This window comes from Pecten maximus, chromosome 7 (assembly GCF_902652985.1).
Source record: "Pecten maximus chromosome 7, xPecMax1.1, whole genome shotgun sequence".
Classification (NCBI taxonomy): Eukaryota; Metazoa; Mollusca; class Bivalvia; order Pectinida; family Pectinidae; genus Pecten; species Pecten maximus.
Window position 1 is genome coordinate 31,767,489 of NC_047021.1, and position 61,093 is coordinate 31,828,581.

Consider the following 61,093-nt stretch of genomic DNA (forward strand, 5'->3'; position numbering starts at 1 on the left):
GATGATCCTCCGGAAAGTTACTGTGTTGGAGTATTTTGTACAGATTGATTTTGCGTAATTTTTCTTGAGTTTACAAAATACCTGACAGTCACTTTATATGTCGCAACAGACTAACAGGTCAACATTATCATTAGAATCCCATTCTGATATGAGTTTAAATATCTTGTGTACTCAATTGACACCAAAGTGTGTCGCAAGAAGGCAATTTAAACTCGCAATACACATCTTATTGAAGGTGCCTCATTTAATAGTACGGTACAGGAATGTAAAGGAAGATAAGGTATTAATAGTTTTCTCTAAATAAAAATACAATAGTATATATCTTTTATTTTTAAGCAGATACTAGACAATACATGTCAATTAAATTAAATTTAATTCAACTTTATTATTTTACATAAAACAATACACGGATAAACATATTTACAATATAATAGTTTATCGTGATTAAAGTGTTCGTAATGGGTAGTACAGAGACAAATATTGTTATTAAATATACTGATAAAAGTATCAAGTTTCTTCCGTGTTTTCATATTAGTTGTATTAATCAACCCATAGAACTTAATAACATCACAATAAAATGTTGGATTTAAGAGTACGTAATGTGGGATATGGTGTTGTTATGTATAAAATGTGAAATATTTTTAACTTTTAAGTATGTATTTCTCGCAAAGCGAGCGAGATCCTTTTAAGGGGTATCCAGTACTTATTGAAACATGATAAATTATGACGATGGAATATATATCGCAATAAATCCTTCATTTGGAGACAATTTATTAACATTCAATAAACATAAAATATAGCAGCCCGTTCGATTTCGAAGCCTAATTTTAATGATTTGTTAAAATATATTACTCAGTTCATAGGTCTCGTAGTCATAAATAAAATCAATACCTTCTAAATATATAATGCATCATCTCATAAATACATTAATGCGTTATTTCAATGAATATATAAATACTGGCATGGAATCCATATACTAGTACATACCAGAGACATGCATAGACGTCTTGGCATATCTAACCTTAATTAAGCGAGTAACATACAAGCTCATTTTATAATTAGTATACTTGTCTTTAAATAAAAAGACTTTTAAGCCATGACCCATGGCACGTGTTTAATCAACCATGAGCTGTACATACGTATATATGTGTCTTACCTTTAACACGTACACACACGTAGATTATAACGGTGTAGGTATTCCGTGTGTATATACCCGGTAATATCTATTTATAGGTTACCGTATATTGATTAACTCAAAGCACCAAGCCTTGACGCGCATGTCGAGTATTACAAGCAGAAAGCTCTTCAAGTTCCAGCGTGCTTCTTGATTTTATTTATTTATCACCTGAACGAGCTCATGTATAGCCAGTCTCGTGTTGTATGTGAACGGATGAAGTCAGCTATATACAGTAATTCATTATCATGGACATTTTAGAGGAATATATTGTTGCTAACGACTTTGGTATGGCGTACGTCGCAACGGAAAATGGCGACATTCAGGTGGATACTAAGGTAAACAACGTCGCAGACAAACGAAGGAAGCTCGTTATACATTTTGACATTCGCAATACTGTGTTGGTTTCGGACTCTGTCACAAATGTAACGATGGAGCAGGCCCTGAACAGTTTTCTGACAGGCGTTGTGTGGGGACAAGAACCTTCAAAGGGTACATGGGTTTGGGAATCCTACGAAACCTCTCTCACACCGCCTTCTCCTGGTGCTATTACCTACTACAAACACATGGAGAGAATCCTAGTTAAAACACCTACGGACAGAAGGAATCTTAGATTGGTAACAGGAGATTTTACTCAAACGATCGGGCAGGCATTCCGGCCTTATTTCTGCTCAACATTGGACGCTTTGAGGTGGAAACACCCTCCGAGTCCTGAACATGAAGGAATGACAATGGCCGGGAAAGATGGTAAGCCCTACCACTACCTCCTCAAATCTGTTTACAGGCTTATATACCATCTTGTAGAGAACAATCGTGATTTTGCTATTGTATTCCGTACATACGGCCTAGACGCCCCTAACGTCATTACAAGTCTCGCTAAAGGTCTTCAAGGAGATCACCCGGACTTTCCAATCCAAGATCTCGGATTAAAAGTAACTTTCCCACCTGGATCTGTTTTCCGTAAAAGCGACGATTCATGTGTGTTCCAAACCGTGGAAATTGAGAATGGTCGTGAAACTCCTGAAAGGTCAGAGGTCACAGGGGAACGTGCAATTTACAATATGCTCAGTAGCAAGGAGGGTATTTCAGGGTATAAAGACGATTTCATTTACTGGCAAAGCAACGACTACAGCCACGAGGCGGCCAAACCACTATATGTGGATCCATACGATGAGAATGTCCATCATATTTTCTTTGACGACAACATTCGAACATTAGAAGATGATAGCATTGTCAATGTCCGGCTGTTTGAAACCAAAGGATGTGAAAAGGCTAAAAGTTTGTCAAAGACGGATGCTGCGAAATTCGAGAACGTTTGTTTGGTACAGGCCGATCTGTTAATGGCTATTCAGGACGATGACTATTACGTCAAGTCGGTCGAGCAGTGCGAGAAAAACTACTCTAATTTCGTTAATAGGTACAAATCGGACGGATGACCTTTGTTTACCTAACAGAGGAATGGACGATTTGGTCAATGTAGCTACAAAACGCAGAAAGAGACGATTTGGGCCCAACGCCTCCAAATCAGGTGACTTCTAGTTTATACCGGAGAGAATAAAAGGTGCGATTTGGAACATTCATGGAGAGCAGACTCTAAAGTATGTGATAATACAATCCATCTTTTTTGGAATGTTGAACAGTGATAACTAACACAGAGATATAGGAACAGAGATGTAGGAAATGTGTACTAATGCTTGTAACACGGATATTACGTGTCGTGTAACACGGATACTATGTGTCGTGTAACACGGATACTACGTGTCGTGTAACACGGATACTACCTGTCGTGTAACACGGATACTACGTGTCGTGTAATACGGATACTATGTGCCGTGTAACACGGATACTGTATGTCGTGTAACACGGATACTTTGTGTCGTGTAACACGGATACTACCTGTTGTGTAACACGGATACTGCCTGTCGTGTAACACGGATACTTTATGTCGTGTAACACGGATACTACGTGCCGGGTAACACGGATACTATGTGCCATGTAACACAGATACTATGTGCCGTGTAACACGGATACTACGTGTCGTGTAACACGGATACTACGTGCCGGGTAACACGGATACTACGTGTCGTGTAACACGGATACTACGTGCCGGGTAACACGGATACTACGTGTCGTGTAACACGGATACTACGTGCCGGGTTACTCGGATACTACGTGCCGTGTAACACGGATACTACGTGCCGTGTAACACGGATACTACGTGCCGGGTAACACGGATACTATGTGCCGTGTAACTCGGATACTACGTGCCGTGTAACACGGAGACTACGTGTCGTGTAACACGGATACTACGTGCCGTGTAACTCGGATACCACGTGCGATGACGTAGGGAGAAGAAAGGAATTTTGTGACTTTCGTTGTATTTCTTTTGTTCTTGTAGTTGCTTTCAAATGTTTTAATTCACACTTAATACTAGTACCTTTTCTATGGCAATTAAAAGGAGGAATAAGTTTTGTGATGTAACGACGTGGAACAATGAAGCATTTTTTTTTTTTACATTTTAACTTTTTATAGACCACCGTGGAATTTATTAGATCAAAATCATTATTGTTCATTCGAAAACCGGACTGTCTTTGGCATTAATTCACTTACTTACTTTCCGATGGGATATATAACGATGATTTCTAATGGAAACGACCCGTGTGTTTATTGGAAACAGGTGTTGTGACAACCCTTGCAATGTTTTGCTTTAATATTAGAAATGTGGATTATTAAAGACCACCGATCGACGCGATTGTTATGAACCATCGCCTTCAGGCTAGATCACAGACTATCAACATTAATATAACAGAACTGGCAGGTCGTGTTAATACACCGGCAGATACTATTGAACAAGGGTCATTTAATTGACGGCCTCACGTGCATCCAAGGCCCTGCTCACACGATGAATTACTGTAATTTGAGTAATTTGTAACTGAAGGGTAAATTATATCATAACCAGTGTAGCTGTATAGTGTTGTAGAGACATCTATTATCACCCTTGCGGTCAATCAAAGTATGCCAGCGTCGTTCGCTGTCTACGTAAATCAGCTGTGTTCAGGGATCGTGTTTCGTGCTATTCTGGTGCAATGCGCATTTGTTTTTGCTATTTTGTGGAATATAGATACATATTTTTCTTTATTTTCACGTGAAAATGAATTTTTGGTTGTAAGTGAAATGTAAGTATGTGATAGAGATTATTTCATGGAAAGCAATATATTATGTGATCAGTTTGAATGTTTGTAATTATAACTGGGCTAATATCCCCTTCTGATCAGGGTTTAAATCCTTCGGCCCTGACCTTAGGATTTCGATACAATTACTGACCTCATAGTTCGCAAGGTTAATAGGTACACTGTATGTATATCTTCTATGACCTTTTATGATACTCATTATATAATCTTTTATATATTGATAAGTTAACATCCAGCGATAATAAAACATCCTGTCATGATAATTTAGTTAGTTCTTCGGAGGTCATTAAAAGGGACGTAAAGATCATATTAATTCTCTATTAAAGGAAAATGGACGTGCACCGCTGGCGATCGAATCTGCATCTAGTCAGATCGCTGACGCATCACGAGACTGGCCTCGCTACTTTTCGATTTTTGTTTAACAAAAATATTAGATTAGTTATTAAGTCTTTCTCTCATGTATTTTCTCTGTTTTAATTTTAGAAATCAAACCTTAATTGTGGTATTTTAATTATTTTGAACTTTTATAATGCGAGGTTTTATCTGGTAGATGTTTTACTATGGTATTCTTATCATGGCATGGATGACTGTTTGCTACTCAGGATCCTCAACATATTTTGAACCATTAAACACCTCCAAGTGATTTTTTTCAGAAACAATGACTTTATTTAGTTTGTTTTTTGTTGACTTTAGAATGTAAACCATAATTCTGGTGTCAGTCAAATTGGACAAAGTCCCATTTTGATACCTAATTGAACTTTTATGAAGAATAGAGAAAAGGGGGTATATTTTAAAAGGAACTTGGCAAAAAACACAATCCACGGTCAAAAGTATTCAAATTCCCTCGATACCCCAGGGGTAACAATAAGTTAACTCTTTGGACTTTTGTTTTGCAGCCCATGGAGTATCGAGTACTGTAAACTTCTAGATCTCTTTTACCTTATAAATGATATAAGACACTGATGAACATGTCTTAAAACATTATATATATAAGAGTATAATATATAGGATATCTTATGAAATTGTCACACAACACGCAATAGGCCGAGATACACGAAGGCTACACCACTTTGGCCGTTAATGGACCAGTGAGTGAGTGTGTTGTTTAGGGGGTGAGGTGGTGTACCATTATACTATAATATTAAATAGAGTTATCGAAAACATCACAGAGTGCATGCAGAAATATATCGGTAGTAGTAATACTAACCATAATGTCGCGTGCGCATGTGTTGTCTCACAACAAAACATTTTACTGACCTGTAACTGAAAAACGACTGATTTAAAGCATTATGCACAAAAATAATTCCAGCATTGCAAATATTATATAATACATGCCGCCATATAGCCGGTTTACGCGAAACATTACGGTGACTGCCCTTCCGACGTTGACCGGTGTTTAGTATTTACTAGTCCGAACGGGTTATTTACTAAAACGTTTCCCGAATGACTTGTTTACGAGAAATAACTGCGTCACTAAATAGACCACAGGCGCAGTCTTAGCCCGAGTTTCCTCTGACCCTAACACCATGTCAGGTGAAGAGCCCCTATACTAAACATTGTGTCATGTCAAGCATGTAACACAACTGGCCGAATTTACATTTTTGACCCCATACCAAACTTTATTACATTGTAAAATCTTTTATGACAACTATAACTTCAACATTCATTGAAGGAGCAAAGTCTATCCCTACATTTCATAAAATAAACCAGATTTATCCTATATTTGTATGGACGTCGAGTCTTTTAGAGGTATTTTGCTTGTGACTTGTGACGTCAACAAATGAATGACGCCATCCACTTGTAAACTAACGTACCTCGCAATGGACACAATACACGAAGAGCAAGGTCGCTATAAGAATGGCATGAAGAACGCATGTGATAAAAAGCAAATTAAGCTAGAACGAAAAAAAAAAAATCAATAATTTCATATATCTCATTTGAAATCGAAACTCGTGTAAGATCTTATACATAACACGTAAGGTGACTCGTACATCAATGTTATATAAATGAGTAAATGTAAATATATTCTACATGACATCTAGATTATGTCATTTCAACTGCCATTCTAGGTCTAAAATGATATATTGATTAATTTGTTTATTCTTATACGTATCTTATCATATATCTCTTTACATTTATATGTCTTAACAAGTTCGATATCTTATGAAATACATTCGATATCTTACATGATATTATGAAATACATGTACATGATCCATATTACTCACTGAGTAAATAGTGGTTTGCTTGTCATGTCCATGTAGTACGTACATTGACCGGAATAACGGATTCAAGATAAGTTAAGATTGTAAAATTAATTTCCTTTAAAATTAATATTTGAAAATGATGTCGGTTCTTTCAATTAAATAAACGAACTCATGTCCAGGGAGTGTCGACGAAAAATATGATATGTATTCCATAACATATTCGGGATGCATACTGCACCATCGATTTATTTCTATTTTTTAAATAACTGGAGTGCTGTGCTTTGTTTGATCATTCTGTATTTATACAGCACGTTGTATGATCACAGGTATTCAAGTATTAATCGATCTCTGAAGTATGGGTTCCTATAATGACCCCGGGGACCCGATCAATTATTTACGTAGTATTTAAGAGAGACGAGTATGTGAGAAGGGGGTAGGGAATGACACAGCAGTATTTCACTGGTATATGCTGATACGAGGACAAAAATTGAACAATTATTTTCCCACACTAAATCTTAAAAAATTCTGCTGCACATCTGCTGAAAACTACTGGAAAACGAATTTTAGAAACATGCAAAAGTCAACATTTTACATGATTCTATCAAACTGTTTCAGTTGTTAGGAAAGTGCATTGTTTGTAATATAAATTCTTAAAATTGCTAGTGGTACGATACAGCAGTATTTTTACCGGTATAATTAGTCCGAGTTTCCTCTAACCCTGACACCATTGCCTGTACACCAGACATGGTGTCAGGGTCAGAGGAAACTCGGGCTTCGGTAGGATGAAACTGAAACATAAAAGAAATATCATTTTCCCCACACTTCACCTTAAGATTTCTGCTGTACAACGTCCGATCAACACATAAGTTTATTTTAATGCCTCCCGTGTATTTTGGGAGGCTGCAGGTTTGTAGTTGTCTCCTTGTGATAGTACGAAACTAATGCTGACTTTATAGTGTTACCTCACCGAAGTTACCGAAGACACCCCGTCACATTATACTGACAACGGGCGAACCTGTCGTCCTACTCCTTAAAAGCTTAACGTCACCTAGTAAATACTACCATTTTTTTTTAGATTCTGGTATATCTTGACCAGGGGACAGAACCAAGATCTTTCCCGAGCGGCGATCGCTCAACTAGAGGTCAAATTGGAGGTAGTGTCAAGGGAGACATCAGGAAGAAGAAAGGTGATCCTTAATTTAGACGCCTCTACGGTCATGCAATGGGGGAAGCAGTACGTATCCATTGCCTAATATCGATATAGCATAAACAAGGGGAGATAATTAATATTAGAATCGACTTTCTGCATTTATTTAAAATCATTTAGGTCGGTGCGGTATCATGTATGATAATATGTTGTTACCTTGTGCATTTTTTTTTACATTATTTACAGCGAAGTGTCTACTTTACCACCAATCTTGTGTTGTTTCCATTGTAAATTGTATTTGGTTGATGATTTTCAGATATTTCACCAATTTAAAATGAGATATTTTCGTGAAAAAAAAATGAAGATTCATCTGTTATCAGCTGAAATCTTTTGAAAAACGCACTTGAGAAATATGCAAACGTCAACATTTTACATGAATAAATCAATTGCTTCAGTTATTAAGAAAGTGCAGTGTAATCGAAATTCTTAAAAGTGAAAGTGGGCTGACGGTTGATGTATGGTATCTGACTATCTACATCGCTTTGATATAAAAAGCAATGACATACAATTATGTGATAATTATGAATGTCAAACAGGCTCGAAAAATGTTGATAGGTATCAGAGGTTCCGGAAATGGTAGTCCGACTTTTTCTGACGTTTATCGACGCTAGACCGATATATTAAAACGTCCGGATAATTCGGACTACCATCTCCGGAACCACTGTCCATTATCAGCGACTCCAAATACTCATAGAATGAAACAAATTCCCAAGTCCCAGTGTTGCAAAAGGATGACGCGTTTTGAGCATTTTAAAATTTATCATATATGAACAAGTTCAAAATCACATGTATACATTATATGCAAGGTTAAGGTATTACGCTGATATACATTTACACACAGAAAACTATACATTGTACGTACATATTTCTACAATGACTTTAAGATATCAAAATATATGGCTGGAAAATTTACACAAAACTAAAGGTCTACGGCCAGCTAGAGGTTTCCAAACAAAATGTTTCCAAATTGAATTCAACATTTGAAAATAAATATTTTTTTTATTTCATATTAAAGCTAGAGATAAATTTGTATCGATTTTTCGATTAGAATAATCTTCCCTAACGCTTTATCTAATCTCCTCAATAAGAAACATGCTGTATCTATATATACATACGGTTCCTTCCCTATTATGTATCTTTATCTTGATAGATAACTATCCTTATGATATTTAATTCAGATGTAAAAACGTAACATTCTACTGTTAATATTGAGTTATATTATAAGTTGATTTATTTATTTCACATTTTCATTTATTGTAAACATAATATATTGTTTGGAAACACATGTGTCAGACATACTTTAATTTCGTTTTCAATCAAATGTTATTCTCTAATTGAAATAAATAAACACATAAATAAATAAACACATAAATAAACAAACACATAAATAAATAAACACATAAATAAATAATCAAATAAATAAATGAATAAATAAATGAATACATAAATAAATAATCAAATAAATAAATGAATACATAAATAAATAATATGACAAGATGTTGAACTTCTGTGGACTGAAGTATTCCGTCTGTAATTATCCCTGTTTTCAATGGATTATCTCCCCTTTTCTACCCCTCCTGAGAAGATAGATTCATTTTAATGGCGTGTGTAGGAATACTGGGATGGTACTGTTCTTTATTGACAACACGCACGCATCAGGTGAAGAATAAACGGTATAAAAACAGTCTGTTGGCATCATTCCAGACCTCACAATTCCTGACCTCGGTCAGGTAGATTTCATTTCATTGGGACACAAAAGTTACTAAGTCTTTACACACACGTACGTTTAAATATGTCGTGGCAAGTTAAGTCGCTCGTCCGTATTTTCGAAACTATTGACATTGCCATCACAAAGAAAAGAACGCCACTGTCGTTGTATAATAAACGGGATCAATGACTCCATATTATAATGTGTCTGTATCGTTACAGTCTGATAAAAGTACCTTCCTTATGTATGTTTACAGTAGCATATTGCTTTTAGCTTCTTTATATCTTGTCAAATTACGGCTGAATGAATAAGGGATACTTAATACCATTTGATATACATGTATTTCATTTTGAGGCTGTTTATAGGCCGTTTTATACCCGTAACCCCCCTTTTTGGAAGGGCAAGGGAGGTTGGTTGGTTGGTTGGTTGGTTGGTTGGGTAGATGGGCTTTGGTGATTAAACAAAGAAAATATTGTTTTTATTCCAGATCAGACATACCGTGTTGGTTATTAGATTTGTCGGATCAGCAATAATCCATGTGTTACTATGTTAAGATAATGCGTGCCGTCAGTTGAAACATGTTTGGTCATTTTTGGATTCGTCAGTGACGCTAGGGACCGCTTCGTCCTTCTAGGGCAAGTCAGTGACGCTAGGGACAACATACAGCTGTTTTGTCCTTCTAGGACGAGTCAGCAAGGATTGTACAACATACAACTGTTTTGTCATTATTGGATTCGTCAGCGACGCTAGGGACATCATTCAGCTGTTTTGTCCTTCTAGGACTCGCGAGTGATTCAAGGGACAACATACAGCTATTTTGTCCGTCTAGGACTCGTCAGCGAAGCTAGGGACACCAAACAGCTGTTTGGTCCTTCTTGGACTCGTCAGTGACGCTAGGGACATCGAACAGCTGTTTTGTTCTTCTTGGACTCGTCAGCGAAGCTAGGAACATCAAACAGCTGTTTGGTCCTTCTTGGACTCGTCAGTGACGCTAGGGACAACATTCAGCTGTTTCGTCCTTCTAGGACTCGCGAGTGATGGTAGGGGTTACACAGATGTTTCGTCCTTCTAGGACTCGTCAGTGACTCAAGGGACAACATACAGCTATCTTGTCCGTCTAGGACTCGTCAGCGAGGCTAGGGACATCAAACAGCTGTTTGGTCCTTCTTGGACTCGTCAGTGACGCTAGGGACATCGAACAGCTGTTTGGTCCTTCTTGGACTCGTCAGTGACGCTAGGGACTTGAACAGCTGTTTGGTCATTCTTGGACTCGTCAGTGACGCTAGGGACATCAAACAGCTGTTTGGTCCTTCTTAGACTCGTCAGTGACGCCATGGACATCATACAAATGTTTCGTCTTTCTCCAGCAGAGACGATCAGAAATCTAGAATCGGCCTAATGTGTATACTGACCAGGTACTAACAATTTAGATATTACATGCAAGGTAACGGCAAACATCATACACTGTAATAGGCTAATAGCTATACGGACATTAGAAATCTGCCCCTGGGGTATATAAGCCGGAGTGTAGATTACTAGTTTATGTTCCTAATTGACAAAAGATAATATTTACTTTTCTGTCACCTTGACACTTCTAAATACTAGTAGTTATAAACTTTGGTAGATGGGGTAATTAGGAAAACACACATTCCAATCTAATTGATAAAAAAGGAAAATTTTTATACGGATAACCGTATGTCCCAGAAAGGTAAGCGTCGTCTGCTTCAATGACGTTATCAAGTAGATGGGAAATGACGAGAATTTAATGTGAGAGCCGTGATTTGGATTATTTTAGGTCATGGCTCAGTGATGACGAATGTTGCAAAGAAGATATATTTGACACGGTAATTTGAACAACATATTTCGGGTTTTGGAGTCCAGACTTTATATTGTTAGATTTCTTATTCAGATATTTGCAATGTGGGAATCAATGAAAAACATGATGTACACACATGACCAGTTTTTGATAGTTTGTTGCCGTTGTGTAAATTTCTTTTCCGTTCGATTTGTCATGTGATCAGGTTTGCGATTTCACTGTTGTTGGAACCAAGGGTAATGGGCCTTTCTTCTAGGAGAATTTAAGGTGATGAAAGGTCAGGTGGTATAGTAAGCTAACAGTGGGGCCTGATTGTCACATACTCTGGTCATATACCACTCAAATTGTTTACGGGCCGTAAAACAATGCAATGCAACGCAACGCGACGCAGCGCAGCGCAACGCAACACAACGCAACTCTACACAGCACAACACAACACAACACAATATAATACAATACAATGCAGCACAACACAACACAACACAATATAATACAACACAACACGAAATAAACACGGACCCAAGGCAGCACCTCATGGTACGCCTGACGGAAAGGGCAATACTAATTAAGGAACGTATCAAAGATACGCCTTTCAATATTTCTGAATACATGTAGATTTGAGTGTATACCAGTTGACGAATATAAAACTTTACCATACAGCTGTTAAGTCTATGGCCGCCTCTGAGAAGTTTGAACTTTTGATCATTTCATCACTCTTAGGGGAAATCGTATGAAGAGGACAGCGAAGGAATAAGTGTGTTTCATCAAAAATAAAAAAAACCAAACAAAAACCAAACAAAAACAACAAAAAGCTAATAAAAATACAGGTAAGACTATCGATGAATAAGTGAGTACAAACCAATGGGAAAACCCCGTGGATAGGTAGGACTATTGTTGGAATAAGTAAGTACAATCATCAGAGGAAAAATCACGTGAACAGGTAGGACTATTGTTGGAATAAGTGAGTACAATACCATGGGAAAACCCCGTGGATAGGTAGGACTATTGTTGGAATAAGTGAGTACAATACCATGGGAAAACCCCGTGGATAGGTAGTACTATCGATTGAATAAATGAGTACAATCCTCAGAGGAAAAATCACGTGGACTGGTAGGACTATTGTTGGAATAAGTGAGTACAATACCATGGGAAAACCAAGTTGATAGGTCGGACTATTGATTAAATAAATGAGTATTATCCTCAGAGGAAAAACCCCCTAGTTAGGACTATCGATAAGGTGACATCGATCAGGCAAGTTAACTAAAGTGTATTTTGACCTCACGGTGTCTAAAAATGTGTAATAACACAAGTTTGTTGAGCATCCGCCTCAGAATGATAAGAAACCTTCTAGAGCTTCAATTACATTATAATTCCACCAGTGGGATAGACCTATCTTGATTGGTAGGTTATGTCATAGTGAATGTCTGATTGTAGGGTAAGGTTCTAAGCTTGTTTGTTCAATATGGTTTAATACTGATTGAAATATTGTTTAATGAATTTCTCTGTGGTTGATGAACCTATCACCGCTTCTTCGATTAAGCAATAGCGACACGGAGCTTTGAAATCTACTGTTGAATGCTTCGTCAGATGGATTCCAATCGTCATCGGCCATTTTGACCCTATTTCCACGACGTCATCACTTCTCGCTCTTGTCTGGTCCACAATCAGGCTCATCTTGTCTACACAATAACCAAATCCATGCCCTCTCTGTCGTTTCTGCTATGGTTTTGATATCTGTCTTTCTTTATTCGCCCATCAGTCTTACTTTCAGTAGCAGTTTCCAAGCCGACTATACAGGTAACCCTCTCGAACCGCCTCTACCGTGAACAGTCGAGTGCTCCATCCCTTCTGTCTGCATTGCTCTACAAGCTCTTGGTATTTGGCAGCATTCCTTTCATGTGCCTCCTCGCATCCTACTCCCCGTGACACACTCAGTTCAACCAAGATAACATTTCCGCGCTACTGCGACCATATTACGATGTCTGATCTCAGGTCGGTATGCACTACATCAGGAAAGACAAGACGTTTGTTGAGGTCTGCTCTCATCTCCCATGATAGTGATTGGCTGAGAAAATTAAATGTTTGTGGGTTTCTGTTGCTCTGTCACTGGCCTCTTCTGCAATCGCTCTTTCTCCAATGATGCTTGCTAAGACAGCCAGAACCTGGCTGTGACGCCATCTGTATCTCCCCTGCAGGAGAGCCACTCTACAGTCGGATAGGTTACTAAAGGACAGGGTACTAACTGGATCTTCCAAGAGGCCCCGTCTACAGTGACAGGTTGATTGGTGATGGCGAAGTGCCATACACAGACCGGAACAAGAAGAATGTCCTAACTGGGTCCATCTTTCATAGGTCAGTCCATGTGATCTTGCACTCTGCAGGATTTCATCGAGTCCACAATCCCTGCTGTCCTAACGCAATTCCCGACTTTTACTGTTAAAATTCTGTCCCTTCAGTGCTTTTTGCTTTGCTCCACTGCTTAAAAATGGTTGGCTCCAAGTCCTCGTCTATCTACACAAATGTTACCCATGATGTCCTGCTGTTCCAGTGCGCTGGTACCTTGGCTGGCCGTGTCAACAGCCGGCTATTTCCGACCTGTCCTTATGACCACCTCAGCTCCCCGTACCTTGCTGTCTCTGGAATCCTTCAAGGTCATATCAATCTTCATTTTATTTGGACACCTTGAATTCTTCTACTTTTACCTAATAGTCTATCGAGACAACGCAGAAATGAAAATTATTAATGTCATAATTAACATATACACGTAGTTGAAAAGGGGCATGGCTTTTTAAAATCGTTAGAATGAAGTCTAAATATCTGAACAATATTATAAAATGTAGCATAAGAATTTTGTATTATGGAATGGGTGGCCTGGTAACGAAACCAATCATTCACCTAGACGGCTTGTGTTCGATACTCTGATATAACGTTGCAATGTATGCTACCTACAGGACCACGTGGGTTTTCCCCGGGTACTCCGGCTTCCTCCCACAGTAAGATCCCTTTGGCACTTCCATCCAGGCCAACAAGTGTGTCACTATATAAGTTGACATAACTTGTTTCACAATCATTGTTAATATACAAATAAAGTTTACTATTGTTATAACGGCTCCGTCTAATACCCGTCCTATGGCGTGTTGTTCCGTGTTGGTATAAGTTGCTGTGGTCGTTTTGTCCTTAAAATGTCTACTAGATCACTACAATTCGAAAGAATAGCGCTGGCACCCAACGAAACCTCAAAAATATACCATAAGGTTTTCAAACAAAGTAGGTCAAGGGGCTGTTTATGGATTACGCATTATTTCCCTTAGTTATTTTGATTGTTTGTGACTTTCAGGTAGTAAATAAATTGGTTAATACAGGTTAATTTAATCTGGGTTTACCACACAATGTTATACTTCCTTCACGGACTCTCCCTTTATGGAATCAATTACATAGTTCAACAACTGTAATAGACACATGTGTTCGTTTGTTTTTATTATGTAAGATAAAAAATAAACCGAGTGGGATCCTTTGTTGAAAACAAGAATAAATTAATCTCGGGTTATTCATTCTGCGTTATATAACAAATTGGTGCGTTTACATTTTTGCCATAACAAACAATGTATTGTAAATGCAAGTCGGTGCAAACATTATTTAACACAGTGTTTTCAGCGCGAAAATAAGATAAACAGATGAGATTAACAAATCGAATAAATCACCATAGTTTTTATTTAGATACAGAATAATAACAAAACAATGCTAACATCGACACGTATATTGATTCTATATCACATACATCACGTTACAGGGTCACTACAATATTCCACCATTAAATCAACGATTCCAGGCCAGTGGGTCTTGTATCTAGTAAAATAATACGATATTCAGGGTACTCTTTACTGATATCGATTTATTGGCGAACACAGAAGTCATAACGTGCGGTTAGATATAGTATAGATTATAGATGTATATATTGACATAGTGGTATGATTTCGTTACAGTGTAAAGGATTCCATCGCTTGGCCGGTCAGAATCTATTTTCCGCTGGCTTGGAAGTTTATACATGTATATAACAACAAGGCCTATGTAAATATATGAAACTAATTTGTGACTGGTATATATTGTTTTACTGATTTTTTAACCAAACCAAACAACCGTGACAGACAATTCTGAAAAAAAAAAGTGTTTGTGTCTTGAACGTCGATATTCATGGAAGACGGAGTCAGAATGGCAATCTATAAGATTTGTTAGGAATGTAACATTACTATGAAATGAAATAGATTTACATAGCCGGTGTCCCTAAGGAAGAGTATAACCCGAATCGTGGAACCTCCCGGGTCTATTTGTCGTTTATGACAAGACCCGAGTGATTTCCGAGTTTGTGTTCGTGCAGAAGACAGTGTTTTCCGAGTTTGTGTTCGTGTAACCAGTGATTTCCGATTTTGGGGGTGTGACAAAGAAATCTCAACTCTCGATTACTTTTCTCTCACCAATTAAAATAATCGCATATCCCACCAGCGATCAAAGTCTGTTTGTAAACAAATGCACATGGTCAGCACACGAATATCCTCATTTGAAGAAGTACCGATCACAACCCCCCAAAAAGCAAACCAATATCATTCCACAAGAAAACATAGGTCTAAAACTATTTCACAATATTTATTCAAACAGACACTAAAATAATGTTTCATTGTAGACAGCACAAGGACTTGAGAATTTGGTACAGTCTATATACATGTATAGCACATTTTGAGACGTTTTGGAGGGCTAGATTGAAATAAGGTCAAGTCCCTGCGGTAGACGGTGCCGTGCACACCTCTTATATTATTACATGTAGACTGAGTATCGTTGGACAATTGTGTATGCAATTTGTTATATTTACTTAGAACACTTAAATCAATTCTTAAACGCTCGCTATTGTTTATTTTTTTAAATTCTTTGTGTTCCTCAGAATCAAAAAATAACTTAGTGTTGTAAGTGATTTAATTTTTGTGATCTTCCTTATATTTGTGAAGAATGGCAAAATATCTTAATACCTCACAATTACAGGTAGGGTGATGTTTGTGTGTTTAGAACATAAACATTACCTATTGTGATATAAACGGTGCCCTTTGATTCCTTATGGTAACTCTTTCAACAGTTGTCTTTGATTACCAGACTTTGGAACTACGTAGAACCTGACATAAGACAGAGTATGTCAGTCTCAGTATTTAAAGACAGTCTTCGTAAGCTTATGACTTAAATAGTCCTACTTATTATTTGATTGGTGACAGGAAAACTAATATTTTGCATGCCAGATTAAGACGTAGATCGGGCACCCTAAATGACGACTTATTTCATGCTAATATGATTTATTTCCATCTTTGTCAATGTGGACACTACCGGTATATAGAAAATGCTTACCATGTCTTCTTTAATTGTAACAAGAATGTAGATCAGAGAGTAAACTGGTATCGCGAGTTAAATGAGTTCATCATCCCATCTCTACTCTTAAACTCCCATTTTCAAAAAATAAAATCATTTTATCTAAATTATAATGCCATCTTGTGTAAATATTTGTGTTGTATACTGTTTTCGAAAACTTGCGCCCTGTCCCGTTGTATAAATAAAAAAAAACAGACCCCCCACCTCTCCTTTTGAATTTTTTTCAATTAATGTTACATGAGTCTTCTACAATAAATATAATACTAAGTAATCTGAAGGGTTTTGGCAATCAATATAGACATTGATTTGATATTTTATACTTTATTTTCCGTCAATTATTGTTTCTGATAAAAAAAAACTTACCAAGAAAATACCACTTAGTTTTAATAATGCTTCCAGTGATACAAGGGACATAACTCCCGTATTTATTTTCAACTGTCTCGGGTCATACAACTAATTATTTCCCCTCAATCGCTCCTTTGAAGTTCAAATGTTGTGAAATTTATATCAAGTTACAGTTTGGAGATTTCCTTACCCGAAAAATGATGTTATTGGATAGGTTTAAGAGCATATAAGAGCACATCAGTATTTAGAAGACAGTAACCCTGATATATTACAGTGGACAAGGGAACCCCCCCCCCCCCCCCCCCCCACCTAGGGAATTCCCGCCTTCTTACACCTGGAATCCTACGTCTTTCTGTCTATACCTGGAGTGTATTTTTTTTAATTTTTTTTTTCAAAATCTAAAGACCCTACTCTTTATTTTCATATATATAAATTAAAAACTAAAATCTGTACTTAATCTCAAGGGCGAAATTATTTACTTCCATACCTAGCACCCTCCGTAACCTCTCTCTGTCGGACGGTGTCCAATGGAAAGACTGGATCCGTTAGGAGGGAGGATCCGTCCGAAGGTATCCTACCGATTAAGTAACACCCACCTCCTCCCGAAAATACAAATACATCCATACCATCATAAATGTCCAATCAGAGGAAAAATCGTAAATGTAGGTAAAAATAGTGTTAGGACCAATCAGGGTCTAGGGGATCTTTGATAACACGTTGGTACAAAATCGTACCTGTGCTGGAGTATTTCATTTCAAATATTCTGTGTTAAAATAGCTACAGTTTTAATGTAATGAAATAATTTTGCTGAGTTTACATATTTTTAACAAATATTCATATATCCGACTACAACCATTAAACTTTTAACAAGTTAATACATATTCTGTCAGCTTTTTGGGTGATGTCCTTGGCGGAACTCCACATAATTATTATAGTCCTCTGCCAACCCCCAAGGAACCACAGCAGAACATCCTCGGTCCCAGGTAAAACCACAGGCGCTTGCATAGAAAATGTTATTTTCATGTTATTTTCATTTTTTTTGACAGTGGTATGTGTAACATTTTCATTTTTTTTTGACAGTGGTATGTGTAACAGATTACACATACCACTGTCAAAAAAATGAAAATAACATTTTCTATGCAAGCGCCTGTGGGTAAAACTCGCATTACCGCTTATATCATAAAGGAATTATAATTAGATACACGTTAAGAGGTCATTTGTTTCACAGGTATGAGGTAAAAAGCTGACATACATTATTGTTATTTATAATCAATAGGGTATTTATAATCAAAAATCGGTAAAACACATACCAGCTTTTAAATCACATGGCCCTGTGATGTGGATAACGAGGAATTCACCTGTTGATAGGAAGAATGTGAAATAAAGCAACCAGGTAACAGGACAGAGTAAGAACCGCTTTTCAAGGATAGCCACCGCAGCAAACCTATCTTTACTTCCAAAAAGTTGATGTCCTTTTGTGCAGTTTCTTGGCATCAACTGGCTGAACCACTCAATGGTGTTCCTATTGAGGATGCATATCACTACTTCTTCATTTGTCAAAATTACTTTGAATAGAGAATCGAATTGTTCCGCAATCTTAACAATTTCATGCCACTAGACCTGCAACTATTATTATGTGGAAACAACGATTTATCCATTGAAGATAATTTTATGATAAGCCAAATCACTCAGAAATACATTCTTGACTCAAGAAGATTTTAATTCCCCGTTTTTCTATTTTCTTAATCAGTATTGTGAAATAATATACATATATATATATATATTGACAGTTTAAAAATGTGTTTATAAAGTCTCTTCCGATTCCAATAGCGCAAGAGAAACGAATATTTTTTCCAGAAGGCAATGGATCGAACGGAGAAAGCTTACCATGGAACAGGATATAACGAACATTAGAAATAGCAGTGTGTTTTTGTGCAGCGAACAGTTTAATCTTCTGCTATCGGCATCGGAATTGTTTGTTTGTTTAGTAAATAATAAAACTAAATTTATCAATAGAATACATCTTTATTTGAATAAATTCGAGTCATAATCTCCCAATCTCTCTCTCTCTCTCTCTCTCTCTCTCTCTCTCTCTCTCTCTCTCTCTCTCTCTCTCCAATTATAATTGTTAATGTTACAAATGTCATGTCATCTTGTAGAAAAATTGTAAAAAATGATAATTGGGAAAGGGCTTTATATAAGTGTGAAAACTTGTGCCCAATCCTCTTGTATATATTGATACAAATAAATAATGTTTAAATCAATGGTGTTCCTTTAGCAACATTCCCTGTTCGTCACAACCACTGCAAACATATTTGGGCTTGAAACAATGTTATTATTTTCACACAAAATGAAATTAATTCTTATTTTTCATTTTGTGCAATACCGGATCTATTCATGTAGCTACATAGAACTCGCCATTAATATGGTTTGACAGGCCCCAATACAGTAGGCACAGCAGCGGGCATCCACTAAACCTCAAGCTGTATTAGTTTTATGCCCAATAGAATGTATATGGTAAGGTTAATTTGATTGGAATGATTTATTTCATTTAATTTTTAAATTATAAGATTTGATTTCAATCAGATTGGAGAAGTGTTTAAGATATAATGACAAAAGCTAATGAATCTTTGTTGAATTTTTTTTTAGTATTGTACACTTCACTACTGCTGGAAATCATCAAAACTTACTGTTTTAAATTGTGGTGGTGTGATATCTACAAGTCAGAGATCTATCAGAGGAGTGAAGTTGAAATTATTTGGGGGATATTTCATTTACCTTTTTTTTCATATAATATTAAAGAGAATCGTGCAGAAACATATATGAAGGTAAAATTGGCAACAGAAACATATTAACAATGTGGATCCGTGGTCGAATGTTACAAGGGAGATAACTCTTATTCATGATTTACTGTGTTAAAATCTATAATTTCCAGAGTATTTTTTCCGAGTTCTAATTGTTATCCATGCAATCAATTAAATTTTGGTAACCCTTATTATACATGTAAATATATATATATATATCGATAGATATTTTATCCTTTCTTTTCATTACTCATTTTTAGACTCACCCTTCCATATTTTTAAGGATTTCGTAAATTCAACATTTCCAGTGATGGGATTTTGCCGGATACGTCATCAATGTTAGAGTTGGCAAGATTGACGTGGCAAAAGTGACATAAAATCCACGTTTCTGACAACGACGCCTGTAGCTGACAGAAAAGGAAGATATACTATTGTTTATTTTCCACGTGTGACATTTTTTGAGACGTTTGGAATACCGTATCTTCAACAACATGGGCTTGACAATAAGCAGTGTATTCAACCGATTGTTTGGGAATAAACAAATGAGAATCCTCATGGGTAGGTATACGTACTTCACCGGGTAGAATGTCGATGACTGTCAAAGTTTTGTGTTATTAATCATATGTCATATCTCCCTACCAAAAATTACAGTTGTCCCTGAGCAGGATAAACTACTGTATACTGTAACAGCAATTAGACTAATTACATGCAATGTACATTTAAGTCGAGTACTGTTATATCAGTATCTTGGAATATTCTAGATCACTGCAGTGCCCCCCCCCCCCCCCCCCCCCCCCCCCCCCCTCCTACTCCAGGAATTAAAAAAAATATATCATTATTTAACAAAGTACCATTAGAAGAATAGTGTGGTGTTTATAAGCGAAAAAAAACTGAAGCTCTACTTTACGTATCTGATAGACTTTATTCCAGATCTGTACTAGTAGACACCGATAGTGGCAGTACAACATGTATCGTATTTTCATGTCAAAGTGGCCCAGTAGCTTGAATACTTGATTTTTTTAATGATTTACAGTTGGTTTGGATGCTGCTGGTAAAACCACAATCCTCTACAAGTTAAAGCTGGGAGAAATTGTAACAACAATTCCAACAATTGGTAAGTATATGTACATATAGTTTGTGTATGTAGAAGTGTCTTGTGCACTAATTATAAATATGATATCAATGAATTGTACAAAAGATGAACACAAACGGAAAAAAAACAATACACACACAAGAATCATAGTCTGATGCAATGTTTCCAAACTATTCCCAGATAGATCAAAGTCATAGGATCTATAACAGCCGCATTTAAAATAAATGTCCAATTTTCAGGGAAACGACTCGAGATGCATGATCGAGTCAATTAATCTGAAAAATATCTTGCATTGTTTTGTTTTCACTGTCATAATCGTAATTAAGAGATAATAACAATTGTTTACGCCAGGTCTCTATTTATTGTATCGATAATAATTACCTACCAATTTTCAACATACAAAAGTCATATTTCTTGTGAAATATTGAAGGTAAAAGAAATGTTCGTACTTTTTATTTTATTTCAAATTACGTAGTTATATCAAAGAAAACATACAATGTTTTTGTGAAACATCCTGCATTTAAGTACCATGTATAATTCAATTCTAGAAAACTGCCATCAGGATTTGCTTTTCTTTGTTTTGGTTTTCCTCAGTTTAATTTGCATGTACCATACATACAATGCATTTCTACCACAATACCGTGTGTTATTCAACTCTCAGACCATCAGTTAATCATTAGAGCTGTTGATTAACAATCTGTTTATACCACACGTGGTATAAACTCTGTACGCATTTTGATTGGCTAACACGGTGAACTTTGACACAAGCTGCAATTGTTATTGACGTCATCAATAATCTAATGACTTCACATCACCGGGTCCCGGACGTCACCGGTACACTTTATTTGCATACGCGAAATTATACTTGGCCACGTTTCCCTTTGATTCAAGTCGATATTATTGTGGTAGAAACAGGTCACACGACTCGAAATTGTTGTATATGGAATTTATTTCACACTCGTAAGCTATTTTTTAAAAGTTGCACAACACACTCGCTAAAGCTCGTGTCTTTTGTAACTTTTAAAAAATAACTTACTTGTGTGAAATAAATTCCATATCCAACAACCACTCGTTGTGTAACCTCTATATATACCACGTGCACTAATTAATTGTTTGCCTGTCACTTTTGACTTGACAATGTCAGAAATGCAAACAGCAGTATGGGGTTGTTATCCATACTGTTGCTTATATTATGATTCTTAATTTTTGAGTTCTAACTTGCGGTTTCTACGGAAGTTATCACCCCAGAAGTTTAGCCATCTTTTGTAACAATCTTCACAAGGATAATTTTTGTTGTTGCTACCCCATGGAAAAATGTTTTTTTTTTCGGCATTTAATGGATATATGAAGATAGGTGCTTTAACAACATTTGAAGATGGTATGCAATTGTATAACAGAATATATACTTAAAGATTTTGCATTGCCAACAGTGAACACACAAAACACAAAAAAGTTGTGGTATCCACTGTATAGAAATCTAATATCTAACTACACCTAAGAATGAAAAGAAAAAAAATAAACGTCACAGCGATGACAGCTTTTAAGGCCGAAATTTACACAAAAATATAGAGATGGCGCATGATTGAATTTCTGCTTTAAATGAATTAAAAAGAAAAAAATAGAAGTTCAAACATTTGGAGAGCGGAAATAGCATAAAGTGTTTATGGTAGAAAAAGAACAATAGCCTAGCTATTATTTTTTTTTTAAATCCTTGGTAAAGAAAAAATTTGAAAAAATATATCATATATACCATGCAGATCCTGTGATGTTATAACAAATTATAACAAGGTAAAATTGTACATGTGATGTCATATATAACAATTAACAAGGTTTTATCAATGTGATGTTATGAAAATGTATAGCAAGGTTTTATAAATTTGATGTTATAACAATGTATATCAAGGTTGTGTAAATGTAATTTTATAACCATTAACAGATTTTGTCAATGTGATGTTATAACAATGTAGAATAAGGTTGTATAAGAATGTATAACAAGGTTGTGTAAATCTACTGTGATAATGATATAACAATGCAGGGATAACTCTGGCTCTTAAAACCTATGGGAGATTTTATGAGATTAGCAAAATTCCTATGAGATTTGACTGTATAAATAGGTACAATTTTGAATTTTTAATGAGATTTTTTTGAAAAACATGGGTAAAAATCCCCAAATATCTGCCCAAAGTGATCCCTGACAATGTATAACAAGGTTTTGTAAATGTGCGGTGATATATTATAACAATGTATAGCCAGGTCTTATAAATGTGATGTTATTACAATGTGTAATGTAACATTTCAGGGTTCAATGTAGAAACAGTAGAATACAAAAACATCAGCTTCACAGTGTGGGATGTTGGCGGTCAGGACAAGATCAGGCCTCTGTGGAGACATTACTACCAGAATACACAGGTATTTATATAAATTTCTAGGAACTATCATTGTCTCATCAGACACTAATGAAATATAGGTAACAATTTGGAATTGGGTTTGAATCTGGATACAAATATACTGGAAGATAATGATTGTGCTAATATGAAAATGTGTGTAAGATTTGAAAATATGTTTGGAAAAGAAAGTCCAGAAAGTAAAATTTTTGTCAAAGTCAGGTAATTTTTGTGTTTATAGGTCAGAAAATTTAGGGTAGGGAGGAATATTTTTGTAAGTGTTCCTTATGGCTAGTTAGAAAGTTCTAATAACTAGAATAGCTCTGAGTCTTACTTGAAAATTGCAATGAAAAGTTTCTTAAATTACTCTATGGAATAGGTTAAGAGTTATGAAATTTTTTATTTCCTCTTGCTGATGGGCTAGTAGTAACCAATATTTACTTGCTCACAGACCAAGTCTAACTGACCCCAGTCCGTGGAACCTGGGGGTGTTTTCTCGCCCTGTTACCTATATGGCTACACCTTATCTCTGAGCCTAGTAATAATACTGAAGGAATTGATATCAGCTTGTATCATTTTAGGGTTTGATATTTGTGGTGGACAGTAACGACCGAGAAAGAATAGAAGAAGCCAAAGATGAACTCACTAAAATAGTAAGTTATAATTTCTGTTGCTTGCCATCAAGGAACTGGAGTGGAAATTTTGGATGTCCACTAATGTCACCCACTAACCAATCATTATGTAAATTTTTTGTGGTCATTGCTGACCTTTCTTTGACAGCCTTGCTTGATGCTATACCATATGGAAACAATTTCAGTAACCATACTAACTTATTTCTTTTTTGATGTGAATACTTGTTTTTAATCTTGGTCGACTTAGAGACAACAAACAATAATGTAATTATTTAATGGAGATCATTTGTTATTGTTAGTTTTATTTTACACTAGTTTAAGTTACATTATTATAATTAAAGCAATTATGTTCAGGACTGAATCTGAAAAAAGTTAAGAATTCTTCAAAATAGTATGCTCTTTATAGCTTTTCGCTCTGAAAAATTTCAAGCTCTGAGGTATTCATTCATCATTACATGAAAATTCAACCAAAACCTTCAAAGCTTTCTTTCTTTTGCAGCTTCAGGAGGATGAGCTGAAAGGTGCTTTTCTCCTTGTATTTTGTAACAAGCAAGATCTACCTAATGCATTGAGTATTTCGGAAATCACAGAAAAATTGGGCTTAAACAACTTTAGAGATACGAAGGTATGTGGGACACCATGAATATTGGCCATCTATTAGTGCTCATTAGTTAATGTTAATGTTCATCTTTTTTTTTTTTCAAATCTCTATACAGTTGGAGAAAAAAATTATAGTATGGATTTCTTTGTACTACTATTTTAGTGTTAAAATTGTAAAATTCTGTTTTTTTTTCTTTCTGCAAGCAAAATGTTTTGTTGATTATTTATGCAATGATCGAGAAATTAGTATTTCTTTGGGATATTTGTCTTTGTTTTGACTATTTTCACTCTTTTGACTATTTTCACTGTTTTGACAGAAGATAATAGATAAATCCATCGTTTAAAGCCGCATACTCCCAAATAACCTAAATTTCTAGTTATACACATATTTATGACAATCTCAGATGCTCATTCACGCTCTCCTAACATTAAAATGACGGTTGAAGTGAACGGTTGAATGGGGGAATCCTTGCAACTTCAGTGTATAAAATAAGTCACTGCATTTATGTTTTTCGTGATATTTGTCACGGAGCCGAGAACGAGGCTACAACAATGTACACCACTCATAAACTACAAACATGGCTGTTGTTTATATATCGAGTATGCATGAACTTACCTATCATTGCTTTCATTTAAACATATTAGTAAAATATTCTCTTTATAGCTTATCAGTACTTTCATAAATACAAATTTTCATCCAGTTTTTGATTCGCGATAATTTGTTAGGTATATATTAAGTCTGAAATCTATAAAGTGGTCAAAATGTAAACATTTTGTAAATTTCCTTTGGGAGTATGTGGCTTTAAGCATGAACGGCCATAATATATATATGAACACATAATTTTGTAGATGTTTCATTGAGATATCCCTACAAAAAAAGTGTGAATTTCTTCATTCATTTGCAACATTTATTGATTTTCAGTGGTATGCACAGAGCGCAGTGGCGACCGCTGGAACAGGATTGTATGAAGGCTTGGATTGGTTATCAGCTGAACTTTCCAAGTCCAAGTCATGAACTCTTCCATAACACTTGTAAAACAGCTTCTCTCAACACAAAGGTCTTTGTCATAAAAAAAAATACAACACAGAAGAACTCGATGGAACAAGGTTCATATTTAGCAAGTTCTAGTCATGTTAATCACAGATAGTCAGAATATCTGTTAAATGTAGCGATTACGATCAATATACGCATGCTCCAAATATTAAGTTGTACATGGTGTATTACTTGAAACTATATAAACATTTAGGAAATAAAAACTTTATTTTTTATGCCAGCATCAATAGACGGGACCTTGCTTAAAACAATTTTCAAGACTTTGCAGTGATATATATTTTGTTGAAATGGATCACTTTAGAATAAGTATCAGTTTATGATTAACGGATTAAACACAGAAAGTGCCATTGTTAAAAATACACTAGTTGTAATTTCGATAGGAAATGATCTCCCTTTTAGTACAGTGTTTTGACTATGATCTTGCTGAAATCCTCCAATCAACTGCATATGGTTTGTGCATTACTGAACTATAGGTTTTATTCAGCATTAGAATATATAGGAGATTTATCTAGGGGAAGGGTTCATAAAGTAATCAGTAAAAAAACCCAGAGAGAGCCGTTATTAAAAACCAGTATCCTGTATATAAATTATACGCAATATTTTTAATATTACACATACATCAGTGGGCAGAAACAACATGGCTGTTATTGATTTACAACATTGCATCAGTTGTAACTAAATGACCGATATTGGTTTACGACAGTTTGACAGTATGATCGTTATTAATTTACAACACCTGTTGTGATCCCGTAATTTACCATATACACAGGTATAATATCAGGATATCTTTGTATAACATTTTTTTATCACTTTGTGCGAATTAAAAGGTGTCTGTCACCAGATTGGTGTTTCACAATTTGTGATCTACTGCCATATTTGAATGTCAGAAGGGACAGTGGTCAGAATGGACCTGACTGACACATACAGAAGATGCCGTATATGGACACGTGTTGTTTACATGACCAATGTCTTGTTGTGCATGCTCCTTCTAGACGGTACATGAAATACTTCATTTGATGATATAAAACATAGCTGGGATGAAAGGTTATAAGAATTTGGGAGCTTTTGTATAAATGTATTTAAAATATGTGAAATAGTGTGTATATATGAAAATTACATGAGTGAAAGAAAGCTGAGGTTTTCCATTTAGAAAGTTTGACTTATCATGCATTTCTTTTGTTTCTTATACTTATTCCTTTTAAATGTATTTTGTGTCCAATTGTAGGATTTAATCTGTGTATTGCTGCCATTTATCGGATTAAAGTGATATTGTGGTGAGAGGGGGAAAAGGGGGATAACCAGTATTGTGATGTAGTTTTTGTGGAATCTGTTTTTATCAGTTTGTTCTTGGAAAGAATGAGGGGTTTTAATTTTGTGAAGCACTGTTTCATATTCAATATACCGGGTAGTAGTCCATACCAATTCTCTATATCAGAAAGCTAGTGGATTTAAAGCCAGTGGATTTAAATGTGTAATTGTCCAATTTCACTAAGAAGATGTGTTGTTGCCAAAACAGGACACAGATATGTTTATAACGTAACTTCCAGAATCCAGCCAAAGGGGTCAGATGTCCAAATAACAGGAAATATTGTCTTTACAGGTAGAATGTCTATCCCCAAAGGATTTCCTGGGTATGGTCTGTCCCATAAAAGTCTGGATAGGTACAGAATGTGATTTCCTGGGTATGGTCTGTCCCATAAAAGTCTGGATAGGTACAGAATGTGATTTCCTGGGTATGGTCTGTCCCATAAAAGTCTGGATAGGTACAGAATGTGATTTCCTGGGTATGGTCTGTCCCATAAAAGTCTGGATAGGTACAGAATGTGATTTCCTGGGTATGGTCTGTCCCATAAAAGTCTGGATAGGTACAGAATGTTCCATAAATGTCAGTCTAGCTGGCCCTAGCCTGTTCCATAAAAGTACAGTCTGTTTAGAAAAAGACTAGTTTGAAATCTGTTCCATAAAAAGCTAGCTGGATATTACTACTTTTTGTACTATTATGTACTTAGCTGTGTGATTGAAGTACAAATGTACATTATCAATATGTATTCACATTGTATGTTGAATTCTGTGAGAATGTTTCACTTCACTTAAGATCTACCGGAATTACTATCTTTGTTTTGACACCGTTATGTATAAAATCAGAAAAAAGAGTGAGATGGTGTGAACTAAAAGACCAACTATGGTGTTTCAGAAAATATGTACATATAAAAGGTGATTAGATACGAAATACTGGTAGATTAATTTTAGTTGTTGCCATTTGAAAAATAATGGTTGAACATTGAGGGGTCAAAATCACATTATTTTACCAATATTTAGATGTTGGTCCTACATTGTATTCATCAATGTGATAACTGTACAATTTGCCATTCATGAATAAAAGTGTGAGTGAACACATTGTATTCTTTTCTCTAATTATTATGATAATACATTAAATAATGTACTTATTTACTGAGGATAAACTTGATTTAGCCAAAGGCTAATCTTCCTCAGGGTCATCTGAGTTAGTGTAGATAAATAAACTTGACGTACTTAAAATGCATAAAGTATGACTAGGAACAACATAACATATAATAATGTATATATCATGCTTACAGAAGATAAGTTAAATGGCCAGAGCCTCGTGTAGTGTACATGCATGCTAATATAACAAAAATAAAAAAAATTGACGAGAATACATGATAATGTAGCATACATTAACAAGATGCCCAATAAGCCTGTATTGCTCACCTGGCTTTACAGCAACTTTGAAGTTGATTTAGGTTATTTCTGCAGATACTATGCTGATAACCACTTTATTCAAATATCATTGAGGCTGGGTTCATGCCAATACATTTCCTAGTCCTTCATTCCAGTACACAACTGGCCTAACATCAGGTCTCTTTGCTATCGAGAAATCATTGTTAGAAGAATTCAGCCTATTTGACCTATGTGACCTTGAATATAGGTTAAGGTCATTCCTTTCACCCCAGCATGCTTAAGGTCAAATATTAAGTCCTTGGGCCTCTTGGTTATTAAGAAGTTGTTTAAAGATTTCAGCATATTTGACCCCTGTGACCTTGAATGAAGGTCAAGGTCATTCATTTGAACATACTTGGTAGCCCTTCATCCCAGTATGACACATGACCAATATCAGGTCTCTTAGGCCTCTTGGATTTTGAGAAGAAGTTGTTTAAAGGAAAAAGTTGACGACGGACGCGCATCACTACATAAGCTCAATTTCCCTTCGGACAGGTGAGCTAGAAATTTGATATATCATCTAAAATATGTATCACAGAAATGGTTGATCGCTTTCTTTCTAAAAGTAGTATAAGACGGTGATATTCTCAGTTCATTAGGTAAAGCTTTATCTTCTCCACTAGTACGTCATGGTTTACAAGGTCAAAAGCCTTTCTGAAGTCCAGGAACACAACTCCATTTAAGTTTCCATGATCTATTTCCTCAGCCCAGGAATCAACAATATTCAAGAGGGCTGTTTCACAGGATTGGTTTTCACGGAAACCTAACTGATGATATGAGGAGATCATGGGTGTTTAAAAAGTCATGGAAAGAACTAGGAACATGTCTCTCCTGTATTATGGCCATTATAGGTAGAACTGAAATAGACTTGTAATTGGGACAGCTCTGAAGCCTTGCCACATTTCAAAGGTATAACTTTTGCGAGCTTCCAATCACTGGGAAATGTACCACTTTCATGTTCATGATATAGGTGAGTGATGGAGCCATTTTTGAACCAGCTAATTTTGAGCTGATTTCATCTAGGCCGATTGCCTTATGCTCACCAAGCGAACATCGGTTCCGAAGTGTAAAGTCAACTGTACCATTGGGGATACTGAAACAGTGGCTGGCGACAGCTTTGTTTTCAGAAAATTAGATAGGAGATCAAAATTTAATATATTATCACCAACTGAAGAAGTCAGTTTTCCAGCTATATCTGAAAAAGAAATGATTGCATTGTGTCAGTTTATAAGAAAAACCGTTGCAAAAATTTTTAGTGGATATTGTAAGCGTAAATAGGATAGAACGAAGACTCGTTATCATGTCAATGACTGCCGTCATGTGTTGCGCAGAAATTGTTTACAAGGACATGACAGATATTTCTTACAGCAACTACTCCAGTGGAAACATCAATTGGGGTCAATGGCCAACGTTACGAGACTCATCATGTAAAATAGTTTTGTTTCCACTTCAAATACATTTAGAAATGTAACAGGATGAGAAGTCATGAACTAGGAAAGTGATAAACACACGTTTGGTTTTAATGCTGGAGCAACGCGAGTGGGAATGTTGTAGTCTGACAAACGATAAGGCATTGTCGGTCGGGCACTGCAGTTTTGGCAATCGGGAACCGTCGGCACTTTCCGTAAACGAGAAAATACGTATTTTCTCGTTTACGGAAAGTGCCGACGGTTCCCGATTGCAGTTTGGGTTGTCAGAAGACATACTTCCTCACCATATTCATGACATATAGTTGTTTTAGCTTATCTGGTCCAAAGGACCAAGGTGAGCTTATGCCCGTCCGTGGTGTCCGGCGTCCGTCCGTCCGTCCATCTGACAGTCCGTCAACGATTACCTTATGAACAGGATAACTTGAATAGATGTTTGATGAAACTTTGTATGTAACCATATATTGACAAATCTGATGAAACTTTGTATGTAACCATATATTGACAAATCTGATGAAACTTTGTATGTAACCATATATTGACAAATCTGATGAAACTTTGTATGTAACCATATATTGACAAATCTGATGAAACTTTGTGTGTAGACATATATATCGACAAGATCTCGAACGAGATAGAAAATGGGAATTATTCGATAGTAACTTACCGAGTTATCGCCCTTTGTAACAATATTGTTAACAACTGAACAAATTGAAATACAATGTATAACTAAAATTAGAGTATTTTGCCATATTTACTGAAATGTTCAAGTGAGTAATAGAGTTTTACTTTAAATGGAATTTTGATTCGACAAGTTTTGGACGTGTGAAAACGTTTCCCAGCGAAGTGCTTTTAAAATGGGAATGTTGATTTATTATGTTCATCTGAACCACATGCGCTTGAAGCTGGTATTTACCATAGGGACTTGGCATCAACTCCCAACCCACGGTATATATATTATATATATACATATGCTAGACCGTGGGTTGGGAATTCGTGTCAAGTCCCTATGGTAATTAACAACCAGAGTTAAAATTCAATATATACCATGCATATAGGAGTCACAGTGTACGGTACATATCTGGGATATTGGATTTAAACTCAGGGTGTTAATTAGCAGATATTAATGCCCATGACTGAAAAAAAGTGTTAATGTGGCTGAGCATATGTTACACGGGATGAATTAAATGGTAAAATGTTGTCAATATTATAAATCTAGATCGCCTGAGGGATCGCCGAGGATTCAATATCATGAGGTTAGATATTTAGACCATTCTGACCAAAATGTCCGTAGGTCTGGTCAGAGCCACTTGGGCTAACACAATGGATATCTAACTGGTTGACTTTGACTTTTGTAAGTTTTGAAGACTAAATCGTAGTTTTAAAGAAAATTACTTTGTCATTTCAATGTCATTGACACAAGCTATTAATTAAACGTATATTACCAAGCCCTGGGGATAGGACTTCGATAAATGATTCAGCTCTGTTGTTGCATGGTTCTCTTTCCGTCTTCCTAAACGTACTCCTTCCTCACTTTTTGCTATCAGAGTTGAGCTTTTGGCTATGTGTTAAAGGTATTCCTCAAAAATGGTGCTCACTGGTCCCTTCTTCCGAAGGCAGAAATACAAGAGATGTGCAAAAGAGGTGGGAACTTTTAGCTCAGAAACGATCCCGTCGAAAACCTTCAATTGTTTATTGAAGATGTACAATTATATTACTCCCTAATATCTCAACACCCTACTCCCTCCAGTCGTTGCTAATAATTCTCAGCACAATATTCGTAATGCAGAAAACTATAACTTGTGAACTATAGATTAGAATTATCTAACCTATCCTTTTTCCCCTCCACAAAAAGACTGGAAGCCATTGCCCCTAGATATCAGACACAGCGTATCTTTTTTTGCTTTTAAAAAATGCCATTTATAAGACAGACGTTCCTGAGGTACCCAACACGTATTTCCACAGGTAAGGACAAAGTAATATCATACATACACGATGAAAAACATGCCAGTACACTAAGGAATTATTTAGAGCCAATCTTGTTGTTCAACACCGTCGTCGTGGCCACCGATCATTTCCTTTTAACTCTTTTAACGCTCTTCCTTGAACTTAATTCATTATTCCTCTCATCGAGAACCTTCTTCTTTTTGGAAATTCTGTCTGATCAGGAAAATTAATATTAATTTTTATGTATACTAGGATTCTAACAGATTTCAGCCCCCCCCCCCCCCCCCCCCCCCCCCCACCCGTCCCCCCGTCCCCATCTACCCCTCTTTGCTATTATGTTGTCAAAAGATGGTGTTGCATTCGACCTTTTCCAATGTCGACGCCATCAGAGACAACGAATAATCAATCAACATACATTTTAAACAGACATGTGGGTACAGTCAATACATTACACGACAGTTACATGTACATTTGTATATATAGTTATTACATTTTTACCGGTGAAATATCAAAAATTATTCATTCTACAGAAGTGATATTTTCACTAGTGAACAATATCACATTTTCTGATATTTTTCACTAGACATTTTGACTGATTTGACCAATCAAAGCACTGTTTACAAACGACAATGGGGTAACTTTAAACCTGCCCCGGTAGATTTTGCTAATAAACAGAATCCAACAGTATCTTCAGTAATACCAAATATATTCCACTGGTGTGGCTGGCATTTGATCTGTTTCATTCGTGCTACGCACTCGCGGAAAATACCAAAATATTAGCCCAACTTATGAAATATATTTGGTATTACTGAGTACACTGTGAGATATCCTCTATATAACTTATGACGGCGTCACGTGCATTGTGAAGTAAATAAATATGTATAACTTATGACGGCGTCACGTGCATTGTGAAGTGAATAAATAAATAGAACTTATGACGACGTCACGTGCATTGTGAAGTGAATAAATAAATAGAACTTATGGCGGCGTCACATGTGTGAATTGAAAATCAAATAATTAAATAAAAACAGAAGGACACCGAGTTAAAATATCGACGTTTTAGATTAGATATCGGTTGGACAGTAATATACTTTATTGCAATTATTTTATACGAGCTTGGTACCGAAATGTTATATTGCTTGAGATTTGACCAAATAGTCTACCGCTAATATGGATTGCTTCCCTTCGTCCATATTATTCGATGAAATGGCATCGGTCGAGACGTTTGCGACATTGCTCTTGTTAATCTGGTTTAAATAGTTGGAAATTGTATGTGATTTAATCTTATTCCATTTACACCTCAACTGTAATAGAGTTTTTATGTCCATCACCGCCGAAAAGCTACACACTCAATAACGACAACACTTTAAATAATAGACAACTTTAATTAAACATAAAGACAAAACTCAACGATTCATTAACATTAATTAATTGACAACATTATAAAATCTACAATGAACAACATACCAACACACGACTTGTCCCTATATTTGATCGAATTCAACTGAGACGTGATATCATTATTGAAACACTGAAAAATCGCTTTCTCTGACACTTTCAGAAAACAACACTTAATCATCCATATATAAAAGCAGAAATAGAGTAAGTTCTCCTAAAGTATAATACTCATTACAATTTTCGGTGAAGTCAGTTTCAAAATCTTTAATAAAGAGCAAAAATAGCGATGAATATTCGCCTTGTAATAATCCTAAATTAAAAAAACAAAACAAAAACAAAACAGAGCACACACCTTTAACAGTAACATTAGGATTTGTGCTCATGATAGAGATTTAATGATTTTAAAAATTTTACCATGAAATCCGTTTTTCAGAAGTTTACACCAAAGTCTCACTCTATCAATGAAATGAAAAGCCTTTCGGAAATCTACAGAACAACAATACGTTTTTTCTTTGATGTAAGGGTTTTAGTAATTATGGAATTAATTGCTAAAATAATATAAACTGTACTGAGGTCAGGTGGAAATTCAAAGACTCCATTACTCAGGATATTATTATTTCCCCAGACTTTTAATAGGCGACTGTTTAGGATCGAAGTAAACAGTTTACAAACACACCTCATGAGACTAATTCCTCTAAAATTACATTGCCTTTGTCATGCCCAGGAAAAATAATAGCAGATGATCAGCTTTCCGGAAAGTATCAAGATTCAAAAATATAATTAAAAACAATTTAGTCAGTACAGGAATCAGGAGGTTTTTGCATTCAGTTTAATAATCATTTAAAATTCCATCAAGCCCGCGGGACATACCTCTATTCAATCTTCCAATCGAGTTTCTCATATACAATATCATCATATAAAACTTGCTTGATTCTCGTAGGAATAAGTTAAATACATACAATTAATAGATAAATACACCTCACCCAACCCCAAAAGTGGAATCTGTCAAATTACAAACGATTGTTCTCTATAATTTGTGTAGGATCTTTTCCTGTTTCGACTCGGACGTCATTCGCTAGGTGTTCATCGACACCGTTTGCTCCTCCATTCTTGACATCATTGACGACATCAGCTTCTATATCAATTCCATTCCCATTATTAGTTTCCTTCTTCGGCGGATCTTGAGATTTGGCGTTTTTGGACGAGTTGGTTTTTTGATGTTTGGACGAGTTGGTATGTTGATTGGTCGTGGCGCTATGTGTAATGGATCGACAGCGGATTTTACATTGGCCGATTTTAAGGAGATCATAGATACCATCTCGGAACTGGGTGGATGTCATGATATAGAGGAAAAAGTTGATGGAGTAATTCAGCTGTTCCAACAATTGAGAGACTTCCTTAAAGACGAGGAACCCCTTGGCGTTATTTCCGAAAGCGTTGATTTTGAAAAAGAAAGCAAAGAGATGCAACATGGTGACGGGCAGGACAAGAACGATGTAAGCGGTGACGATTCCTAACAACATGGCCGTAATTTTTACACCTTCGGTATCGGATTTGGCTCGTGACGTCATTTGCTTCCTCTTGTTCCGGTACACTGCCAGTTTGTACAGAATTAGGGTTGTTAGGACGGCCATGATGCACATTGGAGCGATGGAGTAAAGGGCACAGCCCATGTAGATCATGTTGGCATATTTGGCGGACAAATATGGATCTGATCGGTCATACGCATCCGGGTAACACATGCCTTTGACAATAAGAGAACTGAATGACCATACGCTATTGAAAGTTATCATTACCAAATAGACGATAGCGAGTGCTATAATGGTTTTCAATTTTGTATTTATTCTTTTCGCCTTCAAAGGGAACCACACGGCTATGAAACGCTCAACGCAAAGAAAAACAACAATCCATGATGACGTCATCTTTCCGGTCCTAAAAAAGACGAAGAAAATCTTGCATCCAATATCGGAGAGCGCCCGCAAATCTGTTCCGAGCATCTTTATTACAAACTTCTTGTTGAATGGCTGGGTGAGGAGAAGGAGCGTGTCCGAAAAAGCGAGGCAAATCAGAAGAAGACGGGAGTTCAGTTTAGAGAATGATTTGCTGTTCATGATGATAATGGTCATAGTGTTTCCAGCAAGTCCGAGAAACAAGAAGGTAGGGAAATAGAAGTAGTCAAAGTAAGCCAAACCGTTCAGCACTTTCTGCAGATGATCTATTTCTTGAACATCCGGAATTTCCCCAGAACTGTTGCCTTCATTAATGACACTGCTTCCGGTGACGCCACTTCCGGTGATGTTAGACATCGACTCATTGTTGAAAATGTCGATAGACATATTTATCTTCTGTCTGATCTGAAACAAAAGAGAGAATTTATAAAAGATGGTTTTCATCATTTTTTCATTGTGTATTTGGTGCTGATACTAACAACTGATTTCAAAATCTGATTCCGAGGCATTTTACTGAATATCACATGGGCCGTTTTCGTTTTGCGGTTCAAACAGTTTGATCGCTTTGATCCCGGAGTTTGTGTAAGATTTACTTTCTGTTAATGATTGATAAATAATTCCAAGTCCTGTGTTATTATCTGAAAATCTGAAGATTTATGCGCGATATGCTACATTTTAATCGGAAAATGGAGAAGCCTACTGTCAATGTTTGTAGACGGAGGTGAGAGTTGTTTAATTTACAGACGACAATGCTTGGAATACAGGCGAATAAAACCCCATACATAACAAATGGAAAAAGTAGAAATATCAACGTTATTTATTTAAAAACGATTATGAACAAGTTGTATCGCCCGTGTGGAGACGTGCCTGGGAGCTTTCTGTGGTAGGAAACCTGAGCATTGGAGAAAACCCACGTGGTTGGACAGGTGACCCCCTCGACTGAATTTTCTGAAGATCTTGTGCAATATCAACAGCAGGCCCCTTCCATATACTCGTACCTTTCCATGTCCGATCGGGGAGGCTAATGTTAGCGACATTCAACTAAGATTTCAAACCGATATTTCCGACTGTCCGCTTTAATATACCGATATCGGACTATTATCGGACTAATAGTTGATTGAAATAATATCTTATTCAATTCCCGTTTTTGCAAAACATAAATGCGAATATTTGGGTAGCTTATTCAAAACAGAAATCGATAAATGGTCCTACATTAACGGTAAGAGTAATTCAGCTAACATCTGGACCCAGTTGTTCAAAAGGTGATCAGGCTAATCACAGTTGAACAACAATTTAAAAATCCTGATAAATCATTTGTGGTAAAACTAACTTGACAAAATTTATGAAACTATAACACTCGTCATTCTCTTCCTACCTGTCTATTTTAAGGAATACACACACTCCGATTGTTTTGGAGTAAAGGAGAAATGAGCTTTTAAACTAATCAAACCAATCACATTTTGAACAACTTGACCAAGACATTCATGCGTGAAAATAACTTGTTGGATTTCGATATAAGCTGATCATTAACAGTTGGATGATTCCCAGTAGATCCGAAGGTCGCATGCTTTGAAGCAAGTGATCATTTTGTTGCCTGATCGAAACTGAAATGTCGGCATTGTTGGGATGCTGTACTAAACTTTTAAGAAAGAAGAAAGGTCGTTTTTCGATGATAATTTGAGCTAAAAATACTGGTCAAACATCACCTGACCAATCGTGATACCTAGAGTACCAAAATAGATCGCCTAGGTCCATTGGTGCCCTGGGCGTTGTGAACAGATAACGAAAACATATCAGTAGTCAATTTTGAAGATATCGTATGAAATAAAAGTATAATAAATAAATAAAGTTTTTTTTATCCAAGTGAAAATTTTCTATCTCAAGATTTCTATCTTTATTCTAAACACGTTATAAACTTTGTGTACTTTTACTGTTATGAATTTCTTTCAGATACTAAGTAAGACCATGAAATGTTAAATGGTAGTAAGAAACATTATATATAAGAATGAGACGTCTTGGTGATTCGAACTCCGAACATTCCGACTCCTAAGCGTTACTTTTTTCTCTTTTTTTTTTCTTCTTTAAGAGCTGTGGCTCTACCAAATGAGCTAATCAGACATGTTTTAAAATGAAGTTTATTTTATCATTTATAAATCAAAATATTTCATATATTTTTCGATACCAGTGTATCGGAGAACCAATTTTTAGGAATATAAATTTAGCTGGCTGTTGCTACATAGTTTAAAATAAGACTTTGTAAAAGGTGGTCCTCCGAGGCGCTCAATGTAAAAAAATATGTGAATTTGGAAAAAAACCCTCTAAAGTTGCTATTAGCCCGAATATGCAACTTTACGGTCATAAATAATGGAATATCCATTGTAATTTACAAATACATTTTTTTTTCTTATAAGAATATTTATATATAAGTATATCTAAGGTTTTGTATTCGAGAAATCAATTGATGCCATTCTCTTTTTTTTCTTCCTTTTTTTTTTGTAAACAGTCACCTTCAGGTCGAAACGTGCCAATATGCACCATACCTCTTTATCAGAAACTGGGACGTATGTGATTATAAGCGGGAGTTAATTAAGATATCTTACATATCTTTGATATGACGCGAACGCTAGGATGCCGTGCATATGTTCCTGATTAAAAATGACGGATGTATGTCGTACGGTCTTCTGAAATGATAACCGGAAGTTAAGATGTACAGAATATAACGAATATAAGCGGGAGTTGGAATGTATGGAAAAACTGTGATTATAAGCAGAAGTTGGGATGTCTCGGAGTCTTCACGTCTTAGATTATGTGTTTCTTTAAAAAAAATTTTTGCCAGGTGCGAATTTGAATTTATCCGATATAATTCTGTTATGGATCTTCTACTGAATAAAAAATTATCGTTTCTTTTCCAGAACGAGATTTATTTATTCTCGTTTAGGCGACATATATAGGAGTTTTCGTTAAATGCAACTGGTATGCGTTCATAATATCACTGCTGCTTATCGCTACATGTACTACACCATTATGGTTGTTTGTACAAATATAACAGTTTATTGAAAGAATCAAAAGAATTATTTGCAGACATCAATACACCGGAAATTGTTACTTTTGGTAAAGGGTCTACTATAAAGGCCGTCGCCCAGGTCTCTACGGCTGGTGCTGTTACTGCGAAATTGAGACAATAGAATAATGGCGAGACGTCCGATTCAAATTATGACGAAAATACCCTGATTGTTTACGATAGGAATTTTTGCATGACGCAACTTTAACTAGAGAAAAATACGACATACAAAAATATCTGCCCGCCTTTCAATAAAACAATTTGTTTTACATTGATTATTTACAGGAAAACTTCAATCAAACCAGACAAAGAAATAGAAAGAAATACATATCTCTTTTTTTTGTTTTGAACATAATCATATAATAGAATTGAAGTGCGTGTTTTAAAAAAAGCACCGCATTCCATAAAAATGTCAAATTCATTTCAATTAAATGATATTTCTATTAGATAAACAAAATAAAGAAATACCTTACCTTTTGGAATAGGTAGATAGATAGATAGATAGATAAACAAATAAATGAATAAATAAAAGAAAAAAAGAAAATATATAACTAAAACACTTACCGCAATGTTTCTCAAGGTTGTCGGAAACTATCTTGGAAATCTTTGCACATCACTGTGTGAGCGTGTGGCAATGTTCAGATGCCGATGGGATAGAAAGTGTGTATATAACGCGGGAACAATGCAACGAACCAGCAACCAATCAGAGCAAAGGGAAATGCTGGCGACAATATCTGGAATTGGTAAATAGCGAAGGCTGCAAATGTCTAAAATTGGTAGGTGTGGATTAATATTATCACAGAGACAACATATGATGTGTTGTAAACAAACATAGTTTGATTCTAGACTAGTTATACCTGAGTCAAACATGTTTAATATTTAAGTAAAATTCAGCTTTAATGGATGTCCTTATATACCCAGGTGGGCTCGATGGTAGACAATTTCACGTAAATGTACTTGTACAGGCATTGATATTAAAAAAATTATTTATTTCAAGCAAGTTTCGAACTTCTTGCATGTGGATTGTGAAGAATGTCAATGCCAGTGCTAGGGCTGTGTGAAATGTTTTTACATCAAAATGTATCTGTACAAATTCTAGATGGTATCTGGATGTCTGTGTTTTTGTGGTCAGTCTCAAAATTTAAACATGAACAACAAAGAGATATGGGAACATTTAATGAAAAAACCCTCAAGTACTTTCCAGGTTTAATGATCTTCAACTTTTGAAATCAAAGGTAGTCTTTTTGTGGAAAAATCAACCTTGTACTGCTTAAAGGGGTATTCCTTCGTTTGAATAAAGTTTAGATCGTCAAAATTAAACTTACTGGAAAATATGTATTTTTTCCAAGTAGTAAAAGTTATAATCTTTACATTAATACGACAGTTTTACTCTCAAGATAAATCAAAGTGCTTCGAGTATTAATATCTGAAAATTCTTAATTCGGCCCGAAATATCACTAATTACCGCAAAGACACACGCCTTTTCCTTGTACATTTTGGCGTTAATTTCATTACTTGTTGGCACAAACACTCATATAATCGTCGTTCGTAGATTTCATCAATAGAAATGTGCATGTTTCTAATGTTCGAACGAAGAAATGCCCCTTTAAGAAATAGTACGAGTGAACTTACATTTATCATAAATCTAAAATGGCCCTCATAGGAGGCATTAATGATTGAAACACATTTTGTAAAAGATAATAAACCAAATGATTACACGTGCACCTGTAATGCCAATTCATGAAATCCTCTCCATAAACAGCACTTAAGAATACATTTTACAAAAAGATCACGTGATAACCAATATATTGCAATAACAAACGTAACAATTTAGAATACAGGAAGTAAAAATGAAAAGCAGGTACGAGACAGGAGGGTGGTGGGGGATGGGAGATGAGACGGAGGTATCGTTGATATTGCGAAATCCTCAAATTTAGTTTAAATCATTCATCAACCACGCGTAACGTTGCTGAAAGTCATGTCTTTATATGACTTTCCGTGCAGGAGAAATAACCATAGATATATATTTTTTAAATATAGCCGCCATGATCGTCATCTTGTATGCTTCATGTGCACGATTCTAATACAAATATTCTTAAGGACCAACTTGACACTTTACAATTTCACGAGTGGATGTCTTGGACCAGCTGATGATCTTTGCCCCATTCAGGAGGAATAGATTTTTGTAAAGTGAAAGTACGGTTAAAATATCAGAAAAATTGAGTATCTACCAAGTGTGTACAAATTACGATACCTTTTGCACTTTCGAGGTTATAATTACCATTTCTAATTACTCATGTTGAAAATGAATAAATAAATACAATACAATTAAATAAATAAATAAAATCTGGATTATAGTAAAATTGGAAATTTACGGCTTTGACATTTACTTTGTATTGTCTGACGATGTTAAGGATCACATTGATTGAGGAATGGTTATAAAATAAAAATAAATAAATATATATATATATATAATATCGCGACCTAAAATCGATCTTTTTATTTACACATACATATATATAAATATATTTTTTCGTTCGTGTCAAAATTTGAAATATGTCAATAGCGAGGATATAGAAACCCCCAAAACAAATTAATGTTTTATTCGTCTTAGTCCTCCGAAAAATTTAGATCGCGAGCAATGTAACCGTTTCTCTCTCCTCTGAAATCTATATTGATCCGAACCAAAGAGTGACCTGTTTTTATGACATATTTCATTGTCTAAAGGGTACAAAAGACGAGACACGCTTAGTCTCGTTCAGAAAATAAAATAAACACATTGTAAATAGACTCATATTCAAAACCGTTCGCTGGACAAAATGAAAATAAAAAAGTATATGAAATTTTAATATAAACCGTAATTCATCACAAATTGAACTACAGGAATTTTGGTTCATCAACAGGACCCCATGAAGATGAAATGATGTCATAGAATCAGTAATAATTCACATAACATTCACACGCAAAGAAAAATATTTACATATCCAAAATAAATCGTTGGACTTCACTTTAGAGTGCTGTTAAAGTCCTTTTTCCACATACAAGTTCAATGAAGAATAGGGAACATATAAAAAATATCGCAATTTTAAGATACAATACAATTTTACAAAACATACTTATATCCTATTTACAGAAGAAAGTATCTTTATAGGAACCTGTATCTTCCAACAAATCTACTGATATGCATGTTATTGTAGAATTGTCATCAGCTGTGAATATCCTCATCGTTTGCTGTCATTGATTTGTTGCTACAACAAGACTCGGACCGATATCAGGGAATCAAATGACTATGTCCACGGCGTATTTAACACTCGTCGCCTGTGTGTTAATAAGATACACATGCCATGCTATTGTCCGGCGTTGTCCGAGCCAAACACTTATATACATACGAAGTTACGATTAATAGCTGTGATGGTGTACGATTCTCATAACTTATTGATTACCGATATTGGAATAAACACCTGTATAGCACTTACAGCGCAATATCCTCCGTGATTACAAAATACTTATTATCGCGATAGTGACACCTTTTGTGTGACTGTCTAGATATCTACTGTGTTTACTTACAGTTTGACGATGTTCAATTGTGCCCTAACTGACATGTAGCTTATCGAAAACGCCAGCATTATTATTATTTCTTTATTTCCTCCAAATTGAAGAGTTACAAAAAGAAATATACATTGTTGTCAAAAATAAACACATCAATTATTTACAGAGATGACCGGGTAAATTAATACATAATGAAATAGTTAAATAACTACATAATGAAAGGTCACGAAAGTAGCAAATGATACAAAATCATTACAATGCATGTGAAGCCTGAGGTTTCCAGCGTTTGGGAGAGCCCTACCAGCAAAGTCATCTCAGGCTTTCACACGCATTAACACACACGAAGGAGTGATATAATAATAATAATAAATAATTAATTGATAAATCAATTAAACAGTTATTAATTCGGCACTACTCATATAAAAAAAACAACATTGTATGCCATACGTGTATTACACTATTAATGCTGATATAACAGCAACATTTTATCAACAAAAATAGCACTATGCAGTACAAATATCACATGATCAGATGGACTTAATCTGTAGGGAAGACTGCCACCAAGTAGTACATGAATTAAGTTATATTCCGATAAGGAATGTAAGAAGCGCTAAATTCTATATCAAAAACAGCACTAATAAGACACCAGAGATCGTCTCTAAGACTTTCAGTTTTTGTACAATGGAGTACTATATGAGATCTACGGTCATCATGTAAAATACCACAGAAATGGCACAATTCTATAAGGTTTGTTGATCTTAAATCCGTACATAGTCGAACTATATTACTTAACTTGCTGAGATGTTCAGGGAATTTTAGTGCAATCCAATATCATCAACGTGTCCACTTCAGAAATATAACTTATAATTTTCAACAATGTGGTGTTTTCTACGAATCCATTGGTCTTAGTTGTCTTATTAATATACAAATGTAAAAAAAAAAAAAGTATATATTTATGAAGTAGACAGTGATACCTAGATTTTCTTCTGGTTCCAACAAAAGAGCAGACGTCTGTCTGTCAAAATGTCTGATGCCTGGTGCTGAGACAAGAGGAAACTCGGACTAGTACATTTGTGCAATTCATGAATAAGGATGATAATATCTTATAGGAGCAGCGAAGAACACTTGAGGCAGCGAATTACAATTATGTATTATTTAATTATTTATTAGGATTCTTTGTTATGAGGTCCTTTACAATATTGAATAAGCAGCCTTGGAATGTAATATGGCATGATTAGTATTAAACAATTGATTTATCTATAACAGAAACATCAGCGAGATACATCGCCACCGGATATTGCTACCATCTTGAGATTGACGAGTAGTGGAGCCTCTTTGGGGTCTCTTTCAAGAGTACGAGGAGACATTTCCAGAGGACATCGTGTTGGTTAACATCACGATGTTTCACCGTTCTCATTTACTAAAATGTAAATTTTATCTTTCCCTCTTCAACTTATATTAATCAAGCGTCTTGTGATGGGAGGAAACAGGGAATTGACAAAGTTATTGTAAAGTAAGAAATAAGTATTTGGATAAATTACACAGTTTAATGGCCTCCTCCCGTAGGGGATGTAGCTCGTTCTCACCACCATCAAATCACGTTAGGACGAGATGCCTGTCTCAGAAAAGTTTTCTATGGCCGAGAAGTACTCAGGTCGAAAGCTCTCCAACATCCCAAACATTAAGTTTGATCTTATTTGTGCCGTTTGCATGACGTCTCCCGTTTAGTGATGACATCGGTGACTAAAAATGACGGCGGCTCATTTCGCACGTACGTGTCCGTCTGTTTAAAGCCTCTCTATGTTTTCGTATCATACAAATTTTGACAAAATTTCAAAAAATGTGTTGAATGATAGAACATAAACCTTAATGATGATATCATGCGAGATCCAAAGCCGTAGTTCTTTATAATTGCAATTAAAACCGGGAAACTATCCAATAATTACGAGGAATCTCCCATGCTGTGCTCCACAATCTGCATGTAAAAGAGCCGTGGAAAATATGCACGCATGTGCAAACTGGTTTTGTTTTAAAGAATGGCAACTAGAACCACGTATCTGAAGCCTAAAGTTGATCAGACGTTCTGGGCCCAGTTGTTCAAAAGGTAATTAGGCTAATCACATTTTCAACAATTTTTCAAATCCTTACATAAACATTTCTGGTAGAACTTACTTGACAAAACTTTATGAAATTCTGTAATTCTTAGTTCTCTTCCAACTGGCATAATTTCAAGAGGACATACTCACAGGTTTTTCAGCAAATGAGAAATAAAATTTTACTAATCAAGTGATTAAGCTAATCACCTTTTGAACAACTGGACCCTGGTTGCTGCCGCGAAAGCAAAGGAAAGGATTCGGTAAAATCACAACATCATCTACTACTTACAAGGTCAACACAACTCTGTTAGACATAAAAATAAGATAGGTTAAACGGGAAAGCCACCATGAATTGGCAGTGAAATTTCTCGGCATTGAATGAACAAATATTTTGTGTTAATCATCTCAGGATGTAGCTCGGCGCCCTCATGGTTAATTAACGTTCTATATTAAGATGTTTATTACATACTTTACTTATGAACAGTGTTGACGTAACTGAGCAGATTTGAAGGGAATTAAACGAAGATAAACCCACTATGGATTATGAAGTTTAGCTTGGTTAAGATGCATATCTATAAACAAAAACAAAGAAAAGCTAAGTTTTTTTTTTATAAAAGATTTATTGAGACCTTGAACATACATAATATATGTAGATGTAAAACACTGCAGTTGTTGAGTTTTCATGATAAGGACTGTCTGTAGAGTAGGTAGTGTATAACTACTGTACAGCTAGGTTTTAAAAAAGGGTAAATGAATGAAAGCTCTCCTGTCCGAGGGCATACTTGTGATGATATTGTATCCAGGGTTTCAACCATGGAAGATATATATTTGTTAATTTCCTGGGACAATAGCATTTCTGCGACTGCTGTATTACTGTACTGTGTAATAGCATTTCTGTAAACATTGAACAATGTAGTTGGTAGTTGTTTTACTAGAAATGTAAAACGCTTGAATATGTATGACCACATACTGTCGGATAGCACATTGTATGTCCCTCACCTCCATATAAAATACAATAAATACAGAGAGCTTTTTTGGTTTTACATAATTACCGGTACCGATTTTCTGATTGTTAAAAGATCAATTATGTATTTATTGACATGTGAACAGTTAAAACTATAATGATTCATTTTCCAGAGAGAGAGAGAAAAAAAAAAAAAAAGTAACGAAGCAACGAAATAAAGATAAGTCACGGCTTATGATGTAAAATATTCATACCAATTACAGTCAAATTTAAATGATTCTATATCGATAACTACAAGCGAATAATTGGGTCACACGATTAAATCAGTTCCATATCTGATGTCACCAATAACTTCATAATAGGAAGGAGAGACGAGTATGTTTTCTGTCAAATTATTTGCATTAAATTCAGGTTCCGTTGTATGTTTGTGCGATCTCATTTTCCCAATTCCTCGTGTCAATAGTGTGTTGTCAGATTGGTCTTTGGGTGGCCCATCAAATTTATTTATAGGGTAACTTTACCAGATTCTTTTTTCACCTATACATTGTACAAAATAGATTTTCGGTATATTCATGTTGGACAAAAATTATGGGGTTAAAGACAGTAATGTACATTCCCAGCTATTTTAACATTTTTCTGTCATTTCTTATTCCTTGTTTACAACACTTTTGGACCCTGGCATCACTGATGACTCGTAGCCGGATGGCACAGTGGTAGCAAACTTGTCTTTGCTTTTTATCTAAGACCGTTTGAGCGCTTCTATCCGGGCCAACAAGAGTGATAAAAATAAGTTTTTATAACGTTGATAAAGTTTCTTTGAGAACGAGAAAACATCTGTATGATTCAGTTTTATATTCACCACTGACAAGACCTAGAAGGACAAAACAGTTGAATGATGTCCCTATCATCACTGACGAGTCCTAGAAGGACAAAACAGTTGAATGATGTCCCTATCATCACTGACGAGTCCTAGAAGGACAAAACAGTTGAATGATGTTCCTATCATCACTGACAAGTCCTAGAAGGACAAAACAGTTGAATGATGTCCCTATCATCACTGACGAGTCCTAGAAGGACAAAACAGTTGAATGATGTCCCTATCATCACTGATGCGTCCTAGAAGGTCAAAACAGTTAAATGATGTCCCTATCATCACTGACGAGACCTAGAAGGACAAAACAGTTGAATGATGTCCCTATAATTACTGACGCGTCTTAGAAGGTCAAAACAGTTGAATGATGTCCCTATCATTACTGACAAGAACTAGAAGGACAAAAGATCTGTATGATGTCAGTATCATCATTGACGAGACGTAGAAGGAAATAGCAGCTAGATTTATACAGTTTTATATCAATTATATATATTCTGAGAATACGTTTCTATTGAGCTCGTTTCTCTTAGAAATTAATACACAGCTGTATCAAATCCATGTGATCCGTTTATGTCATTTATATAACAAGCTAACAATTGTTTTACCTAAACTCATTGGGATATATCTATCAATATATACCTGTTTCGTTTAATATTAATTCTAATATATTAAAAGTCTTACCCAAGCGGATATACGATATATCTTAACTGTCATCGCGAATTCATGATGATGATAATAATAATAATACGAGGAAAGTATGTTTGTCACAAATATGACGATATAATACCACATATATATGATCATTATGCCCGTCTGCAGGGTCGTATTGGCGAGAAACAAAACGAATTTTGATTGTATTATTATTAAGATACAATTGTAGCCTTTTCATAAGGTTGATACATAGTTTTATTAACCTGAAAAAATATTAACCTCGTACTATAATGGCATTATTAAAAAATATCAATAATCAAAAATTAATAATCAGTGTAAGAGACTACAACATGAAATATCTGCAAACACTTAATTAAACCTTTTATACACTATACAGTAGAGTAGTGATGCAGTTGTCTTCTACTGAACAAACCTTTATGCAGTGTATACTAAAAACTTTTTCCAAATGTATGTGTTTCACTATTCTGTACAAAATTACATATTATATTATAATGTTGTATGTTTTGTTGACCACTTGTCGCACATAATAGTGTGCCTGAGTGCTAATAAAAATCTTGAAATCCTATAAATTAAAAATACATTTAATAATTGATTCAGAAATAAGATAATAACTATCAATGTTTTGGAGACATTGCCTGTCTCTGTTGTAATTGCGTACAAGATATTTGGCATCGTTGGACAATGGTCATGAAAAATAATTCAAAAACTGTTTCGGAAGGCAGACTCTCCTGTTGCCTACTTTTTGTAGAACAAAGAAATGTGTTATCTCGTAAAACAATAGGAAACGAATTATAGTAAATTTCTTTAATTATTAACCTGTGCTCATTTTCCTGATTTACACTAGGGAACAGAGATATATAGCTTTAACCTGTGGACTGTAAAAAGTTTGGAAACAGATATCTCCTTTTTTTTAAAATATAAATCAACAGAAAATATATTTATGTATTACATTTACATCAGTTATTAATGAAATCAATGAAATATACAAACAACAGTATATATCAATTGTACATTGATGGTGGCCTTCTTGGATTTCGGACCGAATCATAAGCTTCTTCCATTATTTTCTCGCAGGAGAGGTCAATATTGTTTTCACGGGACCTTAAGTTAATCAATCAGAGTTGTGTGTAATATAATTTTTAAGCGGTTTTGTATCTGAATATCAAGTTCCTTCTTTCAGAGATCAACAAATATTTAGGCTTGCTTTGATGAGCATTTTATATCATAACAGTGCTAAAAAATTAAAACTAACGATTTTAAGTGCAGTGTTTTTCAATTATAGCAAAACATCACCAAGGACCTTCCTCAGATTGACTGGACATGGCACAATGACAAATAATGTTGTACAAACTCGGTGTTATTGCATTCCCGGGTAATATTGCGTTTGCGCGAATTCATGTATTTTTTATAGTTTGAATAACAATCCCAGCCAATTTTCACCTCATGAATGAACGAAATAAAATACGTAACTAAAGTGTTTTGTTGCTGAGCCATTGAGTTGCGTATAGACATTTAATATTTACCTGAACGCAAGAAGTAAATATGTGTGCTATCTTTAAACTAAACATCATTTGATAAGTTGGAGTCAACATTTGTTTTGACTGACATGCTATTGACATAAAAGTATATAACATGAGATATAATTAAACTTCATTGACTTTGTACCATGTTTCTTCTCCTGCCAAGATACCAATTAAACAGCAGTGCCTATAAATACGAAGGCAACAGCTACAGTTTAACAGTCCCAGATCTACAATTCCGTCATGGCACTTCATCCTCTAATTGCTGTTCTACTTTTCAGTGTTATCGGCTCTTTGTTCAGCGAAACATCAGCGTAAGTACTTCATTAACATCATGTTAACTTTGTTTGGTTTACTTATTTTTAAGTAAAATATCTTTTCAAATGTCTTACCCGTAACTGAAAGTATTCTTCATCCTTAGCATGAACATTCTTTTTCTAGAAAGACATTTGTTTTGAATGACTTACAGTTCAGATAAAACTGGCGAAATATTGGAATTTGCAGGAATCTGTCAACGGAATTTAGTTTTGATTCCATAAATACAATTTTTGGAATGCTATGATATCTATCATTATCATCTTACCTTAAGTAAGTGGGTATACCGTATTCTTGGTTGTGAGTGCGCGTGCGTCTGTGTTTCCGCCCACGTGATATCATTGTGTACACGATAGCTCTATGCACCCTTACACATAATTAGTCATATTTACAACATAACATCACAACATTATACATCAACTATTTCAATTGCAATGATTAATACTAACAAAGGTACAAACTGTAATGTAGGTAAGGGTCCAAAGGGCCTGTTAAGATTCGATCAGATTGTCGGACTGTTGTATATTACATCCGCTTGCGGTGCTTTGGTGAGAAATGCATATTAGGTGTAAGTATTTACTGTAATTGATATGAGTATTCACGTGCTTTTTCTTCCGTGTTTTCCAGTTGTTGAGCTAGTTTCGTGATAGAAAGTTTTATAGGTGTTCTCAACAAACTACAGAAAAGCATTATGGTCATGTATGATAAAAAAGATTCATTTTTTCGTGTTTGTAGCTCGAAATCTCGAGTCATCATAACTTCGAGCTCATAACACGAACATGATTCATCGATAAATAAATGAAACATATTTTTTTCGATTTTAAATCCTTTTTAATTCCTCCTTTTACTTTGCATTTTACATAACATTTCACATTCATATGCAACATGGTATTCCTACATTACACGTGTATATGTCATACACGAGTGAAGCAATAATGGACGGCTTGATCAAGTAATATATCACTTCGATCCTGTGTTGTATATATATACATTTGTATGTAAAACATCTGTATCATACTGTACAGTATATTTGCTGAAATGTTTTATGTATGTCTAAAGGAAAGTGTGAATGTCATTAAAGATTTGTAGGCATTTGATAAGTTGCCATACCTATTCATTTTCAAAGGGAGTACTGTTACATATTATTTCTTCAACAGGTCTGAGTTTCGATATAAAGCTGTAATAATTTAACGTTGGTTTCACTCTAACGAGAAACTATATATGGAGATAATCATTTGTAATTTGGCACAATTTTCAAGCTTTATTCTACGTTGTTCTTTTTTGCCTTTTAGCGCGACATGCCGAAAAACGTCGACATGCAAGAAGACACTCTACCGTACCAAGACATACTACTACACGTGTGGGTCGTGGTGGAGTAGAAGGACATGTCGTGGTACGAGGTGAGTATACACATCACTTTCTTGACCGGCCATGTCAATTTACATTATTTCCAAAGATCCGTAAACCTGTCACTTTAATTTGTTCCTAGTAATCCGTATACTTTTGTATATATGTCACTTTACCTTATTCCCGATGATCCTCATAATGCTACCTTACCATTCTCTGACAGATTCATATATATATATTTCTCTATCTTGTTCCCATTGATCCATATATATGTCACCTTACCTTACCCTGACATGTTCAGACATGTCTCTCTACCTTATTCCTACTGATCGGTTTTGGGGCCGAGTGGTTAAGGTGTACCGACACTTTATCACTAGCCCTCCACCACTGGGTTGCGAGTTCGGAACCTGCGTGGGACAGTTGCCAGGTACTGACCGTAGGTCGGTGGTTTTTCTCCGGGTACTCCGGCTTTCCTCCACCTCCAAAACCTGGCACGTCCTTGAATGACCCTGGCTGTTAATAGGACGTTAAACAAAAACAAACCAAACTGATCGGTTTACATGTTAACTTACCTTGCTCTGACCTATACGTATATGCCACTTTACATTTCCCCTACTTATCCGTATTCATGTTAATTTACCTCACCTTGACGGGTCCAAACATGTCTTTTTATCTTATTCCTGATAATCCGTATACATGTTAGCTTACCTTGCTCTGACAGGTCCGTATATGTCACTTTAACTAGTTCCCACTTATCAGTATACATGTCATATAACCTTACCCTGAGTGGTTCTTACATATTACTTTACCTTGCTCGGACGGATTCGTTTATATGTCACTTTACCTTACCCTGAGTGGCCCGTACATGACACTTTACCTTGTTCCTACTTATCCGTACAAATGTTACTTTACCTTTCTCTGGCAGATTCGTTTATATGTCACTTTACCTTGTTCTTACAGACAAGAATCCTACCAAGTTTCAGAGCCTTGTTATAAGTATGAAGTATGTGGTAAGTTAAATAAAAGCTTTTACTCTATTTAGCACGATATGACGAATTATCTTTAACTTGATTATTATCATAAATAATGTAACCTACATTTTCTGCCAATATTATCTTGAGAAAAATGAATAATAATTAGATGATAAATTAAGTATTTATACGTTATCCTAATTTATATCTAAATGACCTATATGTTACTATACAGCAACTAATCTGACAAAATTAGATGACATGATCACACGTGAACATTGTACAAGGCTTACTTGCAGGTTACACGTATACGAAATTTAAATTTCAATCCCAGTCGCTTGGCAGTTTCCAGTCGACATGCTTGTTTACAGCAAGGATAGCCAGTATTACAAGTCTTCTATATCATGTCCAAATCGCACTTTAAGCAAAGGGCTTACTACTCTTTTATTTTTTTTTTCAATTTACTTTTATAAATTCTTATAAGAGATTTCTTTAAAAGTGAAAACGCTGTTTTTGAGAAAAAATGAAAATGATGTCGAAATGAAGTAAAATATTTGGTTTAATCATAGAGTTGAGTATTGTTCAAAAGACATACATGCTATTAGCACATATCAATACAGATTGAGAGTTATACAGCATAGCAAAAATAGATCAAACTGTATCATATAATTATGTCTGTCTTTATTCGTAAATGATGCTAAGCGCCAAGGACATGAATACAAGATAGTTGACAACAATTGATAAATCTCTTCCGAAAGTGTCAGGATTTTAGTTTGTAAAGTTTACCGACAAAGATTGATCACACTTGCATAACACAGATTTTACGACACAGATTCAATGCATATTGTGAACCTCTTAGTTTCTTAAATTAGAGAATAGAAAACTATCAGAATTTCCATCATGTAACATCGATGCTTTATTTACAGAACACTGCCAATGGTCGGATTGGACCAGTACATATGGCAGTTGTTCCGTTAAGTGTGGTGGAGGCTTTCAGACGGTGACTCAAAAGAGGAGTGTGAAGAAAGCGGCATACAATGGCGGTAATGCTTGTACCGGAGGAAGTTCGCAGAAATTTACACAGTCATGTAACACAAATCCATGTCCAGGTAAGGAACAATCAATAATTGGAACTATTTAAAGTTGAATAAAAGTTTTGAAATTGGTTGTAAATTGCCGTTACCTCAGAGCCGTTATCCATTCCGCAGAGTCTGGTTGTTATTTTCGATGGTTGAAATGTTCTCGATTTCAATAAAGATATACAGTATCTACTATGGAAGCATGAAACGGACCGTAAATTAAATTTCAAGGTATTATCTATTTTCAGTATGTCGTTCGGAAATTAGAAATTGGTTGATATGTATTTTGGTAAAGGTAACAATTTTACTATATATAAGATTTTCACAACCTTATTGACGCAGATCTGTTAACTCCCTTCAAGGACCTTCTATAGATTTCAGTGTTAATGTTTTGGAGTATATCATTAATATACTTAATTCGATTTGGCCGTTATGATTGATTAAGTTTATGGTCTTATATAGCATTTAATAAAAAAAAAAGTTGGGTCCATTAGGTCATACTTTTTCCAGGGTAGCTATTTTGAAATTGTGTGAATTCGGCAGCAAGAAATCTGAAAGTTCACCTTTTAATTATCATGACCTGGACTTTTGAACAAAAACTCAATTTGACATACCAAATGTATACCAATATGACTAATAAATAGTTACCGAACAGACTACATATCTATTTTGGAGCTTCCTAATATACAGGCCAATCAGTGACTGCCAAACATTTTATCCATGGCTCAACCTCGTTTATACTGGGACAAGTTTCAAAAGTCTATTGCTATTTCCCTACCGGTGAAACCAGGGAGACTAGGTTTCCTCCCCGTCCGTCCGTTAGTCCGTCCACTCAGTTTTCCGCACTTTTCTCAGCAATGCTTCAATGTATGTTGGTGAATGTTGGTATGTAACTTCAGTATGATGACCTACATATCAACTTTGAGTTTTAGGATTTTTTGGTCAGGGTCACTGTAACTATTTTTAGCGGGGCCGATAGGGGACATGCATTGTTTAAACAATATTTTCAGAATGCTTTTTTCAATAGGTTAGTTGTTCCCTCCACTCACAAGATGGGTAAAAAAACCCAAACAGGTAAAGAGGTCTCCATTATTTTACTCCGTTATCATTTTATTATTTATTCATTTGTATTGAATAATGTTTCATTACAGTTGACTGCAAATGGAGTGAATGGGGTACAGCTACCTACAACGACTGCCCGGTCACATGTGGCGGAGGAATTCAGATGGGGTATCAGCTTAGGAGTATTGCGATACAAGAAAAGTATGGTGGCGAACGATGTACAGGTGGTGAACGCAAGGATGTCAGTCGAAGTTGTAATCCACACCCTTGTCCAAGTAAGACACTTTCGGGGAATCAATTATGGTTTGCATGATGGCAGCAATCGTAAATTCCTAAGTGTGCTTTATACAACTCCTCGGCTGTGAAACGAGGTATGAAATGTAAAGAATTCAAATTTCCATCCCTGGCTCAGGCTTGTATACACAGGAGCAAGATTCAGAAGTGTATTTTTCTATTGATTAGGTGTTCCCTTCATTCATAAGCTTGGAAAAATAAACTAAGACATGTAGAGAGCTCTACAGTTTTTAACTTTGCCATCATTTTATTTTTTATTTATTTATTTTTTGTATTGAATAATGTTTCATTACAGTTGACTGCAAATGGAGTGAATGGGGTACAGCTACCTACAACGACTGCCCGGTCACATGTGGCGGAGGAATTCAGATGGGGTATCAGCTTAGGAGTGTTGAGATACAAGCAATGTATGGTGGCGAACCTTGTATAGGGGGTGAACGCAAGGATGTCAGCCGAAGTTGTAATCCACACCCTTGTCCAAGTAAGACACTTTCGGGGAATCAATTATGGTTTGCCTGATAGAAGCAATCGAAACTAGGTGTGCTTTATGCAAATACCTGGGCTGTGAAAAGGAGTATGGAATGTAAAGAATTCAAACATTTCATTCGGTAACTACTCTTTACCACATTTCCGACTTCATTTGACCAATATTTCGTTTTCCTTGCTACTATTCGACTTTTGAACAAACTAGATTTAGAAACTAGGCAAAGTAACTCATACTCAGTATTTAAAAAGTCTATCACTAATATATCAAAAGTACCTTATTATTATTCTGGAAATAGAAAGTCTAATATATATTGCATGCAAGATTAAGAAATAGTTGTAGTATTTTAAATAGTGACCTCTTGCGATCTCAACTGATTGATTATAGTCACTGTCAATGTGGTCATCCTATTGAGGATACATATCATTTCTTCTTCGTCTGTAATAATTATGTTGAACAGAGAATCGAATTGTACCGGAATCTGAACAATTTCATACCGCTAGATCTGCAGCTATTACTGTATGGAAGCAGTGATTTATCTGTAGAAGATAATGTTACGATATGCCAAAACACCCAGAAATACATTCTTGATTCGTATATATTTTAATTCCCCTTATCTCTCTATATATATTTGTGTACATTTATGTGTGTTTATCATATCTATTCCGATGCCGATGACAAAAGAAAAACGAATTTCCAGGAGGCATAGAAAGCGAACGGAGAAAGCAAACCATGGCACAGGATGTGATGAACTTTAGAATCAGCAGAGTGTTTTGAAAAGTGAATAGTGTGAACTTCTGCTATCGGCATCGGAATACTTTATTTGAATAGACAATATGTAAATATATGTCATCTTGTAAAAATGAATGTATTATGAAAAAACTTATAGGGAAAGGGCTTAATATAAGTTTGATAACTTGTGCCCAATTCCCTTGTATATAAAAAAAGATACAATAAAAGATGTTTTAATCAAATTCGGTAAAAAACCAGGTACTCCAAACCGGCGCGGAGGAAAATCAATTGTTATTGTCTGTAAATCATATTTACTATAATGAAAGAAAAAAATATTTTGAATTCAATATGTCGATAAAGAAAATCTGCAAGTACTATTACTACAGAAAAAAGTAATTTTTGGGCATTGTTTCCACAACGGAATGGTTAGGGTATACATATGTATCTTAAATTGACAGTACTCTTTACGATCGTCTATAGTACTCGTATTTGTCATTCAACAAAGTTTTCATGCTTTGCCGTTCTTAAAAATATAGACACAAAAAAATTAAAAAAAAAAAAAAAAAAAAAATGCTCGTTTCGAAAATTATTACCGAAATACGTTAGAAGTAAGGTATTAAACAGCTGTGACCTGATCCTAATGAACAATGGTTTTGGCGTTTTGTAAAGAGACCGTTAGGTTTTGGGAACCCAGTCGATAGCTGCTTAATAAACATTCGTTAACACGACTATATACAGTTGGTGGCCAAAGGTAAGTCCGCCATATTCAATTCTACAATAGAATATTTGTATTTTCTACAGCTATCACAAGGAGACAAACACAAACATACCACCACCTCCTATAACACACATACACTACACGCATACATCTTGTACATAGGTGAGGTCGTCCTTACACGACCATTGTTGATAGGAAGTTAAACAACAAAACCAAATCAAACAACAAAACAGAATTGTGCGTGGCATCGTGTTGCTTCATACGCTTACCGTTCCTTTCATTCCATGTCATGGATAACTTTATTTCTCTATAAAATGGCAATGGCAAAAAAATAATACCGATAGGAATTTGGTACCAATATCTTTTTAGATGTATTGTTGAAATAAGGCTAAATTTTTAATGCACCAAGACAATTGATAACACGCGAATATTGTGTATATATACACACAAATGTCTTAACGTGTTTGCCCGTTTGTTGCAGTACTCTAATGTATTATTACAGTTGATGGTGCTTGGTCGGAGTACTCGGACTTTACAACCTGGACTGAATGTTCAGGAGAGTGTGACCAGAGTAGACAAAGGGACCGATCCTGTACTAACCCCAGACCTCAGTACGGAGGAGCAGACTGTGATGGCGAAGCTGTGGATGTACAAGTCAGGGACTGCTACGAAGGACAATGTCTTGGTCTGTATTCTCAATGCTAACTTACTTATAAACATAGCGTTTTAAAAGTACAGTAAATATATAAGAGAGAGAGAGAGAGGAGTCTCTTTTGTATAAGAGAAATCTACATCGATTATATATTTTTGAAGAATGCATTTATTCACCAGGAAATAGTTGCATCAAAGACTGAAATTTGGGTAATTAAAGTGATCATATTTTGAATATATATATATATATATATATTTAAGCATTGAACGGCTTTCAGTTGGCATTCATATTGACTATGAATGCCAATCGAAAGCCGTTCAATGCTTATATTTATCATCTGCGATTTTTTATTTGTCGTGCGATTTTTTTTTGAAATTTTCAAATTCAAATTTCAGTTTGCAGTTCATAAGCTGGTGAACTCGCAACTGAATTGGTAAGGTTATATAGTGGCAGTGCCATACAATGGTAAATATATATATATATATGAACTACATCAAATCTACTTCATTACAAATAATAAATCTCTCCCTGTAGTCGAATCATGCAAGAGCCGGAAGAAGTCCTATGACCTTCACGCCACGTTGCCTCGCAACTGTAAGCAGTATGTTTCCTGTAGCCACACCAATACTGTAATGGATTGTGGCAAAGGTACACATTGGAATCAAGAGAAACTCACGTGCGACCACGAGGATGTGGCGGGATGCAAAGATGATGATGGTCAGTGCCTGTTGTTTTTATATGAATTGTTAAATATATACAATAAGGAATCTTTTCTGTATAGCATCATGGCGTTAGGTCTACAGGTAATTTACTGTGTATCCCAGGAAATTGGTTGTGAAAATAATGTAGAGGATCTTTCTTTATCAAACCTGATTTGAATTAAACATTTTAATGGCATATCTCGGTTGTCTTTGGGCTAACTTTGTTCTGAAAAGTATCCGTGAAACATATTTATTGCTTGAAAAATAATCTTTCCATATTATTTATTTTGTTACTTTTTAATTCTAAAACAGAACCGGATGATGAGTCGGAGACCTGCGTTGATGGAGAGTTCTTCACAGAAAACAACGACCTTACTGTTTTCTTCCGGTGTGAACATGGAAGAAATCGAATCCAATGTATTGTCCACCGGGTCTCGTCTTCAATTCCGAAATCAACACATGTGACTGGCCTTAAAATGGCAAACCACGTGATGTTATGGATTCACAAATTTCGGCTTTATTCCCTTTGACCGATCTTCTTCCCCCTTTTTGCTTTTTAAATTCATGTTCTTTCCTGATAATAAGATCTGGTTTGCATAAATGCTTGAAAGTTGAAAGTTAACATCCCGTTAAGGAACCAGGAAAATTAAACGCATTGATCAAGTTTGTACCTGACGATGGCTATTTTATATCTAATATTTGGTAAAGTTACTGATGTCAAGTTTTGTTGAATTAGAAACAACACGTGGAGTAGGAAGTTTAAGTTAAAAAAAACTTGATGTTTGACACGGCGCTAACGATGCTTTGAACATTATCCATAGACATTGGTTATGCCAGAAAATGTTGGTCTCTTTTCGTGTTTTATCGGAATGTTATAACATGTTCTACATTTCTGCCTTCCTTCAATAAATTTCTGATATTTAAGTTGGTATTTTGTCTCATTAACCAAGCGAAAGGAATTAAACACGTACTCGGCTACCTGATGGAAGCAGATGTCCAGCTAATGTCGTCTTTGACTTAAACAGCTGTACTTGGCCTAAATGACAATCAATGATCCTGCGATATGAAGGATTAATAAAAACATTCGTTGGCTTGATGAAACTCTATCATATCTTGAACTTTTTGCACTTTTAAAAAAGATGAAGTTCCAACTAGAAATGATAACAACGACTGGTTTGAATATCGAAACTATCGTACATACCGCTTTATACACTGATAACATCAATACGTCCGATTTGGTAATTCTACAACATTTGTAAATCAGACATGAAGGATATTTAACAAACATATCGATGACTACGATGCTAGCATTCATTAACCAAACACGGTGGAAAGTTCACAAACATATAGATGACTATGATGTATATTTCAAAAACATATTGATGACTTCGATGTTTACAATTATAAATTAGCTATGATGGATATTTTACAAATATATCGAGGACTATGATGCTAACATTTATAAATCAGACTTTATGAGTATTTCACAAACATATCGAGGAATTTGATGGATATTTCACAAACATATCGATGACCATGATGTATATTTCACAAACAAATTGATGACGTTGATGTTTACGATTATAAATGAGTCATGATGGATATTTTACAAACATATCGAGGACTATGATGCTAACATTTATAAATTACACAGGATGGATATTTCAAGAACATATCGAGGACTTTGATTGATATTTCACAAACATATTGATGATTTTGATGTTAACAATTATAAATTAGTCATGATGGATATTTCACGAACATATCGATGACTTTGATGGATATATCACAAACAGATTGATGACTATAATGCTAATATTTATAAATCAGATATGATGGATATTTCACAAACATATCGAGGATTTTCATGGATATCCCACAAGCATATTTCTGACTAAGATGCTTACATTTATAAATAAGACTGCAACATTTGTCAGGATATATTCAATAGGTAAACAGCTGTTGTCTTGAAAAACTCGCAATTACTTGACCCTTGACCTTAGGTCAAGGTCACAATGATCATTTGACGGTACACTGCACTTTGTCAGTGGGTGATTTAGGTAAACAGTACATTTCATTAAGATGTCCTTTAAGATTAAAAAGTTATCGTCCGGACAAAAATTATTGAGCACTTATTTGAGTGACCTACAGTTTCATCAACTTATTTTCAAGAGCTTTTGGCATAGAGAGGAAATTATTAAAAAAATGCACTTATTTGACGTTGAGGTCAAGGTCACAGTGACGTAACTGCAGTGCACTGATACTGGATTTAGGTGATGTAAGTATGCTGTTGGTTTCCTCAAATGTCTAGTTTAGAAGTTATGGTCTAGACAAGAAATAATTTTGAAATTCGCACTTATTTTACCTTTGACCTGACGTCAGTGCACTGCATATCGACTTTAGGTGATGCAAGTATCGTCCAATTTTCATAAAAAAATATCTGAAACGGTCAGAATTGATGGCTCTGACAAGAATTGATTATTATTAGAAGAAGAACCGGTGCCATATCATATCTGTATTCTCATCAACAAAGAAGACATCATACAAGTTTCCATGGATATCTTTTTGCCCATAATATATTAGTTGTTTCCCCTTGGCATAATTCTTTATCTATAACTTAATAGTAACAAGAAATGTCTTTAAACAAGTTAAACGGCATAGTTTTAATGCTGGTGGTTATAATATAAAACTGCCGGTGAAATAAATTAACGAACTAATTAATAAATGCGTAGTTTCAGCACGGATAACAAAATGATATCAGTTTGAATCATTTTTGCTGATAATAAGACTGCATTTAAATCAGGATATGGTTTTTATTAATGTGTCATTTGAATAGATACATCCACTTATTTAGTTTGCATTCAATCTTAATTTTGTTTCGTCTTTAACTGCATATCTGCATTTTGCATTTACCGCTACATTGACCAATCACATACAATGTACTTCATCTTGACCAGTAACGCCACCTTTCGCGTCATATCCGGGGACAAAAGAGAATTATAAGGCTATGCCGAACTAGGAATTCATTACCCTAAGTAACAGTCCATTAGTTTTGCTTTTGACAGTAACAATACACGGATATGAAAAGTGCAGATTAAAATATAACGTGTCTCATAAGGTAACATTTTGATAGAAAAAACAATAACAAACGCTTTCTAAATTCCCTAGCGTCATACCGTTACAAGTTCAACGCCCTACATATTATTTGTACTTTTTCCCCAAAATTATTCACTGACCCATCCTTGATAATAAATGTAATCTCTTTCCCTCTGTAAAGGTCTCTGTAGCACCTGTAGCACCTGTAGCATTACCACAGGTTTTCGGATTTTTATCAATATATCATTCGTTTTCTATCAATTCGTCACGTAGAATTTCGCCCATTTTCTGTCGTTGGTAATTATTTTCGCATAGTTTTACAGCATTTCACCCATGTCCGGTTTTCACCGCAACACATTGTGCGTCTGTTCCTATCGAAAATAATCTTATCGCTGCTGTTACAGGCAATGAGTGATTAAAGAAAAGGCTCCCTTACAGAGTATGTACCCCAACAGGAGCATCTACATACCAGCATGTCCCAGTTACAATAGCTCTTGGGTGGTGATAAAAGCATCAGCCTTAGCTATAATTAGTCGACTAAAAAAAAAAAAAAATATTAATTACAATTCAACAATGTAACATTATTCAACGAGTGTGATGAATGCCATATTACACAAATGTAAGATTCTATTTTTATCACATCACTCATATCCATGATAATATAAGTGAAACATTCAAATTTGGTTTTATACACGTATTCTTTGGAGCCAATCGTTTTACATCATGTATCTATGGTGATGTTATCAGCTATTGAGACGTCACAATGATGTTATAACACTTTTAACAAGAGATATACCCTCGCCTTACCAACTACCAACCCCTTACATAACTGTACATGTTTTGTTTAACTACATTGAAACGCTCATCTTGTCTGTATGTACCAACCTTGTGTGTATGTACTCACCTTGTGTGTATGTACTCACCTTGTCTATGTGTACTCACCTTGTCTGTATGTACTCACCTTACCTGTATGTACTTACCTTGTCTGTATGTACTCACCTTGTCTGTATGTACTTACCTTGTCTGTATGTACTTACCTTGTCTTTATGTACTCACCTTGTCTGTATGTACTCACCTTGTCTATGTGTACTCACCTTGTCTGTATGTACTCACCTTGTCTGTATGTACTCACCTTGTCTGTATGTACTTACCTTGTCTGTATGTACTTACCTTGTGTGTATGTACTCGCCTTGTCTGTATGTACTCACCTTGTGTGTATGTACTCACCTTTTATGTATGTACTTACCTTGTCTGTATGTACTTACCTTGTGTGTATGTACTCGCCTTGTCTGTATGTACTCACCTTGTGTGTATGTACTCACCTTTTATGTATGTACTTACCTTGTGTGTATGTACTTACCTTGTGTGTATGTACTCACTTGTCTGTATGTACTTACCTTGTCTGTATGTACTCACCTTGTCTATGTACTCACCTTGTCTGTATGTACTGACCTTGTCTGTATATACTCACCTTGTCTGTATGTACTCACCTTGTCTGTATGTACTCACTTGTCTGTATGTACTCACATTGTCTGTATGTACTTACCTTGTCTGTGTGTACTTACCTTGTCTGTATGTACTCACTTTGTCTGCATGTACTCACCTTGTCTGTGTGTACTTACCTTGTCTGTATGTACTCACTTTGTCTGCATGTACTCACCTTGTCTGTATATACTCACCTTACCTGTATGTACTTACCTTGTGGGTATGTACTCACCTTGTCTGTATGTACTTACCTTTTCTGTAGGTACTCACCTTACCTGTATGTACTCACCTTGTCTATGTACTCACCTTGTCTGTATGTACTCCCTTTGTCTGCATGTACTGAC

The 61,093-nt window shown here is 35.5% G+C and overlaps 4 protein-coding genes across 6 annotated transcripts; 3 read left to right on the forward strand and 1 right to left on the reverse strand.

Annotated features, from left to right (window-relative positions):
• The first annotated feature begins 1,244 nt into the window (after window positions 1-1,244).
• Window positions 1,245-5,028, forward strand: LOC117330582. Its single transcript, XM_033888994.1, has one exon. It carries the CDS (start codon window positions 1,423-1,425, stop codon window positions 2,608-2,610), a length of 1,188 nt encoding a protein of 395 aa, XP_033744885.1. The 5' UTR covers window positions 1,245-1,422; the 3' UTR covers window positions 2,611-5,028.
• Window positions 5,029-20,176: 15,148 nt separating this feature from the next.
• LOC117330583 (ADP-ribosylation factor 4-like) lies at window positions 20,177-28,018 on the forward strand. 3 transcript variants are annotated; one of them, XR_004533366.1, is made up of 7 exons: window positions 20,177-20,415; window positions 20,891-20,971; window positions 23,250-23,359; window positions 23,916-23,987; window positions 24,466-24,591; window positions 25,489-27,434; window positions 27,486-28,018. XR_004533366.1 is itself a non-coding variant. In XM_033888995.1 (6 exons), exons 1-6 carry the CDS (start codon window positions 20,349-20,351, stop codon window positions 25,579-25,581), a joined length of 549 nt encoding a protein of 182 aa, XP_033744886.1. In that variant the 5' UTR covers window positions 20,177-20,348; the 3' UTR covers window positions 25,582-28,018. The 3 variants fall into 3 exon arrangements, 1 of the variants encoding a protein (XP_033744886.1); XR_004533367.1 differs by having other exon boundaries at window positions 25,489-27,281; XM_033888995.1 differs by having other exon boundaries at window positions 25,489-28,018.
• A 5,228-nt stretch (window positions 28,019-33,246) lies between these two features.
• On the reverse strand, window positions 33,247-38,783 carry LOC117330584 (growth hormone secretagogue receptor type 1-like). Its single transcript, XM_033888996.1, has 2 exons — window positions 38,706-38,783; window positions 33,247-35,485 (listed from the first exon to the last, which is right to left on the reverse strand). The coding sequence occupies exon 2, from the start codon at window positions 35,465-35,467 to the stop codon at window positions 34,142-34,144; it is 1,326 nt and encodes a 441-aa protein (XP_033744887.1). The 5' UTR covers window positions 35,468-35,485; window positions 38,706-38,783; the 3' UTR covers window positions 33,247-34,141.
• A 9,259-nt stretch (window positions 38,784-48,042) lies between these two features.
• On the forward strand, window positions 48,043-57,083 carry LOC117330585 (hemicentin-1-like). Its single transcript, XM_033888997.1, has 9 exons — window positions 48,043-48,127; window positions 49,421-49,528; window positions 50,436-50,485; window positions 51,373-51,555; window positions 52,677-52,862; window positions 53,177-53,362; window positions 55,318-55,500; window positions 56,002-56,184; window positions 56,481-57,083. The coding sequence occupies exons 1-9, from the start codon at window positions 48,057-48,059 to the stop codon at window positions 56,696-56,698; spliced, it is 1,368 nt and encodes a 455-aa protein (XP_033744888.1). The 5' UTR covers window positions 48,043-48,056; the 3' UTR covers window positions 56,699-57,083.
• The last annotated feature ends 4,010 nt before the right edge of the window (window positions 57,084-61,093 follow it).

Excerpts from the sequence above, each read along its gene's own strand:
- LOC117330582 (XM_033888994.1), top strand. The coding sequence starts at position 1,423 with ATGGACATTTTAGAGGAATATATTGTTGCTAACGACTTTGGTATGGCG.
- LOC117330583 (XM_033888995.1), top strand. The coding sequence starts at position 20,349 with ATGGGCTTGACAATAAGCAGTGTATTCAACCGATTGTTTGGGAATAAA. Across the intron at positions 20,972-23,249 it reads AACAACAATTCCAACAATTG|GGTTCAATGTAGAAACAGTA; the intron begins GTAAGTATATGT and ends GTAACATTTCAG. Across the intron at positions 23,988-24,465 it reads AAGATGAACTCACTAAAATA|CTTCAGGAGGATGAGCTGAA; the intron begins GTAAGTTATAAT and ends TTTCTTTTGCAG.
- LOC117330584 (XM_033888996.1), bottom strand. The coding sequence starts at position 35,467 with ATGTCTATCGACATTTTCAACAATGAGTCGATGTCTAACATCACCGGA.
- LOC117330585 (XM_033888997.1), top strand. The coding sequence starts at position 48,057 with ATGGCACTTCATCCTCTAATTGCTGTTCTACTTTTCAGTGTTATCGGC. Across the intron at positions 48,128-49,420 it reads TTGTTCAGCGAAACATCAGC|CGCGACATGCCGAAAAACGT; the intron begins GTAAGTACTTCA and ends TTTGCCTTTTAG. Across the intron at positions 55,501-56,001 it reads CTACGAAGGACAATGTCTTG|TCGAATCATGCAAGAGCCGG; the intron begins GTCTGTATTCTC and ends CTCTCCCTGTAG.